The sequence below is a fragment of the Polyodon spathula genome, chromosome 1, assembly GCF_017654505.1.
Source record: "Polyodon spathula isolate WHYD16114869_AA chromosome 1, ASM1765450v1, whole genome shotgun sequence".
In the NCBI taxonomy this organism is placed as follows: Eukaryota; Metazoa; Chordata; class Actinopteri; order Acipenseriformes; family Polyodontidae; genus Polyodon; species Polyodon spathula.
The window spans coordinates 72,036,708-72,108,796 of record NC_054534.1 but is presented as its reverse complement, the minus strand read 5'-3'; positions in this window follow the sequence as shown (position 1 = coordinate 72,108,796).

The following is a 72,089-nucleotide window of genomic DNA, read 5'->3' as shown; positions in this document are numbered from 1 at the left end:
ATATAGAACAGGAAAAAAATCTACTAAAGACAAGGCACCACTTTAGTTTAGAAATGACTTTATTTCTCACAATTAGAACATCAAGCAAAACCAACTTTATCAAACTCTGAAACCCATCAATGAAAACATCTTATCAATTACTCATTCACTCGATTTCACTTTTAAAACCGTATAAAAACAACATTTCAAAAATACCTTTACAGTGATGTACCTATGGTCACCCTAGATATTAGAAACGATTGTGTGCATTTAAAAAAAGAAAAAAAATTGAACATATGCCCTTGCTAGTGTTTCTTTTTTTTTTTTTTATAACAGTTAACATTTAAATTTTTTAACACATGTATGGTCATTCTTACAGCCAGGTGTTGCTACAGCTGTTTAAGTAAAGTGTATGGTTTTATTTTTGTTATTACATCTCAACCACTTTTTGAAACTTTTAAATTGCAGTCTTGTATTGTTGTTTCCAAGATGGTTTTGCATTTATTGTTCAGAACTACATGGATTTATCAGTGAGTGGAGGAATGATGGGAAATATAGTTCTGATAAATACATGAAGTCATCTTGGAGCTACTTAATATACAGAGCCAGAGAGGCCTTATATTTAAAAGTGAAAAAAGTGTTGAAGATATAAAAAATGGAATAAACTATACACACACCTTAAACAGTTAGAAATACACAAAATAAACACCTTTTGTTGCCCTTTAAGCGTGAATTCCAGCATTTGCTGATTTAAACAGGTTTTTTTAAATGATTATTATTTGACAGCATGTGTATAACTGTATTATGCAGTATTAAACAAGAACAGAAGGACACTACTTTAATGACTGTTTTATTTATAATATATATATATATATATATATATATATATATATATATATATATATATATATATATATATATATATATATAAAATATTACCAGTGGTGTACCAGTGAACGGGTCATCCTAGATTGTAAATTATATGCATTTGAAAATAGTAAACACTTGAAAATGTGCACTTCCTCGTGCTTTTTTTTTTTTAAATAACATTTCCGATTTACGTTTTTTTTTTAATTCTTGTAGTCATGTCTGGAATTATTCTATGGACATGAATAAGAAAAAAAAACCTCTACTGTGCACGACTTAGCACTTCCGTTCAATACTAAACTGTGCACAAGATGAATCTTTTTTTTACTCATGTACAGAGCTCTATATTATTCTAATCTCTTACTAATATTTCTTTTTAGAAGGCAGTGGAAGTAGCTTTCCCTTTCTTTTCATTTCTTCAATAATTCCATTGGTTTGCTCATCAATAGCACTGGCACATCTGTCTGAGAAGTCCATCAGCTTCTCTTCCTTTGGCTTAAATTCACAAATTGTGTCAAACTTTTCTGGTACTGCAATCTTCAGTTCAGCAATTGGTGCTGTAGCAATAATAGTGTTATGATCCACACTGATGGTGGTTAAAGCATGCGACAAGACACCTTTTTTCTTGTATGCCGATAGCACTTTTTTGTACCTCTCTAAAACTTGTTTTGGATTTTTCACTGCCTAAAAAGAATAAAAAGAAAAAAAGAATTACATAAGACAGCGGTGCAGAGTAGTGGTTGGGGCCCTGGACTAGTAACTGGAAGATTGGAATCCCAGGTGAAGCACTGCTGTTGTACCATTGAGCAAGGTATTTCACGGAGATCGCTCTAGTAAAAACACTAAGCTGTATAAATGGGTACAGATATAAGTTTCTTTGGAAAAAAGTGTCATCCAAATAAATTAATAATAAAATAATTAATTAATAATAATAATGCTTCATCAGTTATATAAACAATTAGATTAAAGGTTAACTGTACAAAACATGCACAAGTGTCCTGCTGGTAACTTAAGAGTATGAATAATCTAATCACTGCTTATTATTTATGCCATTATCATTTCTTTGATAGACCGAACATGGAAGTCTGGTTGAATGCATTTTTAATTCTACATACAAGAACGGGTATATATTTAAAAGAAATGTAATTTTCAATACTAACAGCAATGCTCATGGACAGACAAACATTTATCATCTATTTGACGTAGAGTAACAATTTATAGTCTCAATTACTATGCAGGAAAAATACTAATAAAAAATACTATGATAAGCATCAAGTAATGCATATGTCCATATTCATGTACAATATGAATATGTTTTTGACTAGTACATTTTGTGTGTACATGCATATATTTTCTGTTATGCATCCCTACACAGGCAAGGATATTTCTTGTGAACCTTAAACCCCATTCTATCCACTCAATGTACATTTTATTTATAACATTAAATACCTACCCTTTTATCTCAGTACTTCCTTTTTAGATTTTGCTTGTTTCTTGACTTTTTGCGTTTACTTGACTTATTGCTGTGTTTTACATCACTAGATCCATCACTTTCATCTTCTTCACTTGAAACACTGGATTCTTCACTTGAAGAACTGATGTCATCTGAGCTGATTACTGTAAAAGAATCCCTTCTATTCTTCTTCCCAGGTCCTGTATCAATAAAATATGCAGATTTTATATAAGACAAGTTAAAACCCCGTTACCGCGTTCTATGCTTCAGCAAAAAAGATGCAAATCCTCCCCAAATGTATTATTTATTAATTTAAGTCTTTAAGCAAAATGATTTATAAAATGTTTAACAAACAATTAAAAATGCAATATCACTGAGTTACAATGTATAGTTTACTTTGATAAAGCGCAGCTTTTGCCAAAGATCTACGGAAATTACATTACATTAAAAAAACAAACAAACAAACATATTTACTATCTCTGGATGTAGGGCATTCAAGCTGTTTCCGAAGGAAGTCTCGTTCCATCTTCAGGTCATCTATCACTTATTTTAGCATCCTATTCTCTGCACTTAGTGCTGCCACTTGTGCTTTTAGCTTCACAATTGTTAGCTGGGCAGTAGGAGCATATCTTTATTGATCTACGTCAAAATTGAACAAAAGGACAAAATCATGAGTCAGAAAGGTTTGCTTATAATATTTGTCACGTGTTACTAAACTTTCCAAACCGTTACAATATGGCGAAACACTGACTGAAGTCAAAAGTTTAAACGAAGTAGCAATAAATCCACTTTTAATACACTATTACAAAATAATGCCATATTATCTGTTTCAAGTAATCATTTCAGATGTTTATCAATGAGATGAAAATACGTATACTATTGCAACAACGTACATCACTTCAGTCCGGCTTCTTACATTGACATCCTCAAGTTATTAAAATGTTAACAGAAAACACATCACTGGAAATAATGTAGCTATGTACTGTAAGGCATTACTAAGGCACGATAGCTACTTACCAGTGTTTTTACTGCGTGGTCCTCGTTTTCCTATGGTTGTTATTATACCCCGCACAGGCTCGTCACTCACGTCATATTTTCTTTCAGTTGAGGAGCTTGATTGTGGCTCATTGGCATTGCTATACTCCCCAGCCTTTTCACTGGCACTCTTTTGGCAATCAAAAGTTTGTTTCTTTGCCTCTACTTTTTTTCTTGTCTCCATACTGTAACCCTAGAATTGTACCTTTCCTCGCTCAGTATCACGTCGGAAATAAAAGAAAGGCGCAACGATGCACAGAGCTTATGGCGCCGTGCTGTTGTACTTCTTTTGAACCATAAATATTAATCTTCAGAAAATACGTAATTATAACATGGAAAACAATAATTTGGTCGCGTGTGAATATGTATAAAAATAAAAAAAAAATCACAACATAAGAGGGCCGTTAAACGCTCTATCCACCTTTGACCTTTCACCCTACTCTCCAATGCAATGCTTCGATTGGTAAACTGACTTTGGCGCAATTTGTGGGAGTTCTTCTTCAAACCTCCAAAAGAGAAGAACGGAGTTACATATGTTCAAAATACAGGTATATTATCTTTACCCATTTTTTTTTTAATTTACTAATGTAGATGTATAGATGAATACATACAGAAGGGCAAGACAAAACAACCTGAATTCCCAAAACAGTTTTGTAGATAACCGCTTTACATAGAGACGATCCAATATTTTAGCTTTTGTGAAGGCTATGGCTTCATTACACTTTTTCACAAGCATGTTATATATATATATATATATATATATATATATATATATATATATATATATATATATATATATATATGTGTGTGTGTGTGTGTGTGTGTGTGTGTGTGTGTGTGTGTGTGTGTGTGTATATATATATATATATATATATATATATATATATATATATATATATATATATATACACACAGTATGTAATTTAAAGATTTGCCCTGTCCTAGTTTTTCAGTTTTTATTTTATTTATTTTAAGGTAAAACGGACAAAAGATTGGCTGCCATGTCACTGTCAAAGAGATGGCAGTCTAAAATGAACTGTAAACCATCAGCCAAAAATATGTTAAAAATAATCAAATGGCTCCAGAAGAAGAGGCTGTTGGCAAAAACAGTTAAATGTAAAATCTGCCGCAGGAAAATGACGATGACCAAGAAGGACTCGAAGGACTGTTTTACATGGTGAAGTAGACGAATGCTTAGCTACATGTTTTATCCTACTACAAGTTGGCGTTTCAGACGGGAATTGTACATGTTTGATTTCATAATATGAATATTAGTGTACACGCAGTATACAGTGTTACCGATATATATCATTGAACAATGTCTTGGGACCTGCGTCATAGGGTGACATGGGAAAACATAAAAAGCAGCCAGCACAGCCTAACATCTGGTTCTGTACTCGGAGAAACCCAATCTTCCTGTTCAAAACAGACAGAAATACGACCCACAGTGATTTGTGTCATTAATAAATCTAATTATTAATATTTCTATTGCTACGGTACTATTTTACAGTGTAAGGCATAATCAGTGTTGTTTTGATGTTTGGTAGTAATTTTTAAATTAATAAATCTCTTGAATGCTTAACAATAATATGATGCTTTTCTGATATTAAATAATTTAACATTTTCAACTATATTTCAGGGTTTGCAGAAGACATCGGAACAAATGTACAAAATCCATCAGAGCAAAATCATTTTTTGCTCGTTCCCATTCAAGTCTCTTCTGTTGGATGAAGTTCCCGTTCAGGTAATATTTTAGGTAGTTATATATATATTGACCCAGTTTTAAAAATAATTGCATAATGAATGTCATACCTGAATTTTTAAAAATTATAATAATAATTTTACTGTTATATTAGAAAGTAAATATTCTGTATTGATCAATGATATACCATGACTGGGCAGGGATTGTGTAGTGACCTTTATATGTATGGATGTGCAAATAATTAATATTATATTAGCTGCTCTTTGAGAGGATCCATGATTTTTTAAATATGAAATTGCATATAATCATGTGTTCTTTGTTATTAATGTGTACACTAATAATTTAAAGTAAGCATTGAAATAATCTATTCTAGATAGCTAAGCGTTTTAATAAAGTAGGTAGACTGAGTAGAATCTACATTTTGTAGATTTAAAATGATTATGTTTTTTATCTTGCTTGTTCATTGGGTTTGCTCAGGGACTGCGTTTGCGACAAGTGGACATGATTGATGAAAATAGTGCTGGTAGTTCCACAACTCTCTCAAAAATGGCAAAAAATGCAGACACATTTGCATTAAGGTTGTACACTGTCTACAAAGAAAGGGAGGCATAAAAGTTGGAGGACGCAGGGAATTTGTGGTAATTGATGAGAGCAAGTTCTGCCATCACAGAAATTGTCTACCTTTATTTAATCCTTCAGAAGAAGAACCATATGCATTTTAACTCCCCCTACACAGTGTGCTTAGGTTCAATTTGATCAATGACATAAAATATAAATGTTTCAAGCACAAGTACAGAATTATAATATAACTTGAAGATATAATATGAAAAGATGGAGCATGTCAAAAAAACTTGAAATGCACATGTGGTTCTTCATCTCAAGTATTCATTAATACAGCGAACAATTGCTCACCAAAAGTCAACAATGTAAATAACATTGTGAGATTTCCTGTCCTAAACTTTACTATTTGTCCTAACCCTTTTTGGCTTTTCTAGTGTAATTTCCTATAATTTTATATTACATTCTCATTGATTTTTGTTTATTATTATTACATTTTTAATTAATAAACAATGATAGAAGTTCTTCTTATTGCATTAGAAGTCATACATGTTTTTGTGTTCCTAAAGCACAGAATGATAATTAAGGAGCTGATAAAAAAAAGAATATAAATACATAATTCAGACGTGTTAAATGTAGGCGTATATATGCATTAAAAATGCTTTATTAATGTTTTTGCAGTACCACAAAGGAAGAATGAGACAAACCTGGAAAAGAAAAAGCTGGGTCTTTGGAATGCTTGGATGTAACCAATCTTCACGGAAACCAGTACTAAAACTTGTGAAAAGCAGATCACATCAGAGATTGATACCAATAATAGTTAAATACACAAGGGTTGGGTCAACTATCATAAGTGATGAGTGGAGAGCATATTTTCAAAGACTTACTGAACATGGATATACACATCACACAGTAAATCACAGCAGAAACTTTGTTGATGGCTATACAGGTGCTCACACACAAAACATTGAAAGGGCATGGGGTCAGTTTAAATCAAAGATATGAAGGCTGAGAGGAAACATGACAGAGAAGTTAGTCAAAGAGCACCTTCGGGTAATTGAATGGACCTACTGGCTAATAAATAAACACAAACATGAGCCTTTAGGTCGTCTTATTGATGACATAAGGAAACTGTATCGTGTATAATTGGTTTTTGTTATTTTGAACATTATTTGTTTGAATTAGTATTCATTACTTAACCAATTAATTAATCACCAATCACTGTAAAGGTATTTTTGAAATGTTGTTTTTATGGTTTTAAAAGTGAAATCAAGTGAATAAGTAATTGATAAGATGTTTTCATTGATGGGTTTCAGAGTTTGATAAAGTTGGTTTTGCTTGATGTTCTAATTGTGAGAAATAAAGTCATTTCTAAACTAAAGTGGTGCCTTGTCTTTAGTAGATTTTTTTCCTGTTCTTTATTTTTTTGTTTATTAATGTGCTTACAACCATGTTTCAAATGCTTAACAACCAGATAACAAATGAAAATGTGGTTCACTTTATTTTAAAGGCCTATTCACTCTTAACTAACTCTTTATAGATATGGTTATTAATTAGTTACATGTACTTTGTTGATAGTTGATAGCTGTTAGTAGTTTAAACTACGCAGACCACAGCATTATGAAGACATGGGTGGCATCAGTTAAGGATTTGAAGGTAAGTGTGGAGTAGTGGTTAGGGCTCTGGACTCTCGCCCAGAGGGTCGTGGATTCAATCCCAGGTGGGGGACACTGCTGCTGTACCCTTGAGCAAGGTACTTTACCTAGGTTGCTCCACTATAAACCCAATTGTATAAACAGGTAATTGTATGCAAAAATAACACATAAAAAAATAATGTATGTAAAAATAATGTGATGTCTTGTAACAATTGTAAGTCACCCTGGATAAGGGTGTCTGCTAATAACTAAATAATAATACGTCTATAAAGGGGACATTTGGTAGGGATTGTAATTAGTCTGCCTGTTTGAACTTAGTTTGTTGTTTTAGACTTAGATTCCTAAAGATTTGACTTGTATCTATTGACTCGCTTTATTAATGTGCTTACAACCATGCTTCAAATGTTAACAAATGAAAAATGTGGTTTACTTTATTTTAAAGGCCTATTCACTATTAACTAACTATAAATATGATTATTAACAAATAAGAAATATATTAACTGTTAACAGGCTAGTAACATGTTTATTAATATATTTACTACTAGTTTGTAATAGTTAATGTTTTATCCATGGGTTTACTTCTAAGTCCTACCACATTTCCTCTATGTCTACATCAAAGTAGGTCCATTTATTCATTGATTTATTAACTGAGAAAAGTTATACATCAAGTAGCAAATAGTCTATTAACAGTTAACAAACTGTTAACATGCTAGTAACTAATGTCTATTAATATAAATAATAAATAGTACATTAACTGTTAGCAAACTGTTAACAGACTAGTTACTAATGTTTATAAATACAAGTAACAAATAGTCTATTAACTGATAACTAACTGGTAACCAATGTTTATTAATACAAGTAACAAACAGTCTATCAACTGTTAACTAACTGTTAACAGACTAGTAACTAATGTTTATTAATGTATTTACTAATAGTTTGTTAATAGTTAATAGGTGCCCCTTAAAATAAAGCGTGACCCATTCTACAAACAGATACAGCACCAAGTGGTGCAATATATAATGCAGCATTTTTTTTCCTAAGGTCATTAGCAATCTTTTGTAAAGGGATAACATTTGCAATAGCATTGGAAATTTAAACAATGGTATTATTAGCATTACAGAAATTAGTATTTTTTAACAATTTCTGACATGATTTTCAGATTTAACATCACAAATTAACATTAACAGTTAGGGCCCTATGAAATCCGTTTTATTATTTTCAGTTTTTACCATTTAAAAAAAAATGTAATTAGATTGATTTAACTGAATTTATATACACTGCAGGCACAGCGAAAAACACAAAACCATAAATTTACAGGCTTATTTTTTTTTTTACATTCGGTTTATGCATTGAAGTCATGTTTTATTGAATTGTATCGACAAATAGTATTGTTAACTTTAAAAACAGGTTGTATAAGTAAAAAAAAAAAAAGTTATTTTTTTTTCTTTTACCACTCCAAAAAAAAAAAAAAGAAGTTAATCTGTATTAGTCATCAGTTATTACAGTACACCAATATGAAATATACGCTTAACAGATTCATGCATCAGGCCACTGTTATAAAGATGCTATAAATAAATAAATAAATAAATTTGTTGTACCTTTATAAAGATTACTTAGTAAGCCTGGTAAATAATAATCAAAGCAATTATGGGGCAAAGAACCCAGGCTAAAAGTCAACGAGAACCATACTGCCTTTTAAATATTTCAGTATTATAAAGGAAGCTGGTTACATAAATGTACAATGTACCCATGAACACAATGAGGGTAAAGGTTGTCATGTTCATAATAGTAATTTAAAAAAAAAATGCAATAATTTCCATTTGGAAATTCTAACATTTAGAAATGTATGTCACTCACATGACAAGGTAAATATTATAAATAGTCTGTCTGGAAGATATGTTTTTTTTTATGTAATCAATACTGCAACATTCAGTGAAAAACTCAACATGAAACTCATGAAGTGCCTTTGCAAGTAGTCTAAAATTCAAAATATAAGTATCACAAATGTTGAGAACTGTGTAATTTACAATAATATGGGTATTGGTATCAGGTACACCTAATAATAAGGTTAGAAGTCATGTAAACTTACTAATAGGGCTGATTGTGTTATGGATGCTTAACAATGGGACAATGTAATGTTATTTTAATTGCAGTTATATGTGTCATTGTCACAAAGTGGCTATAGTGAGCAGGTGTAGACATGATGCGGTGCACAAGTAGTGACAAACAAGTGATTGCAATGTGTATTGCACTGTTTAAACTACGGGTTGCAGTCCCGAAATAATATACACAGTATTAAACACACACGATCACAAGTCTAGAGTGAGTGCTAACGTGCAAGAGGTGTATTTACAGCGTATCCATAAACAATGGTGAAGTGTTGTCTGGGTTTTTGCTGGCCTTATGTGACAGGGCCAGATCATGTTAGCCGTCTAATAAATAACAAACAGTACAATTAGAACCGACAAAACAAACAAACACTAAACACTTATGGTTATTTTACTTTTGTCCTTCAGCGTTTCTCTCTTAACCATAAACAAAGGAACAGATCACCTAGCCACGTCTCCTTTTGTACCGTCAGTCACACCCCTTTTGTTAGCGAGTGCAATCATTTCTCCTCCAATCCGTGGTTGCCACATTGCTTCCCTTCTGGGGAAATAACTTGGTGTATCGTATCCCTGACCCCTTTCTAGGTGGCCGACTTCCACCTAACCCTTGGAATGAATTGTCCGACCATCCAGTCCAGGACACTGCAGGACACTGTTGCCTTTATGCCGTGCTATCACAAGTTGGAAGGGAAATTTATAACCAAGATTCATTCTTTCATGTACTTATACAGGGCCAAATTTGTCATCTTACTAATTATACTACATGTTCTATGTAAGGTGCACTAGCACTACAATTTAAAGCAGAACCCAGGTGTTCTCAAGCATGTTTACTAAAGTATTTTAATGTCAATACATTTCCAGACCTCTGTTTGGGGATTGTCATTCAAAAGCAGGGGTTGCTGATGTTGTTAAAATTAGCCTGTGTAGTTCAGTTTTTCACTTATTTCTCTGAGGTGCACTGCCGCATATCTTCTATGATTTTAATTTTTTTAATCTTTCTAATCTTTATTTCTTTGGGCAAAATTTTTATGTACTGTATTCCTGCAGTACAAATGGTGAGTAGTAGAGCTGGAAGTGTCATGTAAATGTAATGATGAGAATAAATGGGCCCCATTTACTTAATAATGTAGTTATTGCTTGTTCTTACTACCTAATACGTGATTGACTGGTTACATGTGTTATAAAGAATTAATGATGCAGCTGCTAATTGTGTCATTTATTTGAGGATACATGTTACATGTACACGTAATAATGGGGCAACATGTATCATTCACACTTATTAATGTGGATAAATATGCTGTGACATTTGACAATGTTCCATGTTTTATTTGCACTTCATATTGATGGTGCATGTCATTTAAGTGTTAATAAATGACAGAGCCTTTACATCCTACAATGACCTGCAGGGGTAGTTCCGTCATAGTGCCAGTGAAGGGTAGAATATGACTTTAATACTATTATAGACTATACTGATTCAGCATTCTGCATACCACCAACGTAGTAGATACACTGTATGAATAAACTGGGGTTGACAATAGCAATTTGACTAAAATAATATGTTTTTAATTACAGTACATTTGTGATTGCTGTAATCTGATCAGTTTGTACAAAAAATTCCAGTTTAATAGTGCACATGATTACAGTGTAATCTTTTTAAAAAAATACGTAAAGATTCAGCCTTCGAACCCAACTTCCCCTGTAATTCATGGACAGCCAGTAAAGGACCTTCATGTTGATCATTAATGCTTATATACTTCTAACAAGGGGAACCAACCCCAAACTTCATTGCATAAGAATGTGGCAACACCAAACAAATAATGTTATGTCCTGATTGTCAAAGCCTATTTTGCTAATGAAACTTAGATTAATGTTTAGAAATGTATTGTCGTTAATCTGAAAGATGGAAAAAGACAATGTAGTCCTTTTCATATGATGTCACTTATTAGCAGCAACTACACTTATGATTTTTGAAGATCTCACCCTCAGAATTTCAATGACAATGTTACTCCACTGTGTTGGCCATTCTTTGCTGCAGCACTATCCATGCACATTCCAATTCAATTTTTCAATTCCAGACTGTCAGATTAAGCATTAAGAATGGTATTTAAGGATTAAAGAATGGTGGCACCTGTGGTTCTCTCTGTGAGTGGGCAGCATTGTGGTGCAGCCTTTAGTGGCTGTAAAATAGCAGGCAGAGTCAAAACAAGGCAGGTTAAGCACTCTTGTGCATGTTTAATTACAAAGTGCAATGTCTCTTTAAATATTTTAAAACTATATACACTAGAGCCCAGACAGAGCAAGTGTATAAACAATTGGTATAGTTGTAAACAGGGCCAGCTATAGATGCTCAACTGGCAGGTAATAGTCTCTGGATGTTCTGGAGGTAGTTACCTGCTTTCGGTCCGGTGAGATATGAAGAAGAATTGTAAACTTTCCTTTTTGGTTTGGCTGCTGTGCTCTGATCCTTACTCTAGGTTCATCAACCTCACAAGTGGCAAGACTGTTACTTTTATACACCTGTGGCTGGGCTTAATTGATTGTTAATTAATCAATTAAATCCCATCCACAGAATGCACATGTATTTGACAGGGATAGTATTAACAATATAACAATATATTATACACAGAGAGAACAAGTAACTGTCACGAAGCCATTCACTTAGCTGTAAAATTACATCGCCAGCCATTTCTTCAATACGCCTCTGTACGGTATTATTTGACAGTGGCACACATTGGATCTTTTGTGCAACTTCCTTACCTAGCATTTCCTCAACAATGTCCAAGCAGGCAGGTAATACCAGCTCCTCGTTGACTGTGAGACTTGTTTGATTTGAGATGCAAGATCAGTGCTTTCAGGGATTTTTCAGGAACTGGCATTTTTCTTGAAACACATGACTTGGCGAATATATAATTTTTTCCTAAGAAAAAAAAAAAATCACTGCCTTTTTGGCTGCATTTGGGGTGTTAGGTAATTAAATGCCTTTTTAATTCTGAAGGCTTAATGCTTTCCTTTGCATGAATTTCTAGACACAGCACACACTTCTGAGCTTTGTTTTTCTTTTCAGGTGGAGGCATTGGACTTGTACTTAAATCACTAGTACTCCCTCATTTTAAAAAATGTATCCATTTTAACAAATCTGTTTTCAATACACATTACCTGCATAATGGAACTGCACACTGCTGAGGTGATGTTCAGTTGGAGCACGTGATAGCTTTCTGGTACAGACCATTTTATATGTGTGTTGGGGGCTGCACTTTTCAAATGTATTTCTAATTTATTTAAATCTAGCAGTGCTCTTATCTTTCATCTGTTTTGTTTAGGATCATTACTCAATACATCATTTTAAATTAAAATAAGGTTATGTTTTACTGTGTCTTGTTCTGCGACCCAACCCAATAACTCTTGCAACCCACAGTTCTATACAAACCAATTCATTACATTAATATTTTCACCCATTCACAATTAAGATTTAATGACTTATACAGTCTGCGCTACTTTATCGGGATGCCTTGGGAGAAGTAAAAATATCCCGAATAAGCGGCTTTCCAAATTAAGCGAGAGCCATTTGAGACGACTTTAGTCGCACTTTATTGTTTTTAAATGAAAAGAAAATGAATGAAATCGCATCACATTATGATTAAATGTTAAATTCATCATTTAAAATAAGCCAGTTGTTTATTCCTAAACAAAATTATTCTCTGTTTTTTTTTTTTATTTCTACGTGAAATGAAAAATAAGGAAATCACATCTTATCACAAGGCGAGGCACCTGTGGTGTTGACACGTCAACGTTCTTTGCAAAAGCAGCCTAAGACAACACAGGCGATTTACATAAGTCACAGCATAATCATGTACTTACTTACTCACTGCACAGTGCTACATGAACATGTCTTGCTGTGATTCATCATTTGAAAATACTGTATCCCCACTAAACAAAGTGACGTCCCAATTAAATGACAAATAGCATTGGGAAGAACTGTCTCCCAGCGTTGTATCCCATTTAAGCAGAAATCCCGATTGTTAGTATCCTGATTAGGCAGCATCAACTGTAGTAGATTATAAGTGTTTAGTGGTTGTGAATGTATTTTCTCTTGCACTTTTTATGTAGTGCTTCGCTTGAGGTTCTGGTGATTTCAGTCATTCAGTGTTGTCCTGGGTTATGTTGAAAAAAGACCCCTGGTCCCTGAAAAAAGAAACAAGGACCAGGGGTCACAAATGGAGTTTAGAAAAAGGGGCATTCAGAACAGAAAATAGGAGACACTTTTTTACACAGAGAATTGTGAGGGTCTGGAATCAACTCCCCAGTAATGTTGTTGAAGCTGACACCCTGGGATCCTTCAAGAAGCTACTTGATGAGATTTTGGGATCAATAAGCTACTAACAACCAAATGAGCAAGATGGGCCGAATGGCCTCCTCTCGTTTGTAAACTTTCTTATGTTCTTATGTTCTTATGTTCTTATGTTGTTCATATTGAAATGTTGGTTTTGAGCTTGCCTTGAGTTTGTCTGTATGTTTTTAAAGGCTGGGATGAGCAGCATTCTTCATACCATTCAAACCATTGAAAAAAAGCTGTACACATTCTAAAAGCAGCAGGTATACTTTGTGAGCTGATTATAAACACTATGAAAGGTGGGAGGAAAATAATATTAGAATACAACTATTCTAGATCGCATTGTTTTACTATCACCATGTTGAATGATGCAGATAGTCATACACTGTAGAGCAGTGCTGTTCAATTAGCTGCCTGTGGGACCCTTCCTCTTGGCCTGTCGATCATCAGCTGTCCTTCATTACAAAAGCTGAAATTACAGATACGCAAGATTGAAAGGTCGCCGCTATCTACAGGGTATGTGTGTCCCCTAACAACCATTTATTTTTGGCAACACGCCATAATACAGAAACAGATGAACAGGTGCACTTTATCTGGTAATAATCTTTCTCCTTTGTTTACAACTCACTCTGTATGCAAGATACCCTCAAATCAATAAACCTGAGTTTATATTCACACTCTGTATCCACATTCATTTCTATTCATATCAGCATATTCCATAACCCAACGGTGAATACTATTTTAGAGTTTACTATTATTATTTAACTTCTCAAAATAATGACTCATATCCTGTAACTTCTATCTGTCCTTAAGGTCTCTTCCTCTGCTGACTTATTGGGCTAAACACTGTTAGTTTGGTTACCTAGAGAACGTTAAGTTATTATCATAACCCTAATTCCCTGAACTAGAAATGTAACCATTACCTGATGGAATCCATCTCTTATAGCCCGAATTACCTGAGTACTTATATCACAGCTGCTTCTTTAAGAGCCCTGTATGCATCAGAAGTCGTCTTCACCCCCAGGAGATAAATACGAGTGACACACAAGGCTTGGCACCATTTTTTTTTTAGGCCTGCTGTGTTGGAGTGAAAGCAGCAAACTTGAAGGATAATGGTTACATTTCTATTTCAGGGAACCAAGGTTATGATAATAACCTAACTTTCCTTTAAAGTACGAAATGTAAGTATTACCTAAATGGGATAGAAAACCCAAGCTGTTGCAAGTGAAGGACTTGCAGCACTGATGTGCAAAAAAGGAAAATAACTGCTTTTAGCATTCTAGCAGAGAACCAATGAGGGCCCATGGCATATAGTCCACAGTACAGCGAGGGAGTGTATATGCTGCAAGGTAACACTGACTAACTTCAGCATTTAACATCAGAAGTCCAAGAGGTGTGTGGCTAACTACCCCAGGACTTAAAGTGGACAATAATACAAAAATCGTTAAAAAGCAGAATGAAGCTGCTCTTAACACTGGTCCCATAATCAGGGTTCTGCTGATCTACGACATTCAGTCGGTAGAACATGGTAAAAGTATGAGGCATGGCCCGTATTGCAGTGCTGCAAATGTCTGCGACAGATGCACCCTGGAATAATGCTGTATTGCTGAGATCAGCTGTGATCTATTGTGATCAGTTGTGGGGCACTCAACGATTGGACAGACCATGACCCCGGGATGATCACAGGGAGGAGTTTGTCAGTACAAATGGGACACAGCTACATGAGTACAGCCCCTTATGCTGAAACTAATGTGCCAGAATGCGAGTGTTTGTTTTGTTTTTATACAGAATACGAGTAGGACTGGGAGCTGTCACCACAGAGCCAGCACATACCACTACCTCTGCCTAGGAGCTTAAATGGCAGTTTTATAAGTGCATTCAGCACTACATTAAGTTGCAAGCTAGGGACTGTTACTGGTTCATTGCTTCAAAAAACTTTTCCATTTGCCCTGCAACCCAGTCAGTACCAGAATGCTTATTTATTTCTTTTCTTTGCTGGAGGAGAGGGGGAGCTGTCCGAGCCAGGTGAAGAGGAGGATTTATAGCCGCACATGCTCTTAGTCCTGCTCCTACCCCTAGGGGATTGTTTCCTAGCTTCTGGTGTAACAGGAAGCGGGGACTCTGTGGACTGTACTGCAGGGGATGAATGTGAAGAGTCATGCTGCGCCGGTGTCAGGTGCAGAGCGATCTCTGGAACAGAGGGCCAACTTGCTTTCCAATGTCCTCTTAGCAAAATGAGCACAAAACACGCAAGAGCTGCGGTCTTTAACTGCTCCCTTCCCAGGCAAACATTATCCTTTGATTATCCTCTGCTGGAATGTTTCTTTTGCAACCAGCACAAAGGTGAAAGCCAGGTACTGTGGAAGGTTGAAACAATAGTTCAGCCATGCAATGTATGTGCACAGGAACAGGCAGTAAGCTGATTGGTGCTGAAAACTGGCGTATGCACGGAGTACACAAAAATGGAGCACTGGTAACGGTCTTGGTGTCAAACTGGATCGAACCGCGTCACTAGTACCGATTCTGGTATGAACCAGATCACTGGTACCAATAAAGGTAACTAGTACCTACTTTGGTATTGACCAGGTCACTGGCACTGGCTCTGGTAGCGACTGGTAACGGGGAACAGACTCTGATACAGACCAGGTCACTGGTACAGGCTCTGGTACATACCAGGTCACTGGTACAGGCTCTGGCACCAGCTCTGGTACTGAACAGGTCACTGATACAGGCTTATGTACTGGCTCTGGTACAGGCTGTGGTATTGGCTCTGGTACAGACCAGGTCACTGGTACAGGCTCTGGCACCAGCTCTGGTACTGAACAGGTCACTGATACAGGCTTATGTACTGGCTCTGGTACAGGCTGTGGTATTGGCTCTGGTACAGACCAGGTCACTGGTACAGGCTCTGGTACCAACCAGGGCACAGGCTCTGTTACCAAATGGTACAGGCTCTGGTACCAACTAGTACTAGCAGAGCGAGTCGCTGGTACCAGGCTGATACCAGGACAAGTAGCGTGCAGGTATATACCTGAAACAGCCACTGGCAAACTGCAAGCATGCACTGTTAAACAGACAGGGGCTGCAATTGCCTGCTAACTAGAACAAATCTAGTAGCCTTTGTTGTCAGTGCAGCAAAGCAAACACAGCAACGGCATAGAGATACTTGGAATATTCTCTGGTCGAAAAGGCTCCCGCCAATTCGACAGCACAGTGTGACTAAAAAGCTGTTAACACTGTGTCTCTGTAGCGTGAAAAGCTGACTTCTTTAGTGATTTTTGACCATTCTTCAATACAAATTTATTCGAGTTCATTCAAATTCAGAGGACTTCTCTTGTGCACAGCCTTCTTCAGCTCATACAAAAGATTCTCAATCAGATTTAGATCAGGACTTGACTAGGCCATTCCAGAACCTTGATTTTATTCTTCTTTAACCATTCTGAAGTAGATTTTGATTTGTGTTTTGGATTGTTGTTATGTTTGAACGTCCAGTTGCGCTTTAAACCAAGTTTTGAGGCAGAGTTTCAGATGATTGGCCATCTTTGGGTAAGCTATAGAATCCACTTTACCATATATTGGAACTAAATTTCCTGTGCCATTAGAGGAAAAACAGCCCCATAGAAAAATATTACCATCTCCATGCTTGACAGTAGGTATGGTGTTTTTTTCTTTGTATGCCTCACCAGACTTCACTCCACCAAACCTTTGACCAGAGCTCATATCCATCATTCAAATGCCGATTGTCCTTGAAACATTTTCCTAAGAGTGGCTTTTTCCTTGCCTGTGACTATTGAAACATTCACCATGCAATACCTATGGTTGAAATGGAAACCCCAGTCCCACTTGCAGCCAGATCACTTTGAATATTTTTGGAAATCAATCTTGAATTGTTATTAATCTTTTTCACAATTCTTCTATTTGTTCTTGGTGAAAGAACCTTCTTTCTTCCAGACTGAGGTAACGTTGTGACAGTACCATGAGTCTCATGCTTTTTGATAATAAAAACAATAGTTGAAATTGGAATACTCAAATGCTTGGAAATCTTCTTGTATCTTTCTCCGGCTTTATGACAATAAATTATTTTCTGCCAAGGTCTTCAGATAGCTCTTTACTTTTTCTTATATTGACTTATAGGTAATTAGAGCAATCATCCTATGCCTAACCCTTTCATACTCTCTAAGAATGTTTACTTACGACTTTTCTAGAATTAGGTTCAACATTATCATATTGAAATTTCTAGCATCTTGTAGACAATACTATCATAGCATCAAAGGGTATGAGTACTTTTGAATGATTTTTTGAGTTTTGCTAAAATATTACTAAATTAAATAAACGTAGGCATCTATTTCTTGTAACTTTTTTTCCTTATCCACAAAAGCAAAACTTTAGCTACAAAAGATTTTTCCTAAAATTTGCTGTTTTCAAGAAATTTCTAGAAATTATACATTTCCATTAGGGTATATAAACTTTTGACTATATATATATATATATATATATATATATATATATATATATATATATATATATATATATATATATATAAAAGCAAAGGCACTAGCAAGAACTTTAATATAGACTCATGAACAGCTGACCAGCATGGGAGAGAGTGTGAACACAGTGCTACATTTTTAAATCAGGGGCTTAAGATGCTTATGCAACATAAATACAGCAATTAATAATTGACATGCTTTTATTAGTTAGCTTGAATACTTGCTGCGCAGTAATTTTCTGAAAAAAGAAGACAGTGTGAGGCTGTGTCAATTTTAGAGAATAAGAAAGGGAAGTTAGATCCCCATTAATTTCTCATGAATTTAACTTATAATTTTAAATGTCATAGTTTAAAAAACTATGACATGGCAAACCACACACTGGTTTGCACATTATGAGTGCCCTGTGTACTCCCAAGGTTTAAACATTACGTAACATTGCCTAACCCTAACTCACCACACAAAATTGAATACTGCTGCTGCTAGAGGAATACATTCCTGTTTCTTCAAAGTTTTCAATCGCAGAGACCAGTAAATAGATAATGTCACTCACTGCACTGCACAGAACATTCTTCTGCAACTAAACCCACACCAAATAAAACAAAAAGATAATTATAAATTAAGTTAAAAAATAAAACCCTGAACTCTCTAAAGCTGATTAAACACAACAATTGGGCTAGAAGTAGTGTTGCTATTGTTTCCACAGACCAACGTCTGACATATTTCTCAGTCAGCCCAAGTGCATCAAAACTGTAGTATACCATAATAAAGTTTAACACAATGCCACCAGATCTCACCAGCTAATCATGCAGTATTCATAGTATTGTGTTCTTGATATTTCTAGCAATCACATTTGCAAGCCAGAAAAAGAATAGGTATTTCATGGTATGTCATAGTCTAATATTACCTAAGACAGGTAGCTGTGGCGATGAGTAACACCGTGGTAAGTCAATGCAATTTCTGAAGTGACGATGCTGTCTACCTGTTTTTTTTTTTTTTTTTTTTTTTTTCAGAAATAATGTTTCCAGACAGTCACTGGAGTTCTGAGCCTAAAAACTTGTTTGTGACAGTCAGAATTATATTACAACTATTATGTCCATGCCCAAACCCCCCATTATTAATACACGCTAAAAATTACAAAACAACACTATCGGTTGTTTGTCGGTAAAAAGAGACAAAATATACGCAAATTTGGTTCAGGTTTTTCAATGTTACAAATAACTGACCTATGGCTAAGTATGGAAAGCACATTATATATACACACACACTCTGTAAAGGTTATGTATTTAATAACTTGCGGATCAATGTAATGTAAAGCATCCTGAAGTGATAAATAATAAAAGCAATACACGTATAAACATTACGATTAAATACCAATAAAAAAACACACAAATATGTTTTTTTTGTTTTTACTCCTTTGACTCTTAATCACAAAACTGAATTGTCACCTTACTTGTTTACGACTACAGTGGAGAGCGCAATGTGGCTAGGAGGCAACATTTGCCATGACACCGCCATATTCACTTGGATTTTCAAGTTCAGGGTGAAGGATCCTCAGACCTAAAATCGCACGAGTCATGAAGCACACATTAGCTCAGTACTGTATTGGATTGTTTACATCACATGTATGTTTGATGTCAAAGTAGAATGTACAAATCAGTACTAAACAGTACATTTCTATTAAGATAGTGGACATCCTTTAAGCAACTAATGTATGTCAAAGAAAATATTAAAGGAAGGCTGGTGTTTCTTATGCGTTTCACTTAAAACCAGACATTAGGGCTTGTTCCTGCCACCCGGATGCCAATTCCTAACAGGTGGCAGCCCTAGATAGAACATCCACCCAAAGACTTTTTTTTTTTTTTTTTTTTTTTTTTTTTTGTGAGCCAATTTGTTAACTCTTTTTGTTTCTAGTAACACGAAAAACTAAAAGTTTATGTTCTTGGTGCTTAAAAAGCAACTTGCAGTACTGGTATGTATGTAAAACATGTATGCTGCCTTGCAGTCCAGTTAAAGTTTTAAAATTTAACTTTTAACAATTATCTAAATTAAATAACTGTATAATATGAAAAATATTAATGCTTAAAAGAGCAAAAGAGCAAAGCCTCTTAAACTTTAATTGTAATGTATTGCAATAGCAGTCATGTAAGGAAAAATAAAGTATTATTTTCTTTGGATATTGTATTGTACCTTGCTGTGTCCTAGCTTGATTCCCCTGAAAGGCTCAGCCACGTAAACTAAGAAATTAAACACAACATTGAAGTGGCTAAATATGCATAACTCCAATTTTCAATTACATGATTAATATAAGGCAAATAACTAATTTAAATAGAGACAACTGGGCTATGTCTAACATTTGGTACACATTACTGAGCTTTAAATACACAAATCCTGGGCAGGCCAACAATCTAACTGTACCAATAGCCATCATTTTGTGTTACAGTACAGACTGCTGGGCCTTCTGGAGTAAATATTTGCTTGTGCAGCTAGCTCAGTAAATAGTCACTCGCAAATATAGTGCATTCTCAAATGAAACCGAAAACGGTTTAATGTTTTAAAAACAGAAAAATGAATGCAGCGATCCTTTCTTCTTGTATTGTTAATAGTGATGTAGACAGTCACATGAGGATGGATGCACAGTCATATATATGATGATGGATGCTAACTAATGTGTTTTGCCTAAAAGCTTCAAATTCCAATGCATTTGGTATGAATAGAGGTTCCTGATCAAGCTTGTAGAGTAGTTGTAGAGTAACTTGCAAACTGCACTATGAGAATTTGGAGGCTAATAAAATGTAATTTGTGCAGAAATTCTTTATTAACAAAATGCGACAGAATTAAAAGTGTTATCTGCATATGGACATTTTTACCATTCATGCATAATTTGCTGTAATAACATGTTTTCCCAAAAATAAAAAAATACATTCCATAGAAACAGCAATACAGACAGTCCTTGCACTTTCTACACATTTGGTTACTTAAAGTCGCGTTGTAAGTCGAAGCATATTTTTCCTTAGGAACAATGTTATAAATCGGGGTTACGTTCCTGACTCTGGCCAGACAATATACTTTTACAAAAATTACTTGTTATAGTGTACTCATGCAAATATTTATTTAACTGTTTACACTCAGCCCGGTGGTTACACGCATATTACTCAGACACTGGCTTTTAAAAGTACGGACTCTGGGCTTTCCAATGACGTATTCATTGTGAGTATGCAGTACTCCTAGCAGGAAATAAGATCGCCTGAAGTTAAGCCCCTCATCATGTGACAGAGTTCACAGCTTAGGTTTCGTTTTGAGTCATTGCTCTTATCAGACATTGTTAAGGGAAAATAAAAAAAAATAAATAAATAAATAAAAATAATGTTACATGTATCAAATAGATAAATAAATAAATAAATAAATAAAACCTTGCCATGTCATGAATGCCGTATCGATATCGTAAAGTCGAAGCAGGGTAATAATGCAAATGAGTTGTAAGTGCCATGTGTCGTAAGTAGAAGCGTCGTAAGTCAAGGATAGCCTGTATTAATGATTTTCACGCAATTAATTTTTGTGGCTGCAGATGTCAAATATGTATACGTAAATGTACATATTTGCATAATCATTAAAAATCTAGATGTAGTGCTGCTAAATTAGCTATTTAATAAAAACTTAAAATAATGTAATGTTCTTTTTTCAACAGCATTAGCTTTATTCTTTCATTTGCAAGCCTACAGACTGCAGCACAACGAATAAGACAAATTAGAAGTCAATCGTTTCCTTTTCTCTATTAAAGCACACTCCAATTGAACCACTTAATTACTTCCAGCCGCATTTCAGATGTAAATGTGGCTTCATTGCCATTCTTTCATCAGAATAAATCTCAAAGTCTATTCAAAGGGTTGACACTTCTATATTGATTTAAAAATGACCAATTTTTATTAAATCAGATGGTTGTGCCAGGCTTTTCTTTTCTTGGTTCAGCTCATGTCATTGGCAAAGTGTGTCATATTATGGCAAGAACTGAATTTCACACAAAGTGGTGCACAGTAATCATGCTAACTTATTTCCTCAATTTTTCTTACTGGAGTACACACAGAAGGGACACTTACCTAAAAGAAAGCCATGTAGATTGTTTAGTATGGTGTCACAGGAAATAAGTTAGCTGGAAAATAAATAGTGTTTGCCTTTTTTTTTTTTTTTTTTTTTTTTTGAGAAATAAAAACAGGCATTCAATTGCAGACGGTAATTTTTCTTTAAATATGTTGTAATAATATGTATTGAAGTGTATTGCAGACAGTATTTTTAATATTTTTTTTTTTAAAAGGTTACATTTATGGTAATGTATATTTATGTTTAATTTTTATTATAAATACATCTTTAGGAATTGGCTCGATGTATTTTAGTTTTTTTTCTTTTTTTTTTTTAACATAATACATATATTAAAAACATCATTTTGTTGGTATAATTTATGTCTATGCATAGTTAAAGTCACTGCTTGCCAAAAGTGTATTTCCTTTAAAAAAATGTCGTTGGTGGACATGTTGGGTAAGCAAATCCGTGTTTAATAAGTGTTTATGTAGGCTCACTTTGACAAAGTTATATTATTTTCATGGTAAACTGATTGGTGACTTTGAACCTTTGAATGGGAAAGTGGGTACACACACTTTTCTCCAAGTAGAGAATAATGTTTTTGATGTTGTAATGAAGTCTATGTGGGTTATCTAAACCTGTTAATATAGAAAACGTACACCCTTTTAGTGGAAGATGGTGTTTTAACGTGTATGTATAATTTGAGAAACGCACAAAACGATTCTATTCCTATACATACATTCCTAAAATGCAGTTACATTATTTATATGAACATCTGTAATCCAAGCTGACATGGTGGATGTAGTCGCATAGCACCAAATACTGTATTAACAATTCAGATAGCTCTCCAATGTAGTACCCTGTGCAAATCTCTGATCCTCACTTCTACAATAAAGTGCCCACTCATCAGTCGTTGTATTTCAGGAAAGATAAAACGTCATATCACAGGTAATACTTTTTACTTGTACATTATTATGTGAAACTCTGGCTATACAGTTTAAGCATCTGATTGCAAGATAAGTGTGTGCTAGCTTGACCGGCATTTCAAAACTGGCTGATAGCTTGACCGCAGTATATAATCAAAATAAATCGCAAGACAAATACATAATGGTTTCTAATACAGTATGTCAACACATACAAATTATACATGTATTTATTTCTCTTTCACTGTATTTGTACAAAGAAAACCTAATATAAATACTCGCAGCGATTACAAATTTAAAATCACGACCCTGTTGAGAGTTTGCCACTTCTTTGTAAACTGGGAATTAAACACCTATTATTAAATAATAGATAATATGTCATATTAGAAACTGTTAGTATTACATTTTAAACACAAATATATTTGTACTAAAAATAAATCGCACGACAAATGATAAATTATTTCTGCTTATGTCATAAACCATATACAAAATAATGCATATATTGTATTTATTTCTCTTTCGCTAATACTTGCAAATATATTGCAAGTACATGTACAAAGAGAACCTATACTATAAAGTAGCCAGTAATTAAATGTAATCTTTATAAACTATGTAGCCTAAAGTAAACCTATTATTAAATAATAATATGAAAAACATGTTATTAATATTACAACATGTTTCCGATTTTTACCACATATAGTGTAGGTTTTAAAAAAGATCCTGACAACATTAAGAGTAAAACAATTTACTAGACACAGTGGAAAGATTGCAATAACAATCTGTTCTGAATTAAAGTTCACAGACAGAAAATGTCGTCATAAACCTTGCCTTTAAGCTCTAAGATTCATGCATGCGTAAAAAGGCTCAAAAAGGCCAACACTAACTAATTTCACAGCTAACTTATTTCCTGGGACACTGGTAATCCACACGAGTATGTGCAATATACTGATTATAGCCATCCTAATAAAGTAATGGATCAATGCCATACTGTGGATAAAATGTTTAGATTTTTTTTTTAAATGTATTTATTTATTTAAATACCTCTTGTGGATGTTGATGCACAGTGGAGGGGGTGGGATGGGTGTCTTTATCCCCAAAGAAAAATAATATACCAACATTGGCCAATTCCGCCACAATTTTTTTTTAATGTGGAGGAGCATTGTGGCATAAAGACAGAATCACATGCTTTGCACCTCCTTACAGAAAGCTGGAATTTCAGGCTTGGTGCGTGTCAGTAAGAAAGTTTACAAACGAGAGGAGGCCATTCACCCCATCTTGCTCATTTGGTTGTGTAACAGACTGTCTGTGATGAGCACACGAGGAAGCTATCAGAAACATGGCCATTCTGATGTCTTGCCCCTGAGCTCAAAACGTGTGTTACGGTGGTAAAACGATATTGTATATTAAAGAAACTTCAACTCCCATGATCCCGTTAGTCAATATTCAGGTGATCTATCCGTGGGAACTTTCTTTTAGTTTTAAAAGGCAAAAGCAAAAAAAAAAAAAACTGGAAGGAGAGATTTGGAAGGTGCTGGGTGGTGTTTCCAGCATCAAAAGTGAAAAGTGTAGTGAAAGCGTTTGCTCAGCCTGCATGAAATAGAGTTTGTACAGCAACCTTTATAGCGGGTGTATATCAGTGGAATACAGTCAAGAGCAGAAATGCGGAGTTGGTTCCAGACTCTCACAGTTCTTGGTGTAAAAGAATGCCTCCTATTTTCTATTCTGAATGCCCCTTTATCTAATCTCCATGGGCGACCCCCTGGTCCTTGATTCTTTTTTCAGGTTGAAAAAGTCCCTTGGCTCGACATTGTCAATACCTTTTAGAATTCTGAATGCTTCACTCAGATCGCCGCATAGTCTTCTTTGTTCAAGACTGAATAGATTCAATTATTTTAGCCTGTATGCATATGTCATGCCTTTTAAACCCAGAATAATTCTGGTTGCTCTTCTTTGCACTCTTTCTAGAGCAGCAATATCCTTTTTGTAGCAAGGTGACCAGAAGTGAACACAATAGTCTAGACTACTAGTACACTGTAAAGTTTTAACATTACTTCCCTTGATTTAAATTAAACACTGTTCACTATATAGCCAAGCATCTTGTTGGCCTTTTTTTTATAGATTCCCCACATTGTCTAGATGAAGACATTTCTGAGTCAATGTAAACTCCTAAGTCTTTTTCATAGATTCCTTTTTCAATTTCATTATCTCCCATATGATATCTATAATGCACTTTTTTTTTTATCAACCTGCATGCAATACCTTACACTTGTCTCTATTAAATGTCATTTGCCATGTGTCTGCCCAGTTCTGAATGCTGTCTAGATTATTTTGAATGACCATTGCTGCTGCAACAGTGTTTGCCACTCCTCCTATTTTTGTGTCTGCAAATTTACACATGGCTGCAATTAAAAAAAAAAAACACTGCCTACCTGCTACTTTTGTTTTTTGTTGGCATGTGTGACAGGGAGAGCCATGTCACTGGTTCTTGCGCGGATGCGTGCAGCTGGGATGTAGAACAGGAGACTTGTTGCTAGGCAACTAGTTAAGCAGTTGGGCTCTCCCTGGCATTGAGCTGATTGGAAGGTCCAAATTGGCTGGGGGGGTTTGCCGGGGAGGCTGCACACAGCTTAAAAGGCATCCCCGCCACAGCTCGAAGATACTGCATGGCCATAACTATGCTCTTGAAGGCATTGCCTGGCTGAGACCATTTGAAGAGGCCTGTTGCGTGAGGGTGCCGGGACTCTGCAAGCCCAGATCAGTTGCTGTAATTAACTAAAATATGAGGCATCACTAAGAAGGTTTTCAAGGCAGTCCTCACTGCTAGAAATCCTGTAAATTTGCTTTGTGGATTTCTAGAGCACCCCCTCCACTAACATCTAGGAAGCTTCGCCAAAGAGATATTGACTGATCATGTAATGAACTTCTTGTCTCAAAGGTTACAGGGAGTATACAAAATACTAAAAAATATATCCCATCCGAACTTCTGTTTATCATCCACAGATGGATGGTTTGGTGGAAGGTTTTAATCAGATCTTCAAGGAGATGCTGAAACATTTTGTGATTCAAGAGCGAAAACATTGGACAACGCTTCTTCCCTACTTCCTTTTTGCAGTGAGAGAGGTGCCACAGAGATCTACAGGGTTCTCCCATTTCAAGCTCTTGTACGGCCGACAGCCTCACGGCATCCTCGATCTGGTAAGAGAGGGGTGGGAAAAGCACAAAGGCCTGTCCAAAAATATAGTGAAGCATGTACTCCTACTTAGAGATTGACTGTATTTGGTTGGTCAATTGCCCCAAGACAATCAAAAATCGACTCAGCACTGGCAAGAGCAACAGTACCATAAAAATGCACATATTCAAACTTTTCGGCCAGGAGAGTACTGTTGCTCCTTCCCATGTCAGAAACAAAACTGTGTGCTAAATGCCAGAGACCATATGAGGTGATTCGGGCTATAGGAATTGTAAATTATTAAATTAAGCAGCCCACTCGACCAGAATGAACGTAAAATGCATCATGTTAGTTTGTTGAAGCCCTTGCAGGCACCCACATCGTGAGTATGTGGCAGTGAATATTGACAATATGGTTATCTACAGACCCATCTGGAGAGAGCATCTGGCTAGGATCACTACAGTCTTACAGTCTCTAAGTGTACCCCGGCTGACTGACAACTTGAGTAAATATGTGTTTGCCTAAGTAGAGATTCAGTATAGGAAATGGGCAGGTGAAACCCGTTGCCACCAAAATCCAAGTTTTGACGAACACGGTAATCCCCAAAACCAAGTCCCAGGTGAGGTCTCTATTGGGGTTGGCCGGTTATTAGCAAAGATGTATCCTCAAGTGTGACACAGTGGTCAACCCCTTAGTTAACCTCACTAGAAAGTGTGCTACAAATTTAATTAAATGGTCAGGAGAATGTCAGGGGGTGTTTCACACTATCAAGCAGAGACTTTGCCAGGCCCTTAACCTCATCACATCAGATCTTAACAAAGGATTCATTCTCACACAGATGCTTTGGATGTTGGTCTGGGGGCAGTATTATCCCAAAAGGTAGATGGAGTAGACCACCCCAAAAAGATGCTCCACCGGTAGCGCAACTACTCCACAGTTAAAAAGGAGTGTTTGGCCATTAAATGAGCTGCTCACTCTTTACGATATTACTTACTGGGACATTCATTCAATCTCGTCACGGACCACACCCCACTCAAGTGGTTAAGCATAATGAAGGACAGCAATGCCTGGACAACTCGGTATCTGGCATTGCAGCCCTTTTTGTATTATATGATTCACCACGCAGGGAAAGACCACCAAAAAGTGGATTTGTTTTTCCGGGAGGGAGTTGTAATAGGAAAAGTAGATTTAACTGAGTTTTCCTTCAGCTCTACTCTGAGCGGTGGGATATGTGACAGAGAAAGAATGAATCTTGGTTATAAATCATCCTCCCGACCTGTAAGGGTGCTGTGTAAAGGGTACAGTGTGCCCCGGACTAGATGGTCTGACAATTCAATCCAGGGAAAGGTGTAAGTTGGCCATCTATAAACGGGGTGGAGCCACAGTACACCAAGTCATCGCCCCACACGGGAAGCGACGTGGCAATCGCAGATTGGAGGAAAAGCGACTGCACTCGCTAACCAACTCGCTGTACCTCTTTATAAATGTGCATACTGATAAATTCTCTCCTGATCACTTGTTTTATCACCAAACTCCTCAATAATGTGATCCAAGTCATTATTTTATTATTATAACATCTCCCAAAAAGCTCTGCAACTGTCTGTGATATTCTTTGAGTGCTCGATGCAGAAGCAGCTACCTCCTTTGTTCTGTCTGTGTCATCTCTTAAAATTACAGATATTTTATCTGTCAGGCGATTTTCCCTCCACAGGAGCAACCTGCTTTTGAATTTCAAGAGGATTGGCACAAGTTCAGATACAATAGTCTAGCTATCTTTCTGGAGAAAATAAAATGTCACGCTGTTTCTTCCACAGTAATTCAGTGTTTTTTGCTATAAGCTGCATACATAAGGAACACAGCTCTAGTTGAACATCCCTCAATTTGTTTGAAAGACCTTTAATGCATATTGACCTTTGGCATGCTCTGTTTCACAATTTAATCAAGTGTCAGGGGTTATACATTTCTATCACAGTAAAACACAGGTGGCAGCTGAGGTCGGGAGCTTTATGGTATGGTATTAGTTCTATAAACACAAACTAGAATGATCATTTAAATTGCTTCAACCCCAACAGAGACTGAAGGACCCTATTTGTTACCTGCCATGGATTCAATAAATTAAATCTACCTTGGAACTTGCCAACTAACCAAACAATTAAATTCACTACCACATATACTTGGGTTGTAGTATTTATAATAGTCCCTGTAGAATGAAACCCTTTACAGCCAAACATTTCTGTCACTGAAGTCAGCCCACAGGCAAGCATTTTATGACTGTTTTTAAAGTGCTATAAAAATGTATTTGAAACAGTAAAGTGAAAAATATATATTTTTAATTTCCAGAATAATACATTTTAAACCTTGCTAAAAAAAAAAAAAGTAACATTCAAAAATAAGTGAAAAAATGAAGCACGTGTTTTCATATATATATATATATATATATATATATATATATTATATATAATATATATATATATACAATTTTTACAAAAATGTTCAAAAAGTCGTTACTGTATATTTGTACATATGACGATATACGAACCATGTATACTTTGCTTGATTATGCTTGTAATTATAATAATAATCCGTAGATTCCTCTTACGTTTTTTTATTATTAGTGTAATTTACATTTTAAACTAAAAACACAGCTTTATTGCATCTAAAGTACACCATTCAATCCAATAATTAATCATTAATTGGATAATAGCCATTGACATTATTTAAACATACAGATAACAATTTTCCCTTATAGCATTCATTAATTGAAAATGTTATTAAGGATCAATTGTTAATCCATACATAGTGTAATTATACAATAATTAAACTCAAATGCTGATATAGCAAAACACTTTAAACTACAGTGTAAACGCAATTCTCAACCCAGGAGAACTGAAGCTTCGAATTGGCATACAAACATTAATTATCTAATTTTTAAAACATTTTACATTTTTACAGATATGGATTGAGATCTAAGTCATTAAGTCCATGTGGTTCCATAGAATTTAAAGTATAAACCCAGAATTATTCTCTCATTAGTAGATTAATCACCTCTCGCAGACTTTTTCGAGTTCTATAAATGTAAGACTTGAGGCAGAACCATGGTTCATGGCTTTATAGTGTCTAACTATTGCATAATCCATATTGTTATTTTGTATTGCAGCCTTATGTTCTGCTATATGCATTTTCAAATTTATTTTTGTTTGTCCTACATAAATTAAGCCACAAAACATTTAAGCATATATACTACATGGGTTGTATTACAATTGATAAAACCTTGTATCATGTATTTACGACCAAAGTGTGGATGATTCAAATCTTTGGTATTGTGCATGCTAGAACAATTAACACATCTTCCACACCGAAAATAACCATGTACAGTTTTAGTAAGTCAATTGTCATTAGATGGTATTGATTTATACATAGAAGAGACTAACGCACCCTTAATATTCCTGCCACGTCTAAAACAAAATCTAAGTGGACACGTAACGAAAGGTAAAATTGAGGATCACATTCCAATATCCTCCGATATTTCCAAACTATTCTTGGTCATTGGATATATGATTTTATTTAAAGTATTATGGACTTTCTTGACTGCATCTTGTAAAGCGCTTTGTGGTGGTGGTCCACTATGAAAGGCGCTATATAAAATAAAGATTGATTGATAATTATACCCTGTGACAAAAGACAATCTTTCTTGTATAGTCAAATCATTCCTCTTTATAGTTTCTATACATTCACAACATTCTTTCATTTCAGTTCTACAAAAGCTCTATCAGTTCAGTTCTTATTATACCCTCTAGATCGAAAGCGAGCCATTTTTAGCTTTAATTTTAAAGTCAGATGTATCACTACATATTCTTTTTAGCTGTACACCGTGACTATATAATATATTGTTGATTATCTGCACGCAAGATTGTATTTATATCTGTTGATTTATGAAAAATAGATGTATTAAGAGAACAATCCTCATTTACTGATATTAACAAATCTAAAAAATCTAAAATCTTAGTTTGGCTGTATTCCATAGTAAACTTTAAGTTTGTGTTGGTATTATTTATGTACTCTCTAAACAAAAATAGATCAGTCTGAGCTCCTGTCCATAAGGTACCTGCAGTGGTAGCGAATATAGAATCTTTTCACATGGCGTTCGCTGGGACTATAGGATAGGACAGAGGAGACGGAAACGAGCTGTTAGTGGGACAGTAACGGGCAGAGAGAGCCCGACTTAGAGAGGTGGGCTGCCGGCCCGGACTTCTGAACAGCCAGTGGCCTGGAGTGAAAGAGATCCCCGACCGGGGAGCTGTCCTACTTGGAGGAGAGGGCTTGGTCTCGAAGGCTGTGTGCCCCAAGGATCTGAAAACATAAAAAATTCTGGCCCGACAAGAATCACCTCCCGGGGCGAGAGAATAAGTCTTGGCGCTATTGAGACATGATAGTGGAAATGATGGTACAGGGTTCCCTGACCGATCTGGTGGTGCCCTCAAATGATGTGAGATGCTCCTCTACTTCTGGCTCCAAAGGCAGTATTCCGCAGGAACCTATATGGAAACAGAGCATATGGCTTGGTCGGGACTCGAGCACTGGTAGAGTAAAGCGGGCCAATGTTAGAGATAGGATAGAGCCTCAACGTGATGAGATAAGTGCACAAGCTGCGAAAGGATAGTGTGGCTGGGGGTCCCCTCTGATTCATGTGAGAGAACCTCCCTTTAATGAAGGTCGAGGAAGCGTAGTTTAACATAAGGTTGGGCAAGTGAGGCTCACTTACCCCCAGAGGGAACCGATGCAAAGGCAAATGTGAAAGGAGGAGGAGGAAAACAAAAACAATAGGCAGGGAAAGTGTGTGTAATAAGGTTTAAATAAGAAATTGGTAACGATAGGTAGCAATTAAGGGCCCCACCGAATTTCGCCAAAGGCTAACATTTCAATAGAAAACATGCGTCTGAAAACTTTTGACACAATTTAAAGTACCTACTTGGCAAACCTATGATATAAAAACATTAAAATAACATTATGCTTCTATTCATTGGATCTCTCATATGGCGCACAGGATATGACGACAGATCGTTGATTTCCCTATTTCTGAACACTGCTAGTCTATAGCTGCAGCTAACAAAATTATTTGCGATGTCATGTGAGGCGAGAGTGTATTAAATGGAATGTCCAAACAGTAATTTATGTGTACAGAAATAAAATAATTTATTTTTATTATCTATACACAACAAAATAATTAAATAACAAAAGAAAACAAAATGGTGCGAGGGAAGGAGTGCAGGGGTGAAATCCAAAACAGATCTTGAGAACTCGTCTTTAATCGTCTTCGTGGCGAACCATACATAAACAAAAAAAAGACAAAAGAAATGTTAGTGTTTTCAAAAAATCCCGCTGCACCAAACTAGTCTCTCCCTCCACCCGTTACTCCGCCTATTTTACTTTTGGACCAACCCCGAACACAGTAGTACGTTCCCTTTAGTATGTAATGTCCCGCCTCTGTAGTCAGTGGAACACTAATCCCCAACTGACAAGTGTCCTTATCCTTCACTTGACTCCAGTGGCTGGAATTTACATGCTCGTACTTCCGCCCCTCACCAAGGTGCCGCCCCTCAAAAAGATGACTTTTGCCATGGTCGCGAGATCTTGGTAAGGGAAGTCCCGAGTTGGTTTGATGCCATCTACTGTCGGGAGGCTGAATCACAGACCGAAATCCCTTTGATTCATCACAGTCATTTATCCTATTATTATGGATGAAAAAAGTCAAATAGAAGGGTACTTATATGAACCATTGAGGTCCAACTGCCCCAATTTAACTTTGTAAGGCAGCGATAGTGAATATTCAGGCGAGCATAACGAGGAGTCTGCAACCAGCCTAATCCAAGAAAACTGAACCAAAATGGCTCCAAACACTTGGTTGGCTAGAGATTTTTAAAAATATACGGTAATAATCTAAAACAGTAATATATGTGCAAATGAGAAATCACTTTTAATAAGTTTTGGGTAATTACAGAAAACAAAATCAAACACATTTTTTAAAATATTTAAAACTAGTTGAATACATGTTGTTTGTTGTCTTGCTGTAAGAATCATCATTTTTTTTTAACATGTGTTCTAATCAAGTTACTTTTTATTGTACAAGACAGCATATGCATCAACACATGGACTCAATTACTGTCACTTTGACAGCATGATGGATTTAGTCCTTGTGGCTTAACTCAGCTGCCAATTTAATTGTTTTCTATAAATGTTTTATGAAATAAAGATAACATTCAATCAGTATTTCAAACTGCTGAATCATTTGAAAAAGCAGGGGACAATTTGATTTCTAACACAACCGGACAGCACATGCTCATTCCACTGCGCTATAACTCAAGGTTAAGATATTGGAAAAGTGGCCCTTTCACTTCCAATATAATTTAGTACGATATAAAACTGTGAATGAGACTGTTACATTAAAGGCAATGCTCAAATAGCCTAATAGGTATTTCACTGATAAAAACTTTAGTAATTTGTATAAGATAAATGTCAAACTGATACCAGATAAAGGAGATTAAATAATTAAACTTTCCATGTTCTTGAAAAACTGATGTGTAAAAACTGGAAATCAGACATTATTAAGAGCGAATATCTCCACTGTGATAAAAATTAAAAAATAAATAAACTTTATGTAACAGAAAAACAAAGATGCAGCTTAATTTAGGTTACATACTGGCTGGCAGGTCTTGCAACAGTGCAACAGCAACTATCAGGAAAGTATTGTCACTACAGGCTGGTTTAGAATGAATGCAACAAAGATTAGGTTTGTCAGCAACAAAGATTGGGTTTGTTACCACAGGTTATAAAGTATCTCAAAAGAACATTTTAATGTAATAAACTGTTCCAGGCTAAAGGATGCCTAACAGCAGTAACATACAGTACCTATAGAAAGTCTGCACCCCTTGAACTTTTTTCACATTTTGTTGTGTCAGTGCCTCAGAGTTTCATGCATTTAAATTATAATTTTTTTCCCACTTATCTATACACTATACTCCACACTGTTAAGGGGAAAAAAGTTTTTATTGAGGAAAAAAAAAAAAAAAAAAAAAAAACTGAAAGATCATAATTGGATAAGTCTCCACCCCCCTGTGTTAATACTTGGTGGAAGCACCTTTGCCAGCAATTACAGCTGTGAGTCTGTTGGGATAGGACCTGTACCAACTTTGCACTCCTAGATTTGGCAATATTTGACCATTCTCCTTTACAAAACTCTTCAAGATCTGTTAAGTTAATAGGGGAACGTTGATGGACAGCAATCTTCAAGTCATGCCACAAATTTTCAATTGGATTTAGGCTGGGACTCTGACTGGGCCACTCAAGGACATTTACCTTTTTGTTCCTTAGCCACTCCAGTGTAGCTTTGGCTGTGTGTTTGAGTTGAGTTGTTGTCATGCTGAAAGGTGATTTCAGCATTCTTGCAGATGGCAACAGGTTTTCCTCGAGGACTTCTTTGTACTTTGCTCCATTAATTTTTCCTTCTATCCTGACAAGTACCCCAGCCCATGCCGATGAGAAACATCCCCATAACACGATGCTGCCACTACCATGCTTCACAGTAGGGATGGTGTTCTTTGGGTGATGTGCTGTGTTGGGTTAATGCCAAACATAACGCTTTGCATTTAGGTCAAAAAGTTCCATTTTAGTTTCGTCAGACCACAAAAACTTTTTGCCACATGGCTACAGAATCTCCTGAGTGTTTTTTTGAATACTTCAAATGGGATTCAAGGTGGGCTTTCTTGAGTAATGACTTCCTTCTTGCCACCCTACCATATAGGCCAGATTTTTGGAGTGCTTGGGATATTGTTGTCACATGCACATTTTGACCAGTCTTGGCCATAACAGCCTGTAGCTCTTGCAAAGTTGCCATTGGCCTCTTGATAGCCTACCCAGCAGAGGGAACCTACAGGAACTGCTGAATTTATCCTGAAAAGATGTGAATCACTACAGTTTAACACAGATGGAGGCCACTTAACTTAGTGTGTGATTTTGAAGGTGATTGGTTACACCTGAGCAATTTAGGATTGCTATTACAAGGGGGGTGGACACTTACCCAACCAAGCTATTTCAGTTTTTATTTTTAATACATTTTTTTACAAATTTCTAGAATTTTTTTTTCACTTGGAAGTTGTGGCGTAAGCTATTTTAATGCATTTTTAATACCAGGCTAAAATTTGAAAGGGGGTGTAGACTTTCTATAGGCACTGTATCTGATCTTCTATCAAATGTAAAAATTCACAAGCAACATGCCAAACTCAATAATTACTTTAAATTTGGAAAACAAGAGACGTCCATTTGAATAGAAGGCCCATGTAGCCAAAGTAACTGGTCTTTTGGTCAAACCAACTTCATTCCTTGGGGAGGTTCCCCATTGATGATGGAGATGATAATGAAGCTTGGGAACCCTCTGATTATGAAAAATAGTAGGCTTGTATGGAAGGGATATTTAATAAAATAGCCCTATCTAATAAAATGTGACCAAAATGAAATGTATAAACAAAATAACATTACTTTTCTCTCTCTCTCTCTCTCTCTCTCTCTCTCTCTCTCTCTCTCTCTCTCTCTGTACTTGTATATGCCCAGACTAATGTATAAATGTCAGAAGTGTAGAACTGGCTGCCACAAGCAGAACCATATGGTAAAGCATGTAGAATAATGTTTGACTAAGCCCCTGATGATCCACAGGGATTATCATTTCCCCATTTAAATGTTAAATTAAACAATGTAAGGAGAATTGAATGTTTGGTATGTGATGAGTCATTTGGGAAAGTTAGAATGTAAAGATGGGTAAATTGCTACCGAACAGAACTAGAAAGTAGTAAAAAATATACTCTGATTTCATTAACTGTTGTCTGGGTATGTGAAAATCTGTGAGCCAGTACATGAACAATGCATTATAGGAGTTTATGCAATTGATTTGTTCTCCTGTTTGCCTCCCCTGATTCTACTAGAGAATAAAAGAAGTGCACAAATGTGACACCCCCCAAAGAATGATTAACTTATCATGAAATTGTACCTTCACTTGTATTCTGTACATATACTATTACAATTATACATATTGTACGTAAATATATCTTTGATGAATTTCACAATGTGTAAATTATTCTAAAATGTGTATCTGCTGTTCTTAGTGTTAATCTATTCTTAATAATAACTTAGTGTTAGTAAGTTTATTTTCAAGGTATTTTTAGGGGGTCCTAAAAGGGAGGGAGTGACTTATACACCAGTGTGACCTGTAGGCTTTTTCCTGAAATTGTTGTCTCAAAAAGGAGGGGGACCAATTATACACCGGTGTGACTTATACACCGTTTTTTGCAGTAATTTGTTTTTATTGATTTATTGTTTTATTGCGCCAGGATGGGAATCACCTGGTACTAATTTAATGAAGGCTACCTGCCTGTAATTGGTAGGCAGGTGTATATAAGCAGGGCAGCACATGGAGGGGTTGTCTGTGTTAAGGCTAAAGCCTGGGGAGAGACCTGTGTTTTCAGACCTGAAAGGTATTGTAATACTTTCATGCTATTTGGTCACCAGTAAACGGCATAGCCATCCGGTTTATACAGTAGTTAAAAATAGGTACAAGTTTAGTTTGTACTCCTTGGTGGAGTTATGTTTTGTTTTGTGTATCTTGTAAACTAATAAATGTAGAGGCACAACTCTGTTTTGAATAAATTTACACAAAAAGGTGGTGGAAAAGGTCTCGAAAGTGGCAAGACCATCCCCAGTTTTCCATAACATATTGTTGACTCTTTTGGAGTTTTAAATCTCACATCGTGGATCATAAATCAACAAGTCGATACATTTCTCAACATTTACTGCATGTACGGGATGCCATCTCCGCAATGAAGTCAACTCTTGTCTTAATTAAAAATGCGGGCTGTGTAACTACCTCCGAAACTATAATCATTTTATGTTGCAACAAAGCTAGAAAGTATATTGATCATTTTAAAAAAGGAGTAATTCAGGCATATCTTTGTCGTGGATATAGGTTGTCACAAAGCACTCTGTTTTTTGGCATGTTCAGCAACCATTAAAGAAAAAAGAACAACAACGAGAAAAGCTTGAGGATCTGATGAACTTTTCAAGTCAGGTTGATTTAGAATAAAAACTCAGTTTGGGATTCTTGCATTAAGATTTGGAGCACTTTGAAACGAATCATGTCAGATTGATTTTGAATAAAAGTTTATCTTCAGTTTGGGTTTTTTGCTTTTTGTACTGTGTTTTTATTATTTAACGAATTAGATAAAGTAAAGGCAGAATACTGCATACATGAGATGAACAGGTACAATCTCATCTCATTAACTTATTCCAACTGTTTATCATTCATTTTGATTGTCCTTTCGCTATAATGAACTCCTCAATATAATGAACAAAAGGCTTGGACCCCAACAGGTTTGTTATAGCCAGGGTGTACGGTATATGCATTTGTTTAAATGTAATGAACCACTAAATGTGCAGTATTAAAATACTGGTTTTTAATTCACACTCATAATGTGCTGTCATAGGTAAATGTTTATAGTATGACCTGCTTTATACCACAAATTATGCATGCACAGCAGTAACGATATAAAACGGCTTCATCTGTAGTGTGATATTACCACACATTACCACTCCTGCATTACAGCTCAAAACTAACTTGAGACATATTATTTTGTGGTAAAATATTCTAACCCATATATTATTCTCTATATGCAGAATCAAGATAAAGTGAAAACTATATCAAATATCCATCCTTGTCCTATCACATGTTTCATGATGGTTTTAACTGTGAATGTAAATAAATACAAATTGCATTTCGTTATGGAAAAATAATGAGGAGCAATATTTTCTTGAGCACCCTTGCTATGTAATGGTATGTAAATATCCAACGATTAAGGCGTTTGGTTTATTTTTGATTTTCAGCAGATAATAATCCATTTCCAGATATTGCATATGAGACACTTTACCCGAGTATTGTTTTTTTTTTCACCAGTGTCCACCATTTAATGTTAATGTAATAAAAATAGCAAGAAATTTTTACTTTACTGCAAAGAAACTACTTCGGGTACATTCAGGAAATTAGAGGCATGCTTTGTACTGTGCAATCATAACACAAAGTGGACCTAATATTGACTGTTGCCTGACTTCACACAATGTGCATAGTGCAGATAGTCTGTTACAGCAACCTTTTATTTGATAGGTTTTTTAATGTGTCTATTTTGTATTTTGAAACATCTATAACTTACCATTGATGGTGGCCCTAGCTAATAACTGAAGAAAGTCTTTAGTTCAAGTTTTATTATAACAGGACAATCACGTCTCTAGATATACCTTATGCAAAATCATAAGTGTGAATATGTTATGGAATAACCTACATCTGCTTTTTCCCACAAGGAAAATTAAGAAACAATACAAGTGACTAATTGTGATAGGCTTTGAGTTAGACTGCAAAAAACAGAACTTGTGAGAATTTTTGTTTCTAAAAAAAATCAGAATAAAGAACACACTCACACACACACAACAATGTACAAAATCTCACAAGTTAGAGTTCCTGAGCTACAAAGTTATTCATCTTTCAGCTTTTCAAAGATTTACTAATGTAATATTTTAGCAACAGACACAAGAAGGGACAATCGAATGCTCTATTCATGTCCTTGTCAACGTGATGTGCAGCTACAAGTAAAAAAGAAGACCTTTTTTTAAAAAACTGATAAAATTATTAATCTTAGATGTTGCTGCCAAGAAGTTCCTGAAAACTGACAAGGACTGAACTGGAAAGATGTGCCATCATACAGTATATATAGGAACATATTGAGGTTGTGGGGAAAAAGGTAACTTTATATTTCCTGGCCAAAAACATCATTAACCAATAAAATATGGAAAAGTGCTCATGCTGGGATCTTATTTTTCTTATAGGGAGATTAAATGCTTAAGTTCCAGATGAGGGATTTTCACGGGGTTGTGCTGCATTGATTGGCAAAGTCCTCTGCTAGGCGTCAGTCCCATCGTGGCTGTGACTAAGCAAAGAAGTGGATGTGAGCCGAATAAAGCTCTCCCACTTTACATTTGCTCTGCAGTTGTATGGCAGAGATAAAACAGGCTTATTATTCTCATTTCAGTGTTATCTGGTTACATAACTCATCATTCCTGGTTCCTGTTTTACTAAAGCATGAATCAGGGACTGAGTGCTGATGAATTCATAAGGCACTTCAGTAAAATATACACAAAAACAAATGAATTCCATAATGGGCCCCAATTTTGATGATGGCGCAAACCTCCTATGCTAGTGTAAAACACCTTAAGGAGGGGGAAAAAAGTCTTAAAAAGAGGCTACCTTTTGCTTTTGGACACATGTTGGATTATAACTTTTGGATTTCTTATGAGGAAAAAGTTAAAGGGTACCGGTAGTGGTAGTGAATATTTCAATAGAAAACATGTGGCTGAAAACTAATTTAAAGCCCCTGCTTGGCCAATTTACGATAGAAAACATTAAAATAATGTTAAGCTTGTATGCATTTATCTCATATGGCACAAGGGATATGATGCTGGGTCGTTGATTTCCCTATTTCTGAACACTACTAGTCTATAGCTGCAGAATATAATATTTTTTGCCGGCATTTATTTGATTATTATGGATAAAAAAAAGTCAAATGAAAGGGTACTTCTATGAACCGTTGAGGTTGGACTACCCCAGTTTAACTTTGTCAGGTAGCGATAGTGAATATTGAGATGTGGATAACGAGGACGAGTCAGCAACCAGTCTAATCCGAGGACCAAATACTTGGTGCACTTGTAGTAAGTGTGTTTTGCAGAACACTGACAAGCAGTGTCTCTGTTGTCAGGAACATGAATTGCTTGCTGATGATTTAAAGACGTTAAATTGAAAATGCATTACTGACAAGGCTAAATTAGACATTTACATCGTTCAAAAACCAGCACTGGAAATGGCTCACATTGACGCCATCATCAAGTGGCAAGTGAAGGGACCTGCACCCAAGGGACAATTATCAAATCGGTATAAATGTGTTAATATCACATGTGTGATAAAAATATAGACTTAATTTCATAATAACTGTTTGACAAATGTTACAATAGATTTTTTTTTACCCCTTCAGACAGTATAGGCTAATGGCCTGTCATATGTTTACTAAATACATCCAACGCGGGCAGCTCCTGGGAAGGCATGTAACACGTCCCCTATCTTGTTGTGTGGAGTATATCCACAGAAAATAATAATAACACAAATATACAAAAACAGTGAAAAACTGAAGTGTAACAATTTCCAAACTGGAAATCGATAATAAAGAGAAAGCAGAATACTGTTTTTTTGTATAATTTCTATGAGTGTTCTACTTTTTCAAGCTTTTGTAAATGGCTATAACTGATGACAAATAAAGTACAACAAAGTGTACAATAAAAAGCCTGTAATACCCGCATCTCGGGCTTCTGGTGACATTGAGCTTTGGTCTTCTCATTTATCTTGCACACTTTGATGTAGTTTATTCCTTATTGTTAATAAATACAATTTAGTTACTGTATATACAATGACCTACCTTTTGAGGATTTCGTCGTGCTAAATGATGATGCTGGCCTTTGCTGTGTGACGTTTTCTTATTGTGGGCAAATGTTTTCGGCATTGCATTGGGTTTTAGCCTTATTTTGCATTCATACCCCAGAAGCTCTACCTGCATGTTCCTTTTCTGGCATTTAGGTTCAAAGTGGTCGTCACACACAAAAGAATTTAGTTCCATTCCAAATAGAAAGGTTTTCAGCATATGCCCTGTTCTCAAATTATGTAGCCGTTTTTTTGCTATGAACGCCCATACTGAATTAATAGGCCTTTGCACACAAAATAACTTTTTCACCTTATGTGTGCGCTTATTATTCAAGAACCTGAAAGTTTTGCACTCCCCATGCATTTATTGGATATACAGAGCACTTACGGAGCTTTGTCATTTTTGGGTACAGGTACCCTTTAAGTGAAAAACAACAGTAAATGCATTACTATTATACTTCAAATAAATTACTTATCTTGCCACCTGAATTAGTACAAGTTTTTTATACTTAAGTTAGTAAACATTAGTTAGTATGTGTATTCGTTGACTCAGTTAGTATTTAATTGTATTAAACATAACATTTAGTAAAGATTTTAACAGTTTACAAATGATGTAGAATTATAAATTGTTAGGAAAGCTATAGCACTTGTGCCGCTACACACCTCCTACTGGCTTCTACATCCATGGCTCACAGTTTTACATTGCCTAGAATTTTAGGATTGAGACATACTTTAAAAAAAAAAAAAAAAAACTATATATATATATATATATATATATATATATATATATATATATATATATATATATATATATATATACCGACACTGTGTATTGTTGTGTGTAGACTGATTACTATATTGCACATTATTGAGAGAGAGTAATAAAATGTATAGCATTCATTTTACACGTAATGATTGATACGTCTTTCGACGGTCGAGGAGAGTGTAAGTTTTTCATTTACGTAATCCTTTCTATTGGTGTATTATCCGGATTATACATTAAATCCAATATACTCAGCGCAGCTTTTCTTCAGTTCAGATACTGCATCAAAAGGGAGAGACAGAAACAGAAGTTAAACAGAAGTTGTTCACAGTTTGAACAATACTGTTACTGTATTTTCTGTAGTACTGTATTAAAGAAGCTAAAACATTATATCTCAGAAGTTCTTATATATATTGGGGAACACATCAGTGTTCCCATGTCACAGTACGAAGGGGGAAATGTAGAGATCCATTGTTATCCTGTCAAAATATATTTTCATGAGTTCAATACTTATTCATTTTGTTCTAGAATAGGGTTTACATAGAAAGCACTACAACAAAAATGGAAAAGATCTGTGGTGGGGTGCCCCACCCCTGTGCATGTTTTTGTGTTTTTGCTGCATGTGGTGTGTATGTATTGGTGCACGGAGTGAGTGTTATCACGTGTGATTTAAAATATATAGTTGTTTACGTATGGGGATTGCACAAGCACATCACATGCAGATGAAATTATGTAGTAGTATGTGAGCAAAGGGATTGCACACATTAGTTCACATTCTGGGATTCAAGTGAATAATTAATTAAAAAATAAATCCCGGCACAGCTGTAGATATAGATGCAGAGATCACTCACTCAGGTTTGGGTATTCCGTGTGGCGAGAACGGGCGAGAAAGTCAGCAATTGCTATTCATGCTGGTTTTGCACCAATGCAATACCTGTTTTATTTAGTATTCGTCCACTGTCTGTTTTGTCTGTCTGTTTATTTTGGCCATTTTGTTTGTATAGTGTTTTGTTTTGTTCAACCTGTTTATCTGTTCATTTATTAAACCACGCAAGCAGTGCATTCAAAATTCACTTACCACTGTGTGTTTCTTCCTGGTCTGACGTCACCACAAAGACATAATTTCACACCATCTTATGTGAAAAGCACAATACAGTAATATGTGTGTTCTTCCTGTTCTCTGTTTATGTCTTTCTCACTATGAACAGAACCATAATGTTTATTTGTTTTATAGTGCTTTCCTAAGTACAGTTCATTATACAGTATTCAGTGACAAGCTAGAGCATATTCAATGTACTGTATAGATGTCAACTGTACTGCTATAGTACATATTGCATTATATTTTAAACCTGAGTATGCTAAGTAACTGGCAACACATCAGCAAGTGACAGTTTTCCTTGTTATAAAAGATAGCACTGCTGCACACATAATTTGTCTTGTAAAATACTTCACTTCAGCTTACCTGTTAGTGTTAAAGTTGGTCCCATTATTTTCAGCTTTTGTACTGTCCCCAGCTAATGCTAGTTCCAGAAGGTGTATGATCAATCTACTCAGGTACTCTTCTGACACAGTACAAGGTAGGGTGATATCTTCATTCAGGAAAGGTAGGGAATAAAACATTGCAGAGGAGATACATTTAGTAATGTATCTAATCAAACCTTAGACACTAGCCAATGTGATTATCTGAGGGTATTGTGACTGATCAACACTGACATAAATGATGTAAACACAATCTGTATAAACAACTATATACTTTATAATTATGACACACACAAAGCAAAATGAACATGTTTTTTACAATGGCAACCAGAAGGTCAATATAAATCTAAAGATATTACTGGCTAGCGCAATACATTTTAACTTCATAATGAGCATAGCATTGTCCTCTGCTTTGTGTTATGGCATTAAGAACCATGGGTGAATTCACAGTAGGTTCCTGTTGAGGAAAGAAAGCCAGAAGCAACATTGAAACATACCCTCCACATAAGAAATTCCTGGGAGATTGGAAATAATACATGAGCACGGGGTCACATTTGATCCTACTGGCCATTCACTGCTTAATACATGGATTGAAGTAAATATCAAACTGACCTTAAGGTGTAAGATTTCAATGTTATTTACTGTACAAATCATGATGGATTCATATTGATACACAGCCCATAATCAGATCTGTCACTCACTGATTTACATGAATGCAGGGTTAGACTTGAGGGTGGACACAGGTGGATGCCGTCCACTCAGTTCTTTTCAAGGGTGGACGGTGTTCACCCACTTTTTTTTGGAGGGGTTTGAGTGCAATTTGTCAAAATAAATCAATCATCAATCAATGCATAAAATACTATATGAACTGCACCTCCCCATCCCTATGTAAATAACTTAAAAAGCTACATTGATTTTTTGCACTGCCTTCTGTGACAGTCTTTTTAAAGTGAACACGCCCCCACCCCAATAAGAAATAGAACAGTCCATTTTTGTTTTAATAACTTCGTCAACAATTGTAAAACCGCTAGAGAAAATCCCTTTACCCTCCTGCGTAAACCCATTCCCACGCACCTCGATTATAACCAAGCAATGTGTCTCAGAAAATCATTGTGGCTGCTTATCCATTTCCCAAGCTTGAATTAATCACATGCTTCTGTAACAGCATGCTTTTGTTTGATAAAACAATGCAGACTTGTTACACTCCTAAGAGTTGCTATGAGTGTAGCATAGATACTTGTACAGTCTAAAATGTAAATAATTATAGTCACGTGCTAGTAGTGGTTTTGGGATAATCCCTAAACACCAAAAAAAAAACCAAAGTGAAAAGAGTAATGAGACCATTCGTCCTATAAAAAAATAAATAAATAAAAGTTCAGGGATTATATGACAAACTGAACACAACTACAGCATTTCTATGTATAAACTCTTCTCTCAGGGTTGTTTTACCATACAAATAAATAAATAAACACACAACATGCCCAGAAGAATTACAAACAAGAATACAAGAACTACAGAGAACAAATAAGAACAAAGGCTAGCATCAAAGCAGGTTTGAAAATTAACCTGAAGACTCAAGTCATGTTCAATAAATATACAATTCCACAACAATTGAAGTCAATGGGATCAAGCTTGAAGAAGTCAATAACTATGTACATTTAGGACAGTTACTTTCGGCAACGGAGAACCAAATGTGAAAAACTAACAAAACAGCAAAAATGGGCTGGAGTGCCTTTGGAAGGTTAAGCATGGTTCTGAAAGTGAAACTACCCTTATGCCTCAAGAGGAGAGTCTCTGACCAATGTTTGCTGCCAATGCTAACTTACAGATGCGAAACCTGGACCTCAGTGCAAAAATGATCAAAAAAATACAAATGACTCAGTGGAGTATGGAAAGATGCATCCTGGAAATAACAAGAAGCGACCTGAAAAGGAAGGAATGGATAAGAGCACAAACATAAGTATGCAATGTTATTATAACAGTGAAAAAAGCTGAATTGGCAGTGGGACAGACATGTAGCAAAAAGAACAGACCATCGCTGGACCAAGGAGATACTAGATCCAAAGAGATATAAAGTGACCTAGAAGAAGACATCCAGGAAGATGGCAAGATGCAATTAGGAAACACGTTGGAGCAACGTGGATGACGGACTGTGGCAAAGTGGTTTGTAGTGCACAGGTGCAGTGGTGATGCGGTGCGCAGGAATGATAGACACAAGACAGTTCACGGTGAAAAGCAGCTCTTTATTTGCTGACAAATAACCACATCTGGCTCTACACAACAATGTGCATTACACAGTAAACATAAAGGCACCATAGATACATTAAGGAACATTGAAACCTGTAAAAGCACATGTAAAGTGTGCAAATATATTGGTAAAGATAAAAGTGAAACTGCAAATAAACAAATGAAAAAATTCAGTCTTAAAAAATCCGTCATGCAAGGATAGCAACCTTTTATATGGTATATTTTGCATAAAATGTAATAAAATAAAATAATGGCGAAGTGTGTTTTGAAAGACACCATGAGTGTTATGTGTTGTTTTGCCTGTCTTTTTATACTGCTATTTGAAGCCTAGTCTCCGGGAGATGTAGCTAAACCGCTAGACTACACACCATCATTGGACTTGTGTTTGTGTTTGACTTGTTTAGCGTATTATTACTGAGGGACTGAACCCTGTGGTTTACCTGAGCGATAGTGGACTAAAATGTCAGCTAAATTTACATCCTTCTATAAGCAACTGAAGTATATGTAATTTAGACTATTTAATTATTAATGGTACTTTTGAAACTCTCTCTTCCCTTTTCTTACAATCAAGTAGCTCATTCCTATTGATTTTGTCAACTTTTCTCAATTCTCTTTCATTAATTTGTTCTTTATATCCTCTTTTCTTAAGATTAGTTTTGAATTCCTTTCTGTTTTTTTTTTTTTTTTTTGTAAGATCCTCCCTGCATAAAATGTGTATTGGTTTTGGTTAATTGTGGTGTTCATTTAATTACCCCCTGCACCTGGTGAGCATTGTAAATTAGAGCCAGGTGCCGGATATTTAAGAAAGGCAGCCAGTCTGTTCAGAGCTGCTGTGGGGAAAGAAGCAGGAAGGTCTGTGCCCTGTTTCTGTTTCTGTGCAGTCACAGTGGTTAGTACTCTGTCTGTTAATCAAAAGTGTGCGCGAGTGCTGGAAAAATCAATTTCTGTGTCCTGGGTCCTGTTTTAAAGGGGCAACAAACCTTAGAGAGTTGCAAGCTCAGTTACAATATATATATATATATATATATATATAGCATACTGCCCAGGACTGTATCACCAGTGCCATCCATGTCGCTTACATCAATAATGAAATAGCAACTTAAAGCTTAAAGGGAGTTCAACCTTTGAATAGATACAAAAGATGCAAAGCAACTGCCAAAATGTTTCAATTCATAATTAAACATGTTATTGTAACTACACTACCAGATATGTTATTACAGTGTTATTAAAGTGCTCTCAGGGACACCGTATGTAAAGTACAATTCAATTAGGCCTAGAAATGAAGCCCCACTAAGCAGGCTAGCAACTAAAAACAATTACAACTTGCTTTATGTGCTCATTGCCCCTCAAAGTCTTTTTCCCCAAAAGCTAAAAATAAAGGAATATAAAGGATACAGTCATGGTCCACTGAATGAGAAATGTGATTAATATACTCCATTTCAGTCCTATCATCTCTATTTGATAATCATATGCTGTAAATCTGGAGCCGAAGTTCATTTAAATTTGACATGAAAGTGTGACATTATGTTGACAATTTAGCATCTGGGTATTGTTCAAAAGTGCATGTTTATAAATATAAACAATTACTTTGCTCTCCATCTAAAGAAGCTCTCAGATTAACTGTGACCAAAGAGAGACATTTACAGTGCTATCCCCGATTGCTTGTAATTGGTGAACAGATAGGGGCTTTATTTTTTTCTTTAAAATTTTGCTTCTTTGGCCTGGACAGAAGAAAGAGGGGGGGAAAATCCATGGAGGATATTCTACTGTCTGTCAACAACCATTCTGTTGGCGTTGCACTATACATTCCAATGTGTACAATGTCTTAAGTGCTTAAGGACATGCAAACTGCTGTAATATATTCATATTCATGCCTTTGCAATAGGCTTTTATTGGATTTGCAAATATCAGGTTGTTAAATTAAAATTAAAGTCTGTCTCAGACCTCAGAAGGACAGGGAACGAGAGAAGATATGTCAAGTAATCTGTGGCATTTTTTTTTTTTTTTAGTAAACTTAAATTCATGACACTTATTAATATCCAGCCAGCTTTATTTCAATAAGACGGTATTGTTATAATGACTACATGACTAATCCTCAGTATAAATTCTGTCTCTTGTATTCTAGAACACCCTTTAAAAAGTATCAAGAAAACAAAACTACACTAACTATATGCAATTATTTTTTCAATCCCTGCCTAAAATATCCAAACCTTTAGTTAGTTTCTTTGAAAATTAATAGGAACCAATCTCATGTAGTGGTTCTGCTCCTACTTTGATGACCTGTTTGAATTTTATTACAAATGCAATAGGAACCAAGATTGTACTAAATACAGTAGCTATAGGTGGCTTTAATAGGAAGGAAATATCGTCAATGCGCATCTTACCACTGCTGGGGTTATGATAATTATAAACAGTGTAATTATTTGTATTTCATACAAAAGCCATGTCAGTGCTTGAAACTAATTATACTGCTATTTGTTCCTCTGTATTATCTGTGACTGCTGGAACACAGCTTGCCAAGTAGGCATGGTTTTTGGTATAAGGTTTTTTGTTCTTATAGTTTTACTTCAGAACTTATGATTGAGTGTTGGAGGTTATGGATGATAAAAAAACAAATAAATAAGGAGGATATTTCTTCAGTATGCCTGGTGTGATCTTTGTAGAACCCAGGGGGAAGCGAATTGACAACTGTTCAGGGAAGAGATGATCAAAGAAAGTGGAGTGCCAATAAACATGGTATTACTACCACTGAATAATTGATAGTACACAGGAGATAAACACTGATACAGTCACCACCCCTTTATTGGGACGCCTCGGGAGAAGGAAAAATATCCTGAATCAGAAGCTGTCCCAGTTAAAAGAGAGGCAGTTGAGACGACTTTAGTTACAATTGTTTGGTTCTTAATGAAAAGAAAAAAAATGAAATCATATTACACTGTTATTCCTAAACAAAATTAATCACACCTACGATGTTGACACGCCGACTTTCTTTACAACAGCAGCCTGAGAAGCCACAGGAGACGTCACCTTTAAGAGTTCAAAGTGTTTTAAGCAAGTCACAGCGTAATCACGTACTCACTGCACTGCGCTGCGTGACCTGTCTTGCTCTGAAAAGCGATCACTGTTCATTATTTGAAAGTACTGTATCCCAATTAAACAAAGTGGTGTCCCAATTAAACAACAGCAATCCTGATTATCAGGATTAGGAGGTGCCAGCTGTACTAAAAAATGGCCATTCCAATGTTAAATCCGTCACACACTAGGGGGCAGTGTAGCCAATCTTGGTGTCTTTTTGTAATTTTAGCTCACACGCACACCCAGTTCATGTGTAGGAGGATATAAGAAGTAGGCAGCACATGTGCAGGGGGGAGGAAAGCTAGAGGTGCTGATTCTTGCTTGTACTGTCAACCATTTTGTAGCGACCTTAATTCAATTTCCTGATTTTATTTCAGGCACTATTAGTTAGCTTTTAGCCTGTTGAAAAGGAGTATATATTCATTTAATAATGAAGATTAGATTGCTTCATTTATTTTGTTACTTTATATATTTTGATGCTTTGAGGTGTTGTTGTGTTCCTCCTCGGTGAAAGCCCTGTGTTAGTTTTATTGCGGTTTTGCCTCTTTCCTCCCTGCCCGAATTATATTACAAATGGCTTCATTCCTGTTTCATCAACCACTTCATTTTCCATTCAAATTGCAAATACATTCAATAGTTCAGGAAATGATTACCGGACATATCTCACCTGCTTTATCGTCATTCTTACCCGGGGGAGATCGAACTGTTTTTTTTTTTTTTTTAAATCCTTTTATGTGCTGGACTTGTGTGGAACTTTGTGACCAACTTGATAAGAGAAATTTTATTTTAAATGTGTGTTATTGTAAAATACTTATTGCACATGTCTGTTGTTCCTTTCTTTTCTTTTTGTATAGTGATATTGTTTTGAATTATAAATACATTTTGAACTGTTCAGGGAGTTGAGTTCCCCGTTATATTTGCAAAATCTCCTCTGTCGTGTTTTATTAATGGACAAACTGGATGACCGAGCAAGGGGGAGACTGATCAGAGAGGCTACCAAGAGGCCAATTGCAACTTTGCAAGAGCTACAGGCTTTTATGGCCAAGACTGGTCAAAGTGTGCATGTGACAACAATATCCCAAGCACTCCACAAATCTGGCCTTTATGGTAGGGTGGCAAGAAGGAAGCCATTACTCAAGAAAGCCTACCTTGAATCTCATTTTAAAGTATGCAAAAAAACAACTGCAAAGCATTATGTTTGGTGCAAACCCAACACCCAAAGGACACCATCCCAACTGTGAAGCATGGTGGTGGCAGCATCATGTTATGGGGATGTTTCTCATCGGCAGGGACTGGGGTACTTGTAAGGATAGAAGGGAAAATGAATGGAGCAAAGTACAAAGAAGTCCTTGAGGAAAACCTGCTGCCCTCTGAAAGAAAGCTGAAACTGGGATGGAGGTTCACCTTTCAGCATGACAACGACCTAAAGCAAACAGCCAAAGCTACACTGGAGTGGTTAAGGAACAAAAAGGTAAATGTCCTTGAGTGGCCCAGTCGAGGGATCAAATAGATCTCTTTTTCCCTCGAAGCCACATAAGCGACTGAAGTGACCTCGCTGGTTGGTGGTCGTCTTCTCTTTCAGGGAACCAGAGTTACATCCCAATGTTCTCTTTCAATTCGAAGACGACAAGCGACGGATACTTTTGGGAAAGTGTACCAAAGCCGTTGTGAGGGAGTTTGAGTGGACAGCTAATGAAGGATACCTCAACGACGCATAACCAATAGGGCAGTGATGGGAGTGTGCAATCTGATGGAACCTTGTACCCAATGAACATTAACGCGGTAGAACATGGCAAAGGTATTCGGCATAGTCGAGCTAGCCTCAGTACAAATCTTGGACAGTGAGGCTTCTCTGAAGAGGGCTCAAGATGTGTCCATCTGTCTAGTAGAGTATGTAGCTACCTGCCCAGGTGGGGGTAAGCTGGCATTATCGTATGCAGTTGAGACTGTTTCGCAAATCCAGTGCGACAGTTGCAGCTTGGAGAGGGCTTGTCCCAGGGTCCGTATACCTTGACAGATGAAGAGCTGGTCAGAATGACGCTAAGCTCTTGTCTTTTCAACATAACATCTCAATGCCCGCACTGGGCAGATGGAATTTAAACGCCTACCCTCCTCCATAACAAAGGGAGGTGGACGGAATGGTTCATGTAGAAAGCCAGAATCACCTTGGGGAGAAACGCAGGGTTTGTCCACAGAGACACCCAGTTCCCACTATCCCAAATATGCATGCAGGAGCTGTGCACAGAGAGCACCTGCAGCTCACTAACCCACTTAGCGGAGGTAATGGTTAAGAGGTAGGCTGTCTTCATTGACAAATACTTCAACTCTACAGAGTATTTGGGCTCAAACGAGGCCTTTGTGAGAGCCTCCAGCTCGATATCAAGACTCCACTCTGGGAGATTGTCACTCTTAGGAGGGCGCAATTGTCAGGCACCCTTTAGAAACTGGGGTCGCTGAAAAATGTACACCTGGTGCATGGCATGCAGATATGGCTTTCAGGTACATCTTCTCCTGGGCCACCGAAGGGCAACCAGGAGAACCGTTGCCTTGTCAAGCCGAAACTTCTCTAGGAAGGCCAGGAGCAGCGGAAATGGCAAGAATACATAAAGCAGCACTCTTGGCCACCTGTGAGCTAGGGCGTCGACGCCAAGTGGACCACCTGAGCGGTGAAGGAAGTACCATAAGGGGCAATGGGTCGTCTCTGCCAAGGTGAATGGATCAACCTGCGCCTGCCCAAACTGTTCCCAAATACACTCCATCATCTGAGTGGAGTCACCACTCTGATGAAAGCGGACACTCTCTGGAGAGAAGGTCTACTACCCAATTCACTACTCCAGGGAGAGATGCACTGCCCAGCGGGATAGCAGATTCTGCTGTGCCCGAATCAAGAGCCGGAAGGCTACATGATGCAATCCCGGGGACCTCAGTCCACCTTGGTAGTTGACATCCGGACTAACACATGTCTCCCTTGGAGCACCGGGAAAAAGTGCTGGAGAGCAAGGTGAACCTGCAGTTCCAGCAAGTTTAGGTGCAGGGACGTCCAGGGGCCCGATCAGGACTCACGGACTCCTCTGCCCTACCAGACTGCACCTCAACCTGTGTTGAAGGTGTCTGTCATCACCACCTAACAATTCATCACTACTCCTAGACACACACCTTCACGGAAGTGGGAGGTCTGTCTCCACCAATGCAGGGCTACCAAACACACACAGGATACTGTTGCATTTTGACTGTAGCTGGAAGGTGTTGAGCCATGCTTCGAGCGGGTGCACACGACGTAGGCTGAGCTCCATGGCCGTTGTGGCCTGGTGTGTTTCCAGTAGTCTCTGGAAACAAACCAGGTGAACTCTCAATCCCTAATGAAATAGGCAATCATTTATTGCTGCTACTCTGTCCTCTGACAGGTAAGTGCATGTTACAAGGGAGTCTAGTCGGAGGCCCAAGATTGTTATGCACTGCACCAGTACTAATTTGCTCTTTGCATCGTTGAGGGTGAGGCCCAGTCACGATTGCCATATGGGCCACTGCTGCCTCCTGCAACTGGGAACTTATCAAGAACATAAGAACATAAGAAAGTTTACAAACGAGAGGAGGCCATTCGGCCCATCTTGCTCGTTTGGTTGTTAGTAGCTTATTGATCCCAGAATCTCATCAAGCAGCTTCTTGAAGGATGCCAGGGTGTCAGCTTCAACAACATTACTGGGGAGTTGATTCCAGACCCTCACAATTCTCTGTGTAAAAAAGTGTCTCCTATTTTCTGTTCTGAATGCCCCTTTTTCTAAACTCCATTTGTGACCCCTGGTCCTTGTTTCTTTTTTCAGGCTGAAAAAGTCCCTTGGGTCGACACTGTCAATACCTTTTAGAATTTTGAATGCTTGAAATTAGGTCGCCACGTAGTCTTCTTTGTTCAAGACTGAACAGATTCAATTCTTTTAGCCTGTCTGCATATGACATGCCTTTTAAGCCCGGAATAATTCTGGTCGCTCTTCTTTGCACTCTTTCTAGAGCAGCAATATCTTTTTTATAGCGAGGTGACCAGAACTGCACACAATATTCAAGATGAGGTCTTACTAGTGCATTGTACAGTTTTAACATTACTTCCCTTGATTTAAATTCAACACTTTTCACAATGTATCCGAGTATCTTGTTAGCCTTTTTTATAGCTTCCCCACATTGCCTAGATGAAGACATTTCTGAGTCAACAAAAACTCCTAGGTCTTTTTCATTCAGAGTCCTTCTTTAATTTCAATATCTCCCATATGATATGTATAATTCACATTTTTTATTTCCTGCGTGCAATAGCTTACACTTTTCTCTATTAAATGTCATTTGCCATGTGTCTGCCCAGTTCTGAATCTTGTCTAGATCATTTTGAATGACCTTTGCTGCTGCAACAGTGTTTGCCACTCCTCCTACTTTTTGTGTCGTCTGCAAATTTAACAAGTTTGCTTACTATACCAGAATCTAAATCATTAATGTAGATTAGGAATAGCAGAGGACCTAATACTGATCCCTGTGGTACACCGCTGGTTACCACACTCCATTCTGAGGTTTTTCCTCTAATCAGTACTTTCTGTTTTCTACATGTTAACCACTCCCTAATCCATGTACATGTGTTTCCTTGAATCCCAACTGCGTTCAGTTTGAGAATTAATCTTTTATGCGGGACTTTGTCAAAAGCTTTCTGGAAATCTAAATAAACCATGTCATATGCTTTGCAATTATCCATTATCGATGTTGCATCCTCAAAAAAATCAAGCAGGTTAGTTAGACACGATCTCCCTTTCCTAAAACCATGTTGACTGTCTCCCAGGACCCTGTTACCATAAAGGTAATTTTCCATTTTGGATCTTATTATAGTTTCCGTAAGTTTGCATATAATAGAAGTCAGGCTTACTGGTCTGTAGTTACCTGGTTCAGTTTTGTTTCCCTTTTTGTGGATCGGTATTACGTTTGCAATTTTCCAGTCTGTCGGTACCACCCCTGTGTCAAGAGACTGCTGCATGATCTTGGTTAGCGGTTTGTAAATTACTTCTTTCATTTCTTTGAGTACTACTGGGAGGATCTCATCCGGCCCAGGGGATTTGTTTATTTTAAGAGCTCCTAGTCCCTTTAACACTTCTGCCTCAGTTATGCTAAAGTTATTTAAAACTGGATAGGAACTGGATGACATGTGGGGCATGTTGTCAGTATCTTCCTTTTGTAAAAACTTGTGAAAAGTAATCATTTAATATATTTGCTATTTTTTTTTTCTTCCTCTACGATTTTGCCATTTGTATCTCTTAAACATTTAATCTCCTCTTTGAATGTTCTCTTGCTGTTGTAATATTGGAAAAACATTTTGGAATTGGTTTTAGCTCCCTTAGCAATGTTCATTTTTATTTCTCTCTTGGCCTTTCTAACTTCCTTTTTGACTTGCGTTTGCAGTTCTGTGTACTCTTTCTGTGTACTTTCTTTTTGGTCCCTTTTTTAATGCTCTGTAAAAGTGCCTTTTTTCGCTGAATATTTTTTTTAATTGATCTATTAAACCATTTTGGCAATTTAGTTTTACATTTAGATTTGTCTACTTTAGGGATATAATTGTTTTGCGCCTCTAGTACTACGTTTTTGAAGAACAACCATCCTTCTTCTGTGGGTGTTTTCTCTATTTTACTCCAATCTACTTCTGTTAGTCTCTGTTTCATGCCTTCATAGTTTGCTTTTCTAAAACTTAACTTTAGTCTTTACTTTTGGGGATTTAAAAAACACTTCAAATGAGACCATGTTGTGGTCTGAGTTTGCCAGTGGTTCTCTGACCTCTGTTTTAGTTATTCTATCTTCGTTATTTGAAAAGACTAAATCAAGGCATGCCTCCCCTCTAGTGGGTGCCTTGACAAATTGTGTTAGGAAGCAGTCATTTGTCATTTCCACCATTTCTATTTCATCCTTCGCGCTACCCACCGGGTTTTCCCATTTTATTTGGGGGAAGTTGAAATCCCCCATTAGTATGGCTTCTCCTTATCAACCAGTCGTATCGTTAATTCAACACCCTGATTCCTTGCAGGCACAAGGGTGGCCAGGATGGCATCTACGCACCTTGAAAAAGTTTTGGGGGGGGGGTGGCTAGAAAGAGGCCGAATGGCAGCACTGAAAACTTGTATTTCATGTGCACTGGACAAATGGGAATGTAAAAATACATGCCCCTTAAGTCGACTGTGGTAAACCAGTCGCCCGGTCGGATCTGAAGGATGTGACAGTGAGTCCGCATTTGGCATCTCCTCTTCAAGAATGCATTGAGGTGTCTCAGGTCTAGGATGCGGGAACTGGACCGTGCGTGTCACTTGCTGTGTCCGGGGTGTGAGCACTGCAACCACCTGCCTTTATGCTTCACGTTCTCGGTGGGAGCATTGGAGTATCTCCTCCACTGCCGGACAGAAAGTATGGCCTGGTGATTTATCAGCATTAGGGATCCTTGCCAGGGATAGTCAGAGCTGTCTGCGAGCCACAGTGAGACTGGCCAAAATCCTGCTCGGGGCTTGCCCTTGGAACCCAGAGACCTGGAGCAGAGAGCTGATCAATAAGAGTAACTCAGATGCCAGTGACTCTGAGAGTGATGACAACTGGATCATACCATCCAGTTATGCCGTCAGCAGGCTTGCTGTATTGGTGAGGCAAGTGGCTTGTGCACCTACTGCATAAGCCCTCTTTAAGTGGACCTCCGTGACCCTGCATTGCAGATTAGGGCAAGCAGGGTTCATGGGTAAGCCACCCACCAGTGGAGCCTTAACCAAGGGCGTGATGGTGGAGTCCATAGGGGTGAAGCCTGCCAGGCCTAGCTTCTCTGCATTCTCCAAGGAGTCTAGAGGAGAAGCCTGTTTCAGCACAATAGATGCTGAGGCTGGGTGTTTCCAGGAGGTGCACACCTCCTCAAGGAAGTTGGGGAACACAAGGAAAGGCTGAGGGCGTGGAGCCACAGCCTGCATCCTAAATACAGACTGGCGCGGTTCAGCCTCTGCCTTCCAGGGAATGTGCAGGAAGGCTGAAGCTCTCTCTACGAGGCCAGAGGTAGGGCTTGGGAGTTTGGACAAGCCAGCACCCGAGGATATCTCAGAGCTGAGGCCCGTCATGTCCCTTTCCTCAGTGAAGAAGTCACCATCCCATGAGGGTGCCAATGAAACAGCGTCTTTGTTTTCCTCAGCTATCTCCAGCACTGGTTCTGGCTCACCCTGCATCTCCATAGGCCGTGTCTAGTGCGGGCGCCGTTGCCGGAGCAGGGCTAGGGGCCTGCTGCCTGGCCAAAAGCTCCAAGACCTGGGCCATCTGGGCCTTTAGGTTCATGATGTCCCTTGTCTGGCGCGAGTGCTTGACTCGCATTTCACCTTGCTCTGGAGAGGGAGAGCAGCTGTGCTGGCGAGGCCAGTGTGGTTGAACGCAGTGCACGGACAGGCTCTGTGACAGCTGGAGGAGGGGGGATACTGGTGCTCCCAGGGCTGCTGATGGCTTGGCCCTACCGGGCGTGATGTGGGGCAAACCGGATGCCCTTTCAAGCCTTTTATGCAGGGTACGAGGTAAAAGGCTGCACAGATCTGATAGAAGGTCTCGTCCCTCAATGCCAGAATGCCATGCTCCACACCCAAACAGCTTGTCCACCATTGGTCACCATTCTCTGGAGACAACTTAGCCACACAGGATGTGCACACATAAAAGGACATTATGTGAAGCACCAAGGGCGCACCGTAATTGTGCTGGGGAGGTGCTGATGTTATATATTACCACTGCAGCAAGGGTGCTGAAGTGCTGTAGGGAACTATATGCTACCAGGGTAGCTGAGCATCAAGAGCACAGGGATCACCACAGGCACCTAGGTACCTAAGCACTGAGGTCACCGGAAGGTCTTTTGTAATATGGTACCAAGTGCACCAAGGTACTGAAGCACCAAGGGAATTGTGTGGACCAGGGTACCGAAGCACCACGGTCACCGCAAGTGCTGTGTTGTGCGTGCACTGGGGCTCTGAAGCACTGCACAAAAGCACTGGCTGTGTGGTCAGGACAAACAGTGCCGGATAATCACAGTTTGTTATTAATTACTGTGGTACCGGCTGTGCAACAATGGTTTATAGGAAATGTGGAGTTCCTATATCTCCGTCTGGAGCCTCCACTATATGCGCAAAATGTTTGTTGACATCTTCCCCCGAAACTTCCGTAAGATCAAAGTCAGAGCAGAAACACTCCCCTACGAGACACTCTGGGAAGCATAAGGCAAAGAGTGACTGTGATGGGGGTTGGTGGGTGCAGCGCCAGTGGGACCAGAAGTGACAACACAGAAACAGGAAGTTAGGTGCAACCTGTTCACCAGCAAGGCAGGGCTTTATTAACAAAACAGTAAATTCAGCAAAAGAAACCCCCGGAAATACCAGCAGTGGTAAGTCTGGGTTAAAATAGACAAAGTAAACAAAACAGTCCTGAACACTTGCACACGAACAATAATTTCCAGTGGTCGCGGCAATACCAGTGATGGCGCGTCTGTTAGACCTGGTTTTCTCCAGGTCTGCTACGGCTCACTCCAGCGCTCAATGCCATGGGACAGGAAGGGAAAGGCTCCAGACGTTCATTGATCCACCAGGGTAGGGAAAAGAAGAAGGGTGCAGGGATTCCAAGCAGGCAGCCGCCTGTTCTTAGTTCTGGAAGACAACTCACAATGGCAACACACACACACTCCAACAGCACGGCTCCTTATAGGTTGCTATCCCAGGACAGAGAGCGCGAGCAGGGGAAAAGGCGCTGCTTAAATAGGGCTGAGCCCCACCCCTGCAATCAGCCAGCTGATTGCCTGGCCATGCTGAGTCATGCTAAGCTGAGCTCAACATGGCCGCTGCCTGGCCAGCACTGTTACTGCTGCTAGCTCTCAAGCACCGCCAGTGGTCGGGAGGGCGCATTACAGCACCCCACAGCACTATCCCTGTGACAGCGACCTAACACCATCTCCGTATTTTTATATATTAAAAATATAAAACTGAAAGATCATAATTGGATAAGTTTCCACCCCCCTGAGTTAATACTTGGTGGAAGCACTTTTGGCTGGGCTCTGACTAGGCCACTCAAAGACATGTACCTTTTTGATCCTTAGCCACTCCAGTGTAGCTTTGGCTGTGTGCTTTGAGTTGTTGTCAAGCTGAAAGGTAAACTTCTGTCCCAGTTTCAGCTTTCTTGCAGAGGGCAGCAGGTTTTCCTCAAAGACTTCTTTGTACTTTGCTCCATTCATTTTCCCTTCCCTGACAAGTACCTCCAGTGCCTGCCAATGAGAAACACAGTTTAGTTACCTGTAGTGTACTAATCCCCTCTAGCAAAGTGCACAGCTCCCACTGGCATTTTAACACCTGTACTAGTGGAAGGTTCTTTAATCCTTTAGATTTTGGATCGGGTTCATAGAAAAAAAACTCAGCTGTTATATTGTGGCATTTGTAGTGTGCTGAAAATCAAATTCAGTGCCCATTTCCAGTTCAGAGAGGCACTAAGCAGAGGTGCTGTATGTCAGGGATGCTCTATGCATTAGCTACAGATGCTAAAACCTCCACCGGCAGTCATTATGATGGTTACATTATAAACAACATCAATATTAAAATGAAAGACTATCTATCAGACACAACTCAAAAGTTTTATTCAAGCACATCATATCAAATATCTGCACAGAAAAAAAAACGTATTTAAGTGAACAATTAAACATAAAAGGGTTTATTTTCTAACTTACCACATATAAAGCACTACTTCAAAAATGAAAAACTATAATAAAATGTGTGTAAACAGGTGTAAATAGGTATATGTACATAGAAAACTGTACAAACAAAATGATTGAATTTAAAACAAAAGTAACATGTATTCTCTTTCGTGTGTCACTTGGTGCAGCACTGAGTCCAGGTTGAGTTGTAGCAGCCTGCTTTTTTGTAGTTTTCTGATCTAAATGTTTCTGTCGAAGTGCAGTGGCTAGCTTCAAGATGAAATCTCGCCGACTCATATTTTCCCTGGTGCAGTACTTGTATAAAATGAAGGAATTGGTGGCTGCCAAGCCCAGTAGAGTTAACAACAGGCTTGTATATAAAAGATAGAATATTGAACGTTATATTCAAAATAAAAACATGTATTGTAACAGACAGTCAAAATGACTGCTTTGGCAGTTCTAGGTGGGCGGGATTATAACCTTATTTTCGTGATCTGCCTTTCCAGCAAATGTATTTAGGAAAAGTCAGACACAGACTTTCAGACATGCGGAGTAATTTCAATTTGAAAACTTCAAACCGTCAAATGACTACCGTGGCGGTTCTAGTGTTAATCAGCTGAGGAGGGTCCTCACTGGACAGATCATTCCTCAGTATCTTACTGAATTAGTGAACGTTACTGCCTATACAGATGACATTGCTGTCATTATTACAGACCAGGCAGATGTAGACAATTTAAACAACTGTCAAAAATCAACTGGGCTAAAAGAAGTGCGTTGCTTGTAGGAGACTGGAAGGGGTCTCATCCACCAGATCTACCTGCTGGGCTGCAATGGAGCAGCAAGGGGGAGGGGGGTATCAGGGAGGTTTTTAGGAGATGAGAGCTGAGAGGGAGTGCTAGATAAGATGTAGGCTAGACTGCAGAGGTGGCGACGGCTGCTTTCATAGCTGTCATCCAGTGGCAGGATGCTCTTTATTAATAACCTGGTGGCTTCTTGTCTATGGTATTGTTTTATTTGTCTGTAGCCCCCAGAGTCTCTGGTCAGACAGGCTCAGTCTGTTATGCTGGATGACTTTTTCTGGGATGGTGTCCACTGTCTGAGGCAGAGTGTGCTCTACCTGCCACGAGGGAGGTCAGGGACTGATGGATCTCAGCAGGATCACAGCATTTAGGCTGCAAACACTGCAGAAACTGCTTTTGTCTCATGGGAATCTCCCTTTTTGACAGATTGCATTTATTTTCTTTAATCATGCAGGTGTTTTTACAAGACTTAAGCATGATCACTGCGACTAAACTGTCAGAATATTATAAGAGTCACCTGACGGCCTGGTGTTTTTTAAAAGTAACTGACAGGAATCTAAATGACATTAGTTTATTTGGGGTTTTGGAAGATACTTTAGTTTTCAACCTCTTTTTAGACATCGAGTTAACCTTCTAGTTTCACTGAGATTTTAGTCGGAGGAGTGATTAAATTAAGACAATTTCTTGATTTTAATGACTACAGTTAGTTGAGTCCTGAGTCTTTAGCCTCTGTTTCAACCCTTTGCGGTCCATTTATTCAGCACTTGTGAGGCACATCAGGTCCAATTTATTTTCACATGCGCTGTGTATTTTACACGCGCTGTTTAAAATATTTTCTTTTCAGAGTAAAACAGGTTTAAAAGGCACTGCATAGCAAAACGACATTGGTACTGCATCTCCAGCCAAGCCCCAACCCTTGTTCGCTGTATTTTTCACATGTTATCTCTGTGGTACAGGGGCTATCTGTAGAGCTCAGATAAGCCCCCCCCCCCCCCAAAACATTAATTTAACCCTTATTTATACATATCATTTTATACATATCTATTTTTTTAATCATAAATTAACAGGTTTAATCACCAATCCAATCCTACCAGGATTTCCCAATTCTGCGATCACAGAAAATAAAATATTACAGAATTCACAATTCTGCACAGACATTTGCAGAAATTGCTGATATAGGAAACCGTTTTATTTCTTTATTTCTTTATTTCTTTCTTTTATTATTATTATTATTATTATTATTATTATTATTATTATTATTAAATCAGAAATGTACGCATGATGATTTGCTGTAGTTTATTTTGGTGCCCGCAGCAGCACCCAACATCTTCCGTCTAAACTACAGGATGAATCGTGCCCACAGAATATAACTGCAAACGACTGAGCTGAACAGTACCCCAAAACCTTCCATGAACACGTCCTTCGTACCAGCCTCCGGGGGAAAAAAGTTAGGATAATTAAGACAATAGCGATACCTGTTGAAATGAGGGAGGATAGAATGTGAATTACTGGCACAGCACACCGGCAGCTACAGCGATACAAATGTGTAACATCTGCAAATATAAATACAAATGATAATGTCATTGTTCAAAAATAAATAAAACTTTCTAACCACTAAAGGGGCCCTCTGAGTGTGCAGGCCCATGTGCAGCTACACCTGCTATTGCTCCGCCACGGAATAAAGTCCACTATTTCTCATAGTTCACTGCTCACATATTTCAGTTTTTTTCTTCAGAAGGGTGGATATGTATTGTTTGAGTGTGTGGCAGTAAGGTTAGCGCATTTCGCTATCATTTGTGTGAATAATAATGTATTTACTTTCAACTTACTCAGTCTGCATTCCTCAGTCCGCATTCTGTCATTGGGCACCTGATTTTTGTGACAGGTTTACCTGGAAACAGGTGTTTTTCATCCGGGTATTTGCCATTCAAGTCAATCAGGATGATGATGTCAGTGTTGGTGCACCTTCTGTCTGTGTGTTGAGCGGGAGTTACAATTGTGACCCTCTGTGTTTCTGCTGTTTCTTCCCTTTCTGTGTTTGTGGTCTCTCTCTGCCTGTCTTCTATATCTTGTTGGCTTGTCTCCTATGAGACTGGTATGTCCAGGCTGTTTTCCCCATGTGTCTGTGTCACTCTCAGTGGGATGTCTCTGTTTCTGACACACATGTCTTCTGTAGTTCCTGTTTTATTGATGATAGTTCCTTTTTCAGATACTCATTTTAAGTCAGGAGTTCACTGATTTGAGCACTCATGTTAGGTAATGCTGTTTTGTATTTCTGTTTTTAATTTTGATGATCTCATCTTTGATTGATAAAGTGAAGTCAGTTTCAGCAATCCTGGTCAGGATGCTTTCTTTAAATTCTGTGTATTCTACCTCCACTAAATAAACAGCTTTACAATAGAGGCTGTTTATTTATATTCTACAATTTAAACTACAGTGTGGTATAATATGCATCCGTATGTGTAATGTACAGGTTTTTTAATTTACTTTTTAGAAAAGAAAAAAAAAAAATCTGGCAATGTGCTAATGGTGGTGTGACTATGATCATGATGTGTAACAAGAAGACATACTTTTCAGATAATGGCTTTCTCAGTGTAAATCTGGAATGTACCTATTTGTACTGTAGTAGGGTCGTTATATCCAGATAATTGAATCATTTAATCATTGTTTAACTGGCAGGATGAGAAAAGCCAGCCATATAAATACAGTAATAACTGGATTATGTTTCTTCTTTGAAGGTCAACCTTGTCTCTCAGACTACATGCTCCCTTAATATTTTATAGCACCAAATGAAAAATAATACATCTAATTCAAACATCTCTGTATGTGATTTATGTAAGCACTGCTTCCTGCTTGCTGCTTCCAATGCTATTTTAATAACAGACATCACTTTGGGAGTTGTTAGTAGACAAAGACTGTCCTCTACAGTTTTTTTCTTTATGCTTCGAGGATGTTTTCTTTGCTCACGAGGATGTATATCTTGAAAGCATGCAAATTCACTGTATTTGCTTTAGAATTTGAGTATGTTTGATAATACAGTAACAGCAAAGTATTCTCAACCTGTACAGAAGTACTTGACCTCCCCATTTACAGCATCTCCTACAAATATTATTATTATTACCCTTTCAGCACTATTAATTATGCAAAAAGACAACTGTAATATAAATCAAATTGTTTCAATACTATATGCAAATCAAAATATCAACATACAGTAGTTTGGAAACAATACATCATTTATAGCAAGTTTAAGGGGTGGAGATTGTATATCCCTTTTTACTCCACTCAAACCCTTTACTTATTAAATATCTTGGTATCTCTGAATAGAAAATGATCCCCTATTTAAATATATGCTAAATATTTTAATGAGCAAGACACCTCACAAGTAGAATAGTATCCCAAAATATTCTCCTTTTTCTAAGAAAGCAGTGCAACTGGGGATGGGGAGTTTGTTGCCAGATAACTTCATTCAGATTACTTGCTCAGTAAATATTTTGCTATCCCTGAATAGTTAATTGTCTGAGTGAGGAAAAATGGGCAATGCAATCCCCACCACTAGTCTTGTTTAAAAACGTTTGATGTTTATTACATGCATCTCAGGTTAGCACCAAGGCAATAATAGTTGATAAGTAAAATACATTATAAGCCATCAAAAACATTATTAGCAGGAAAAGCATTAAAGACATGCATACATTCACCAGCCTGCTCACAATTAAAATAGGGTTTTTTTACAGCATAATTTCCCATATGTATTTCCATCGGGTGAAACAGCCATTCATTTGAACCCTTTTGCAGCCTCCATTGGCAGTGTTCGATTCCCCTAGTGGTCTCTGAGTAGTGACTATCAGCCAGGTTAGAATTTTGCACTATGCGTCCCTTCTTAGTTATACAACTATGCCATTCCATCATTAAACTACACCGAACTTAGAGACGGTCAAGCCCTTTGTGTTCCTGCCAGACATGTCTATGTTTACCTACACAGCTTGTTTGATAGCCTGTGATTGGTGTTGCAGCTGTCATTCTCTCACGTACCCACAACAAAAACTTTTTATTTCTATTTTCTATTTCAAAGGACAACGGAAATGCCTAATACATGTAAGTAATTAATTTTGTGATATTATAAACTTTAAAAATATGTCATTTAGAAGTATATGCATGTAAACTGTAACATCTCATGTACAGTAATCTCTGTTTTACTGTATAGATTCATTATTTCCTTTTATTTTATATAATGTGTAAAAATAATAGTATCTATTTGTTTTATACTGTGTTTTCTTTTTTCATTATGTTAATGTGATAGTGACAAAGTTTATTTGGACATATACTGTACATGTCAAGCACAGATAGAATGCGTGTGTATGTATGTGTGTGTGTGTGTGTGTATATATATATATATATATATATATATATATATATATATATATATATATATATATATGCATACACACTGCACACAGACTTCGGAGTTGTTAATTTTCTAGACATTCTGCAAGTAATTGAATTTTAAGCTGCTCTGCATGTAAATACTGACTCACAACACCTTTAAAAGTATTAAGTACGGTGTCATGCCGAATGTTGCATTATTTTGAGGTATGTTTTGATGATTTATCTTGTTTTGAAGTACGGCTCATTTATAATACCGAAAGTTCACATTTAAATCACGGCGATGAAAAAATAATGAGTATACACCGGGACAAAACACACTGATGCATATGAATACCTCAAAATAATGCAAATTTCTGCAGTAATAACAATCCAAAAATTGTCTCTGTGAGCTTTCCATACAAGAATTATATATTTATTTAATCCCATGATATTGCAATATGGAAAATATTGATATCAATATCATATCAAAATATCGGTATTGGTGCCCATCATAATTGCATGCCTCTCTTAGAACTGTACAATGTGATTGAACACAGATACAGGATATGTAAATGCAAATTGCTGTCCACAAACAGAAAATGTTAATCTAGCTAATTCCCCATGCTTAGAAAGTAAGAAAGAAGTAACCTTGCAACACACAATGACACTGTGGTTAAACCATGCTGTCATTGATTTCTTCCCCATTTCCCAGAAGTGAGCTCCTGCTTTTCTAAACTGATTGCGAGTCTCACTTCTTTGCAATTTCCTGAAAACTTTGCTCCTTAGAGGGAAGGCTGTGATGTTAAACATTCATTATTGGGAGCTGAAGCTTTGACTAATCAGCATTGCAAGTCTTCAGGGCTAAACATCTGAATGGCAAATGCCAATATCCACTTCAGCACATATGGATCAGCAAACCAATATGATTGAACTGATCCATCATCTTGTCAAGCATTTTGCGAGCGCTGTATGAGCTTTACCAATTAAGAAAAACCTTTACAGCTATCCTGCATGCACTCCAATGTGATAGCAAGACCACGATAAACAGGGACCTTCAGTGTTCTCTGTACAGGGGAACAATTCATCTGTTTTTGTAGAGTCTTGCGTGCTCTACAATGCGACAGCAAGACTATTGACAGTATGATCTCTGTACTCCTTTTGCATTCCAAGAATTGGGGAAAAACTGGACATACATGGAAGAAACTTTTTGTTTTTTGTTTGAGAGTGTAAAAGTGAAATGTCAAAATGGAAGGGACTTTGTCAAATCCTTTGCAGCTTTAAGTAGCACTGATCATTTTCAGTCCATGAAAACAGAGGGTCTCATCCTATTGAGTGTCATTATTTAATTAATGCAAAGTTATCACCAAAATGGTAAACACCCCTAGGACTTGTGTCCCATGAATACTGGTGACCTTTCTATACAGGCCAAGAGGTGCATTAGGATAACCCTCTTTAGCCTCATTAAGACATTCTAAAATCGTACTGCTGGATATATGATATACTCTAGACACACTGCAGGTATTACAGTAGAATAATGAAAATGAAAGTGAAAGTGATGATGTATTATGTTCTTGTATCAGCACAAAACTTCTTGAAGATTTTTTGGGGTTTTTTTTTGCACTGTTGCTTCTTAAAGGGTATATTTGAAAAATTTTCTTTGGCTTAATTAACTTCTATTAACTTATGATTTTCAGTCAATACTCTTTCATAACCTATGTTAAAATAACATGAAAACTCACTGTGCTTTCTGTTTTAGCTTGCAGTCTACTACAAAAAAAATTGTTTTTGTGAGACTTTAAAGGCATTTACTGTTGATAGCACGCTTTATTTTTTTTTAAATAAGTAAATACAATATTTAAAAATTACTTTCCACTTCAAAACAACATTTAATAAATATAGAACTGTTTAGATAATTATATAAACCAATGTTTGGTTGTGTTTTGCATTTAATAATACATTAACTGCATTTATCTAGGTGGGGTGCATTTGCACCCCTTCCCGCCTTCTGGAGTTCAGTTATTGCTGCTGACAAAGGTTTAAAAAATAAACACTGCTGCCTCAGCAGGTGTTACAGTGTACACTCTAGAACATTGTATACATATATAGCGATTTTCAGTTTTAAAACCTCGACACCTAGAGTAGACCTATGCTCTCTGATGGTACTCCTATTTGGATCTGCAGTTCAGCACAGACAGTGACTCACATTCACTGGAAAATTGGTTGTGCTCTGATCGCACTTCCTCGGTGGGTACACACTTGCACCAACATATATGATGTACGTAATTTGCTTTTGGAAACCAAAATTCTACAATTTGCCCGAATATAAAATGTCTCTCCAGGGAGCAATAATTCCCTGAAGCCTAACCCTTTTCAACCTTTAGGGGACAATTTTTATATTATACATAAAGGAGTGACCTTTTCTTTCTTTATGGTTTAAATTTATATATAAAAAATGACTAGGATTTTTTTTTAACTAAACCATAGAGGATGCTTTAGAACAACGATCACGACATACTCAGACTGCAGAGACATGTTAAAATATATTAAAAGTAATTCAATGTTTGGATTTAGATTGAAGTCATTGAAACAAGGTCACTTAGAAAGGAGGGAGGTTTTGATTATTTACAGTTGTAAACTAAAGGGAATATCTTTGCCCTAGGATCCACCTGAAATGTCACCAGTCCAACTTATTTTTTCATTCTCCAAAACACAGTACACAAGCAGACACCTTTGAGTTCTGTGCAGTTTGGGAAGGTCAAAGTAGCCATCAGCTAAGATGAATGATACAAGTCTTTAAAGTTAATTTATGCATGAACACAACCAGTGATTAAATGCAATGACAGCTGAGTGTCATTTTGTACCTTTTGGTGATATGAGACACCCGGGGTAGCACTGTTCCCCCCAGCCTCTGTCTTTCATTTAATGTCATGAGAATATTCCTCATGGCTCCCACTTAACCAGTGAAACAAAAATAGCTTAATGTGCAGGATTCTCACAACTGAAACATAAACGTAATATAACTCGCTAGACACATTAGGAACATTTGAAAAAACACTGTAAAGAGCAGAAGTAAATTTAGGTAAAGATACACATGTTCCGCTGTATAACTTGTATTAAGGTGACTATCTTCACTCTCAGTTAAGCATTGTTTTTGTTTATATTGAAACTCCAGACAGCTTTATTATGATTTTTTTTTTTTTTTAAATTATAACGCTGGCCAGTAAAAGCTACAGTAAAATTACTAAATGTAATGGAGTCTATTTTGATTTAATATGAAAAGATGAGTGTATTTTGATCATGTTTGGGAGGAACCTGTCAGTGATGCAGAATACACATTTAAATGTCTCAATTTATTAGAAGGGACAAGTGACTGCAGTTGGATAGACTCCTTATTTTCAAGTAGTTTTGTTTCTTCAATTTATTTACAGTTTCCAAAATGTTTTGGGTAGTGAAGATTTTTTTTTTTTTTTTTTTTTTTTTTTTTTACAAACTCTAGATATGTAGTAATCATGTATAAAACAATTGAAGCTTACTTGTTTAAAAACTGTAGACAAATCCAGTAACATACATCTTAGTGTCAAAATATATTTTTTCAAAATGAAAGTGTTTGGGCCCAGTGCCAAAAATAAATAGTTTGTTAAAGATGGCAGGCACTGCATTCAGTCTCATACTGCATATATTATGCCAACGACAAAATCTCAGCAGCAGCCTTATTGTCACTTCTTCCCTTGGGAAATTATATAATACAAGTTTGCTTCATATTAATGGTATAATGATGAGTCAGAACCCTTAGAAACACATTTAGAATTTTACCGGTTTAGACTTGTTCAGGTTAATTTGCTTCAGGAATAAATTAAAATATTATTTTGTGAATGCACTTTTATTTCGAACAAACATCTCACAAAGTAAAACTGTAAAATAAATAATCAGATTACAAAATTAAGCCATAGTTTAATATTACATGTATTTATTTTGTAAAAAAAAAAAAAAAAGACAAAACCGCAAATTTCACCAGAACTTATCTTTATTAGCACTGTAGTTCTAATCAACACTGAGAAGTTGAATGTTTTCCCCAGATAAGAGCCATCAACCAAAATTCATCTTTTCCCAATCAGTCTGATCTTTATAAGAAAAAACAATGTTGAGATGTTTTGAAGAAGGTGAAACTGAGACTCTGCGGCGCTAAGTGCGTTTATTGCAAATAAAAAGTTTAAACAGACAAAAACACTTTATAAAAGAAAACGGCACGCTGGCCAAAACAGACAGACAAACAAAACGAACAGACACTAACCAACAGGGACGAACACAAAACAAGCAAGTACCGTAAAGTACCATAAATAATAATTGCTTATTATTTATTTATTTTTATTTTACTTTCCCCACTCTCTCCCATTCTTTCGCCCTGAACACACAACCCTGAGTGAATAAAATGTACATCTAGATATACTGTTGTGCTGGGATTCAGTTATTAATTAATTATTCACTTGAATCCCAGCACATGAACTAATTTGTGCAGTCCCATGCTCATGTACTTTATCTGTACGTGAAGTGTTTATGCAATCCCTGTACCCAAATACAACTATATGTTTTAAATCACTTGTGCTACACAGACTCATTTATATCCTGTGCAGTAATATTTATACACCAACATTAACACAGCACACGCAACACATAACACAAAATACACACAGTGGCGGAGTGCACTGCCACAGTGTGTCACTACTAGCAACACAAAAATTACGTAAATCATTAATCCAATCTATAGATTCAGTCATTTGTTTCTGCATATGCAGTAAGAGAAGTTGGATTAAACATGGTTCAGTTATGGATAGGGTGGCTTTTTTTTCACAGTAAATAATTGCCTATTTCACAGTCTAAAAATAGGTATTTTACGATATTTCAAGATTACGCATAATGCCTGACAATGCACTATTGTAGTGCACTAATGGGGTACAAAACAATTGTGAGCAAGCCATAGATAGGACTATATATGAGACAAAAGTTGGTTTGTACGTAGGAAATAATTAATATTTGCCTGGACAACAATTCCTAGTCTAAGGCACATTCTTGTGTATTAAGCATTACTGTTCTATTGTATCTATCCACGTATCAATATTTCACCTATGTGCTCACCATGGTACCCAAGTACCTGTTATAAAGCCACAATGAATGTTTATCTGTGTTCATGTGCAATTAATTGTTTCCACTTCAAAGACATTTCAAACTACAATCATTATGTAATGTTAAACAATTGATATCCTTCGAAATGAATAAAAAGAAAGAATATACCGATATTTCTACAATACAACAATTCATCCACACCTTTAATGTAATATGACTTATAACCCTCTTCTTGTAAATGTAGTTTTATGTCAAATACCTCCCAAACACTATATTGAAAGCTTTTAATGCACACTAATGTCACTTTTGTAGTTAACTGTTAGCTGCTTTCACACAGCATAAATAAATGTTGGAATCGAGTATTGACTGATTTTAATCGATTGTATTCCACCAGTCTTGCTTATTGTTAACTGGTCTCATTGTGTATATATTCTGTCATGGAGTACCATGCTTATTCCATTGGGCTTTATTTTTTAAATTAGTGCATATAATGCATGACGTAAAAATTGAAAGACTATAATAAAATAAACACTTCAAAAGAAGATATTGTGTAAACAGTTATAAACTGCTATATGTACATACAAAATTGTAAAAACAAAGTAATTATTTACAAAAATAACATAAAAGCTTTTTTTTCTAAATTAGAACATATAATGCATGATGTAAAAAAAATGAAAAACTATAATAAAATAAACATTTCAAAAGAAGATATTATGTAACCAGCTGTAAACTGGATATATGTAGACCTACATACAAAATTGTAAAAACAAAGTAATTATTTACAAAAATAACATAAAAGTCTTTGTTTAATTACATTATCCTTATTGCATAGCATGACTTCAAAAAAATAAATAAATAAATAAAATAAACACAAAAGAAAATATTGTATAATCAGCTGTAAACTGGATATATGTAGGCCTAGATATAGATCTGTAAAATCGAAATCATTACTTATAAAAAAGATAATAAATTCACACTGTGTACATTGTAAGATAGAGCAACTGGACACTGGTGATTGCTTTCACATAGTACTAAGTTTTGCTCAGATGGTGGAAACTCTCTTCTCGCTTTGTTTACTGTTCCAACCAGGCTTTTTTTTTTTTTCTTCAACTGTTTTGCTAATTACTTTGAAATAAAAAATGGTCATTGCTAACATTCACCCATTTTCCTAAGAACAGTTACATCAGCCAACCTAAGTACCACATTGTCACCCAGTTTCTAACCAGCTGGGCGAGTTTAATCTTTGCACAGATATGGGGTAGGGTCCGCTAACAGCCAAAACTTGATACCAAATTTGACAGGTTTTTTGACATGCTTTGTGTCCAGCGACACCGTGCTTTTGTTGGAAACAGCTGCTTGCCCATGTTATGTTTTACATTTAGCTTGAAACAGGCAATGCTGTAATCAATTAAGTCGTTACAAAATTCTGATGCCAGTGCAAATATATCTGTAGTTCCTCTCGAATCAAAACGCAAAAATATCAAGATTTCTGTAAACTATATATGCTCACGTAGACAGCCAGACAGCAGTTCCCCAGGGAATTGATAGGATTACAATAGAAATTTGGATAACACATATCTAGACTTCAAGAGCAGTATTTTATTCAAATGCATACTGCTGTAAACTCAGCAGAGATAGAGATAACAAACTGCATATATATATATATATATATATATATATATATATATATATATATATATATATATATATATAAATGTGTTGATTTTATGGTTATATTGACAATAAAAGCATGTATTGTAACAAGCAGTCAAAATGACTAATTTTGGCGGTCCTAGATAGAAGTGCTTGTAACTTTTTCTGTTTTTGAGATTGACTTTCAAATGCCGTCAGGGTATTTAATACATGTATTTAGGAAAAGTCAAGAACAATCGCTGATCTTTAACACACACAAAGTAATTTCAATTTAAAAAGTGAAAACCATCAAAATGACTACCGTGGCGGTTCTAGTGTTAAAGAGAGCGACGGTGAGAGCATCACGCACCAAACCTAGGAGAGAGTTCCAAAGAGTTGAAGCCATGAAGCTAAGCAAGCGTTCTCCAAGTGTGGTGCACTTTTGCTTGGGGATAACAAGCAGGCCAGATTCTGAGGACCTCAGCTTGTAGGCAGGGACATAACAGGTCAGCAGGTTGAGGAGGTACTCGTGACCTGTGTGATGACGGGCATTGTAGGTGAGCAGGAGAGTTTTGAAAATAATTCCAAACTTCACAGGTAGTCAGTGCAGCTGGGCAAGGGAGGGAGGGGGGGGGGGTGATGTGATCATGTTTTTTACATTTGGTAAGGAACCTGGCAGCGGCATTCTGGACTAGCTGCAGTCGGTTCATGGTGCGTGCCGGGAGACCACCATAGAGAGAGTTGCAGTAGTTGAGTCAAGAGGAGACAAATGCATGACAAAGTATCTCCGCATCTGGTAGGGAAAAGTAGGGACAGACTTTGGAGATGTTTCGAAGATGGTAGAATGAAGATTTGACCACGGAGGAGATGTGGGCATCAAAGAAGAGATTGCTGTCAAGAGGTACACCAAGGCTTGATACTGAAAGACCAACACAAAAACACACTACAATTAGTTTTTATTTAAATAAACTTTACAGACGTGTGCACATGTAAAGGTCTGCTCGGGCCTAAATTTAAAACCCGATCTGAACTCGACTCGACCAAACAAATCCGAACCCAACCCAAGCCCGACTACTTTGAAATATTTGGACACCCGACCTGACCATTTCCACAAATATTTTGCAAACACACGCTATTGAATCTAAGTACCTTCAATGTGGTGTATTCCCAGTTTCCAGTTAAAATATAAATAAATAAATAATCACTCTTAATTAATTCTCATTGACTTCCTTTCCTAATAATCCAACACTGTATGATTTAAAAGAAGACAACAACAGGCATCTTCAAGACATATCAAACCATTAAATGAATGTTCAACAACAAATATTATCGCAACTATGGCTTTTAAAGAGCTACAGGATAAATACATCACTTTTCAGTGTGTTGCTGCAGAGATGAATTTCTCTTCTTTTTGCTGTCATATTTCAGTGATATTTAGCCAGATTTGCATTGTATAAAGCCACATGGACTTTTATTATCACTGACTACAACAATGTCGAAATTTTTTCAAAAAGTGGATATAGATGCACCCTTTCCACCAGCAATGGAATGTTCCACTGTTTCTCCTGTTGATATACTGTGTGTATATATATATATATATATATATATATATATATATATATATATATATAGTTCCTTGAAAAAAGTATTCAGCCCCCGTCCCTTTCTTTACATTTAAGATTCTCACAGCCTGGGATTTTGGAAAATAGTAAACAATAAAATAATAAAAATTAAAAAAACTGAAATGTCATTATTTTTTAAGTGTTCATCCCCCTGGGTTAATACTTGGTTGAACCACCTCTTTGCCCAAAATTGCTCAAGCTGTGTCAAGTTAGTTGGGGAACAGCAATTTTGAGCTCTTGCCACAGATTTTTGATGGACTCTGACTGGGACACTCAAGGACATCTATGTTCTCCATTTTAAGCCACTCCAGTGTTCCTCTGGCAGTGTACTTTGGATCATTGTCCTGTTGAAAGACAAACTTCTTCCGCAGTTTGAGTTTTTTGGCAGAGGGGCGCAGGTTTTTATCCAGGATTTCTCTGTATTGTGTGCCATTCATCCTCTCATCAATCCTGACAATATTGCTAGTCCCTGCTGCTGAAAAGCATCCCAATAACATGATGCTACCACCGCCATACTTTACGGTGGGGATGGTGTTACCTGACTGGTGTGCAGTGTTTGATTTGCACCACACATACCGCTTTGCTTTCAGGCCAAAAAGTTCCACTTTAGTCTCATCAGACCACAAGACCTTCTGCCACATAACTGCAGTATCTTCTAGGTGACGTTTTGCAAACTCTTTGCGGGAAAGGATATGGGTTTTTTTCAGCCAGGGCTACTTCCTTGCCACTCTCCCATAAAGGTCCTTTTTGTGGAATGCCTTGGAGATTGTTGATACATGAACATCATCGTCCATCGCAGCCATTGACTTCTGCAACTCATTCAGAGTCACAGTTGGCCTCACAGTAGTCTTCCTAAGAAGATCCCTTCTCGTCCAGCAACTAAATTTAGAGGGGCAGCCTGATCTAGGCAGTGTGGTGGTAGTTTCGGATTTTTCCTACTTCTGTACAATGGACTGCACTGAGCTCTGAGGGATGTTCAATGCTTTTGAAATGGTTTTGTACCCTTCCCCAGATTTGTGCTTCTCTATAATCACATTCCTAACTTGCTTAGAATGCTCTTTCATCTTCATTTTGATTCTTTCTTTTGAAAGTCTCTACCATACTGTGAGACCATACAGAGAGAGCAGTATTTATCCTCACAGATTAATTTAAAGCAGGTGATCCACTAATTCTTTACACAGGTGGAGTCCATCAACAAATTGACTTCTTGAGGTAATATATTGGACCTGAGCAAATTTAGGCTTACAATTGCAAATGGCATGAATAATTTTTTAATCTGATCATTTCTGTTTTTCATTTTTAGTAAATTGCTGAAAGCTTTTGGAATTTTTCTTTTGATTTGACATGGTGCTCAAGGCTTTGTAGATCAGTGGGGAAAAAATTCTAATTTAATCTA